This window comes from Micropterus salmoides, unplaced genomic scaffold (genome assembly GCF_014851395.1).
Source record: "Micropterus salmoides isolate LMB-PRFRI ecotype aquatic unplaced genomic scaffold, ASM1485139v1 Ms_hic_scaffold_2, whole genome shotgun sequence".
NCBI classification, from domain to species: Eukaryota; Metazoa; Chordata; class Actinopteri; order Centrarchiformes; family Centrarchidae; genus Micropterus; species Micropterus salmoides.
Window position 1 is genome coordinate 40,437,299 of NW_024041150.1, and position 72,089 is coordinate 40,509,387.

The 72,089-nt window shown below is 40.3% G+C and overlaps 1 protein-coding gene across 1 annotated transcript; it reads right to left on the reverse strand.

Moving 5' to 3' along the window:
* Nucleotides 1-817: 817 nt before the first annotated feature.
* lratb.1 (lecithin retinol acyltransferase b, tandem duplicate 1) lies at nt 818-38,529 on the reverse strand. The gene is made up of 20 exons (XM_038730748.1): nt 38,166-38,529; nt 37,100-37,200; nt 35,913-35,982; nt 35,324-35,454; nt 35,102-35,190; nt 34,742-34,841; nt 33,425-33,468; nt 33,141-33,218; nt 32,544-32,740; nt 25,398-25,462; nt 25,133-25,239; nt 24,944-25,046; nt 23,077-23,176; nt 20,820-20,859; nt 20,594-20,645; nt 19,366-19,474; nt 16,983-17,066; nt 15,392-15,509; nt 9,041-9,131; nt 818-6,589 (listed from the first exon to the last, which is right to left on the reverse strand). Exons 1-20 carry the CDS (start codon nt 38,416-38,418, stop codon nt 6,515-6,517), a joined length of 2,007 nt encoding a protein of 668 aa, XP_038586676.1. The 5' UTR covers nt 38,419-38,529; the 3' UTR covers nt 818-6,514.
* Between the last annotated feature and the right edge of the window lie 33,560 nt (nt 38,530-72,089).

The following is a 72,089-nucleotide window of genomic DNA, read 5'->3' on the forward strand; positions in this document are numbered from 1 at the left end:
CGCCATGAATACACAGCTGTTCAATCACAGCGCAGTATAGGACTCTCTCTAACTGATGTCCGACACTTTCATGGCTGCGCTCCATTGACTCCTATGTAAAACACTGCGTTTTCTAGCTTGTTTTTGCTGTATTTTTCCAAGATATGGTCAAACACTGTTCCTGGGTCACTTGTAATAATTACAATTGCTACCCAGAAAGGATGAAAGGAGAAGTACGACTTATTCCCTTTCCAAAACAAAAAACGCTAGCTAACTTACTACTGAATGTAATGTTATGAAGCCCTACTGTTCTGCTTTTAATGATTCTAACAGTGAATAGAGGCCTACCCAGCTGTACAGGAACAATGTTGATCCTTAATATCGTTGTCTTTTGTCTCAGTCGTCAGGTGATGCGGTGGTTCACATCGACTCTGATCAGTAGGCTTTAGCTTCTGTCTTGGTTTTCTGTCAAACTGATAAATACTGAAACCAAAACTGAAAAAAATAAACTTCAGATGTATAATACAACTGCAAAACGGTCTGCTTCTTTCTGAGATCGTTTTTTTTCAAACAATTAGACAATATTTCTCCAGGGAGTGCAGTAATAGACAGTGGCAGCACCGTGATAAAACTCCGACAGTTTGTCGGACTTAGCAACAGTAACTATGCGGCGCGTGGCTTAGCGTAGGATCAGTTGTAACCTGAGTCCTAAAACCACGTCTTAACCCTCAAAAAGCATGTCTACCTGTCAGGACACGAGTCCCCATTGGCTAGTGTCTCCTACCAGGATGTAAAAACATGAAAACACAGAATCAACAACATTAACTTTAAACAGACGTTTTGTTCAAGAAAATATTTTTAATCTCTTCAGTTTAGTATCTACAAGATCATACAGAAAACAACTCACTCTTTAAATGCATTTAATGATTTTCTTGAGTGCAGAAAGCAATCAATAATAAATCAAATATAATATATATTTATAAAGAATTAGAAAAGAAGGCAAAGTGATTGTTGATTCTTCTTTACAACATGCTACAGTTTACAATTTACATTTTGAGTCATCTAAGATCTTTAATTACAAATAATCTCTGAGCTTAGTACAGTTGAGTTTCAAGTGTAAAGTTAGAATTGAAATGGACGAAGAGAAATAACTTGTAAAGAAGTGTTCAATTTGAAGTGATGCTCCCTTTCAATAAAAACACAGTGATACAAAAAGCACCTGTGGCTCCACAATGAGGACCGTCCTGCAAAAAAACGTCACCTGAAAATCCGACACCGTGACACTGTGTCGTTTCCGATGCAGTTCGGACATTTTGAATAATGCATTGGCGGTTCGGTCGCAAAAAGAGACGCAATAGAAAGGGTCAGCGGTTCAATAACAAATAAGCAAAGTTCAATAAGATGCCGATGAGCAAGGCACTGCAGCTATTAGTTGCCATCATGAGCTCTTTCCAGACACGGGAAACGCAACATTGTTGGCTTCATTTAACTGTTGAAGTGATGGCTTTTTGTCTTTCATGACAGGAGACCTTTACTCAAATGTTCCTTAACAAATAACCCCACAATGCTCACTTGATATATTTGGCAGCTAGTGCTTAGAGAGGAAGTGGTGTTGATGCTGGAAAACAGCTGTGAGTTGAAAAGTTTAATTATTTAAGGAAAAATGGCTCACTGATATTAATAACTTATTTTGCAGTTGAAGCTTTAAGTAATGACCAGCGTGAGCTGATGGTTTTCGAGAGAGACATCTGCAAGAACTTATTTTTAGTTAATATCTTTACTGCAGCTGGCCATTTGGACATAAGTTGAAACTATGAGGAAGGTTTGATTATTACAGAGCAGACTGATCTGACATGATAAGAATCTCCTGAACAAATCAGCTGCTCTTTAGTGTGTCATAGCTTATTAAACTGATTTTCTTTGAGCACAGGCGATGATACCTGCACAGTGATCTTTCTCTCTGTGTATGTAACCTGGTGCTGTTGCCTTCACGTTAACCTGATGCCATACAATTCAGACTTGAGTTCTGTTGAAAGTGAAATGTTACTAGGTTCAACCTAGTAAGACTGCTGTTATGACTTATGTGAATAGTCACTTTTACATACAAGAGGCAGACAAGTGCAACTGACCTCACATTTAATTAAAGAGTGGCATGTCTAAAAACGCTGCTATAGAGTTCAATAACAATAACAGATTTTCTCCCAACTTACACAATTTGAAGCTTGCTGTTGTCTCCATTAGTAGATTTAAGTGTTAAAAGGAAACATTTTCTCTGGTGTTCCACAAGGCTCAATGCTTGGACCTGAAAAAGTTAAATAGCACTGGATGGATTAAACTGAGTTTTGGGGCAGACATTTGTGGTCATCAGTGTCTCAAAATAATGAAAGCAACTCAGATTAATATTTCAGAGTTTGACCAAAGGTAGTCAAAAAACTTGAGCTGCTTTACGTCCAACTCAAAATAATTTTTACTATAAAAGTTGTGACGGACATTCATGCTCTTCAGTCTCTTAAAATAAGAAAGGAATACAAGCTCTTTCCTTGACTGATCTGGCAGAGTTTGACTGAGAGACTGAACCTGAACTGCTTTAACTTTAAATTTGGTGCCTTCATGTTTCTATTGTTTTCAGAATAATAAAAGCCACACTGGTGTCGTAAAAGGTTCAATGCTGGGACACTTTTGGGGGGAGATGATGGTAACTTAATATTCAGGTTATCTAATTGAATTACTCATTTTCCTATTCATTGTAAACTGCGAGATAATATAACTACTGGCGTATGTATTTGCACTTATTTCCCATCGTCAACCGCTTATCCTGTGTACAGGGTCGCGGGGGGGCTGGAGCCTATCCCAGCTGACATCGGGCACAAGGCGGGGTACACCCTGGACAGGTCGCCAGTCCATCACAGGGCCACACAAAGACGAACAACCACTCACGCTCACACTCACACCTACGGACAATTTAGAGTCACCAATCAACCTAGTCCATTTTAGTTCTAATTTAAAGAAACTTGATCATTGTCAAAAGTGGACAAAAAGTCATACCGATAGCAGATGATAAAAGCACCTTATATATGAAAAGACTATAATATATTTCTTATAACTCAGCGTCTCAGATTAATGTCCTTATGAAGGTCGGTATGTTACACTGGCCTCTTCTGCTACTTTAAAGAAAAATAAATTGAGCATTGTTTGATGATGATGAGGATTTCCCAGAGGTCGGATGTGCCAGAGCGAGGCTCAATAACAATATGTGCTAATTCTGAAAACTTATGTTTAGACCCAGATATTGCCTGAAGCAAGGTCTGATATTTATTCATCATAGACAAAAGACAGCACCCTAATTACTAAAAGATGCTCAAAAAATGGGCAACATTTGATTTTCTACGCACTCACGGCTCATTGCTTTTGGGTAAACATTAAACAGTCTGTTATTTTGGGGTTGAATGAAGAATTGGATGAAGTGTTTCTCCAAATAACTCACGCACAGTGTTGAAAATATTTGCTGGAAATCACGAGGTTGGATTTCTGGGAATGTGCGGGACAGATCTTTTGCTCTCAAACCGCATCTGCATCATTAAAATGTGACCGCATTTTCACATTTCATATAAAGTGGTGAAATCACAGCATGGGTCTTTTTACAATTTGGGAAAACGAAAACAGGAAATGAGCGGGAATTTATATTTTAACACCTCACTCTACACTGAGCACTTCTTTTCTTTTCCCCTTTAATTGGTCTGATTTATACTCTTGCAACTCTGCTTTCAGTTCATGTCTGAAAGGATTTATATGTTGTCATTTATAATGGTTTGACTGTGTGTAAAAGTCTTTAAACGTCTGTTTAGAAGACCATTGTTTAGTTACTGTTCTAAGCAGACTCTCTGATGTGGCTTTTCTCTGGGTTTGGTTTCACCCATTTGAGGAAAGGCTGAGCAGAAATCCAAAGAGCCAGCAGAGAGTTGGAAATCCAAAGAGGAAAAGAGTCAGATGGTATTTTTTTCTTCTTCCCTGATTAGAGAAAACTGCAGCGGCATGAGGGAAAGATCTGAGAAAGGGGGATGTGATTCACAGGAGGTGGGTGAGATGAATTTTCAGGCACGGAGGAAGCTGTGGAGTGACTGCAGCTTCAGTCTGTTTGCAATTATGGAGAAACAGATTGGAAGCCAGAGAGCCGGTTTGGTGGAAGGAGACACACATTCCTTATGGGCGGCGAACACGGGAGGCAGGTCGTGTCGAGGTGAACGAGCCGGGGGAAACCAGCCGTCGCCCCCGACCTGAGGCCTGCGAGCTTGTGTCTCCTCTAATGTCTGACTGGAGCGTCTCGCAGCCGTGGTCTATACCTTTTTTTGTTTACCCTCTGAGAGAAAGCAAAACCACTACTCTCTTCTTCTTTTGAGGAAGTCAGAGGTTAGGGGCAGCTCCCCAAAAGCTGGTACGAAGCTGGAGTCCAGGTTGTGACTAGAACATTGACCCCCTAAGAATGTTCTCCATGACCAAACCTGGTCTGAGTTTGCATGACTAACCGTCTCCGTTCATATTAACTCATAGAAGGTACAATAATGCTCCTGTTAAATGATTGTTCCAGTGATTTAGTCCATGAGCTTCAAATCATTTCATGTTACTGAAGAACATTATCCTCGGGGGTTCTTACATAAAACTGTCTTGATTTTGCATTTAAAGGATAAGTCTGGTTTATTATAACTTCAGCGCTCATGTTCTTAGTTCTGTCAGTAATAACGACGTTTATTTGGCAGTCAAACTGAAAGTGGGCTCACCTGAAATGTCACTAATAAAGTATAATTATAGGAAAACTGCACGCACAACCACGGTAAGTATGACAGGTCAATGTGAAAGCAGGAAGTGCGTCTATATACTGCGATGGATGTTTACAACAGATAGTGTGGGTGATCATTTTACTGATCACCTTTATTTTCACTTCTGAATAAATTTGTATGAACTGTTGGTTTGTTTCTAACTAATCATTTGACTGCTTGTGTTTCTTCCCCCGTCAGACGATTTCAGCGATGTCATCAGATCTCTGATATGAAACTCAGCATGACATTACCGTACCTACAAACAATATAAGTTGTAATTAACTAGAATTAGCCTTTGAAGATGTTCCTTATGCTCTTTTGCTGTTTCAACAAGCCGCTTTAAAGTGCTCTGGTGGGAAGAATGTGCTTCAGACACCATCTAAATAATGAGTATCCCTCCGTTAGCCTTCAGTAACATATTGACAGCTACTTTCTCCAAGTACTTGAGATCCGGGTGAAGAACTTGACACGATATTGATGTGATAAACATAAATGTTTACCTGAGAGATTGTATGTGAAATGTACGTGAAGCAGCTAAATTCTCTGTTACTGAACTACAAAAACACACACGATTGTGGAGGGGTGTTACGGGCTGATATGCCTTTCCCTCACAATCTTTGCCACAAGTTTAATTTTAACCTTTACAATTACACACGTTTTACAGCAGCTGGTTTGTTATTTTAACCAGCAAAAGCGACGGTCAATACCACCTAAAACAAGAAGCTGGCACATTTTTTTTGTGCATTGATCTTCCCTAATAAAAAAGAGGGACGAGATTAAAGGTTTGATATGAGATTTGTTAGATTCTGAGTTTAATTAATCCAGGTGGAAACTGGAACCGAACCCAAAATGGAACGGCCTATAAAGACCCAAACTTAACACTGAGGAGGGGAACGTTTGAACATGGGAGATAAATTATCTTCCGCTTATCCGCGGTCAGGTCACGGTGGCAGCAGGCTAAGTAGGGTACTCCTGACATCCCTCTCCCCAACAACGCTTTCCGACTCCTCCGGGGGCATCCCAAGGCCTTCCCAGGCCACATGGGATATGTAATCCCTTCAGTGAGCTCTGGGTCTAACCCGGGGTCTCCTCCCAGTTGGACACATGCCCTGAAAACCTCCAAAGGAAGGCGCCCAGGAGGCATCCTCATCAGATGCCCAAACCACCTCAGCTGGCTCCTTTCGATGCAAAGCAGCGGCAGCAGCTTTACTCCGCGCTCCCTGCGAATGTCAGAGCTCCTCAGCCTCTCTAAGGCTGACCACAGCCACCCTACAGAGGCCATTTTGGCCACTCATGGACGTATGCTATCGTATGTTGAGGTTCCTTCAGGTGAAACTGTTTTATTTGACAGTTTCCTGAATGCTCTCTTTTGTTTATCAGTGTGGATAAAATCCTGCGACTCTGTTACATCTCACAGATTATAAAGCCCCTTGAAGCTGATGTGTGATTATGGACTTCACTCAGTGCACCAAATATAAATTAAATTTTCTTGTTTTCATCAGGTTTTCCCTTGTTTGGGTTGAGGACTAAACAAATCTTTTTTTTGATATGATCCATCTGGGTTTCTATGGAGGGAAAAGTCTCACCGGGGAGTTTTCTTTGCTTTCAGTCTCATTTCTTCTTGTAAAGGGTTTTTTATGTCTGCCTTTCCCACAGCTCTCTCCCTCATTAACTCCTCCTTTCTCTCAGTGTCTCTCACCCAGCCACTCTCTCTCTCTCTCTCAGTCCACCAGTGACTTGACGTCAGGCAGTCCTCTCAGCTTCAAATCCAGCAGCATCTGACCGTAGGCTTTACCCTGAGAACAGAGAGGAAAATAAAACAACGCAAGCATAAAGGCTGTGGTCATCCTTACAAGGAGAACAACATATGTGTTTCCACCTTAACATGTTTGAATTTACACATTGTGTGCGTTTGAGCTTTATGAGTCAGGGCCCGACTGTGTGAGGTGTTTGTGTTAGCACATTGTGAGTGTGCAGGAGCAGTATGTGTGTGTTTCTTTGATGCTTTGCTGTGGATTCCAGTGAGGTGGTAAAAAACTTCACCGGAGCGTCTGAACAAGGGATGGAGAGGAGAGGAAAGGAGGAGGAGGGTGAAGGAGTGCTAAAGAGGACCAAAAGGAACTGGTTTCTGATGTTGCCACCATGAAGAAGAGGAACAAACCAGTTCTTTCCAGGCTGAGTTTTATGTTTTGTTGGGAATACATGCTTTACAAAGTCTTAACCGCGCAACATCAGAATCAGCTTCATCAGGTTTTCGTTGCTCTCAACACACAAAGCTGAACAAACATAGGTAAAACAAAAAACAGAATTATTATGTACATACATAGAGAGAGAGAGAAAGCAACAACGACCAACAACATGCAATGTTTTTATACTAGTTGAGTGTTCTGTACATTGTAAACAACGGGAAATGTAACATATTACAACCCCAATTCCAAATAAGTTGGGACGTTGTGTAAAACGTAAATACAAACAAAATACATTCATTTGCAAATCCTTTTCAACCTATATTCAATTTAATACACTATAAAGACAAGATATTTAATGTTCAAACTGATAAACTTTATTGTTTTTTGCTGACGCAAAGTGGAAAAGTGTGCTGTGGTCTGACAGGTCCACAATTCAAATTGTTTTTGGATATTATGGAAGTTGTGTCCTCCGGGCCAAAGAGGAAAAGGACCATCTGGATTGTTAACAGCACAAAGTTCAAAAGCCAGCATCTGTGATGGTATGGGGGTGTGTTAGTGCCCATGGCACCATTAATGTTGAAAGGTACATACAGGTTTTGGAGCAACATATGCTGCCATCCAAGCAACGTCAAGACAATGCAAGCCACATTCTGCACGTGTTACAACAGCTTGGCTTTGTAGTAAAAGGGCGCGGGTACTAAACCGGCCTCCCTGCAGTCCAGACCTGTCTCCCACTGAAATTGTGTGGAGCATTATGAAGCGCAAAATAAGACAACGGAGACCCCGGACTGTTGAGCAACTAAAGTTGTACATCAAGCAAGAATGGGAAAGAATTCCACCTACAAAGCTTGAACAATTAGTGACCTCAGTTCCCAAATGCTTATTAAGTGTTGTTAAAAGGAAAAGTGATGTAACACAGCGGTAAACATGCCCCTGTCCCAGCTTTTTTGGAACATTTTGCAGGCATCACATTCAAAGTGAGTGAACATTTGCAAAACACAATAAAGTTTATCCGTCTGAACATTCAATATCTTGTCTTTGTGGTGTATTCAGTTGAGTATAGGTTGAAAAGGATTTGCAAATCATTGTATTTGGTTTGTATTTACGTTTTATACAATGTGCCAACTTTATATGAATTAGGGATGTACTTTATAAACATTAAGTAGGTGGTTATGTACAGCAGGTGTACATGTCTAAATACAGAATATCCAACATGCAGGATTTGTAGGTGGACAATATGTACATGTTAAAGGAGACCTGTTATACTTCTTTCCCAGTCCTATCTTGTAGTTCTGTCACTCCTGTGTGGCAGCTTTGTGTGGCAGCTTTGCATAATTCAAAGTTCAACACAGAATAATTTTCTGTGTTAAACTGACTCTTTATGAAGGCCTTCATTTCAGCCTCTGTCTGAAACGAGCTGTAGATGCTCCTGTCTCTTTAAGCCCCCCCTCTCAAAGACGACTGTCTTCTGATTGGCCAAGACCTGAAGCATGTTACCAGGCTGTTGTTGCTGCTGAGCAGAACAGGCAGACTGAGCGTTGCTGTGCCGTTGCTGTGGGAGCAAATGACCATTTATCTAGCTCAGGATGTCGTAGAACAGAGCCGTCTGAGGTTTTTGCTCACAGTGATTTCTTTTAAATACTTTAACCTCATTATTTGAAGCTTTGGCCATGTTTAACATGAACATCCAACATTGTAGATAAGTCATAAAATATGGAAAAGCATAATAGGTCTCATTTAAAGCACAGTGTGTACTTTAAACAGTAAATATATAATGGCAAGAGTGATATTTGCACTGTATCTGAACTGGGAACAGTGAATGTTTTCCCATGCATCACAGGATATCTGCAAAGATTCAACTTCCCCACGCTGAGCTGCTCGCTGCAAAACAGAGTTACTGGACACATCAGAAAGAGGAAGAAGCAGATGAAAGAATGAAGCTCCAGAGTTAAGAAAGAGGAGAAAGTCAGTAGTGTGTGTGTGTGTGTGTGTGTGTGTGTGTGTGTGTGTGTGTGTGTGTGTGTGTGTGTGTGTGTGTGTGTGTGTGTGTGTTGTTACCTGGGGGTCGCTGCGTAGAGACGCCACCCCTCCCCCTCCCAGCGAACTCTGCAGGACAAAGTTGAAGCCGTGGATCCCCGGCAGAGTGTATCTACAAACCAAACAAAAACAAAAACACAACCACACCCTTGTAACCACGGCAATGCAAACTTTCATACTTTGTAAATGTGCTTCACTGTAAAAAACACACACACAGCCTGCCAGCACAGCAGGGGTTTCTTGCACACGATGTTTTTGACGTTTGAATGAGTTGGTTGTCTGGATCCACGTGGTTTGTGAGTTCAGTGTGTGTGTTTTTAGCTTTTCTGTGAGATTTACAAGAAGTGTGCGTCAGTGTGTGTAGTTAACCACACTGAGGCAGCATGAGTGTGTTTGTGCACATACGTGTTTGCAGTTTCACAGAGGGGGGAGGGGATCGTGTGTGCATGCGTGTGTGAGAGAGCAGTTAAATGTGTGTCTCTGGGCCTCCTGAAGGTTTAACGAGCGGTTGAGGTGCACTAATGAAGCGTCTGTGGCAGCAGGGAGGGGGTTCAGGGTGTGAGAGGAGATGCAGGTCAACGAGCTTTACAGCCTCCACCTCTTCATTACGCTAATCGCTAACACGCCGCGCGCCGAGTCATCGCTCAAACATGTCCGCCAGCTGTATTCAACCATTTCCCCATGTCTTCCATCATACCTGCCGATTAACACCTACAGCCACTCAACTGGTTCACTGCGGAGCTACTTGAATTCCCTGGTAGTTTATGCAGCTTTGGCATCTGAAAGTGACCGCAACAGCGACCACAAGTGGTAATTACAGAGTATAAGAAGATGCTGTGCTCACGTCTTGTTGTACCTGCGACCAGGGTTTAAAATGATCACCCGCCACGAGCCAATTGACAGTAAAAAATGACTTTGGCGAATTACCATCACCACCCCAGCTGATGCTGGAGTGGTGATGGGGCAGTGGATTAGGCACATGCTTTTGGTGTGAGAGACACGGGTTCAATTCCCCACTGTGACACTTCCACCAATGTGTCCCTGAGCACGACACTTAGACCCCTAGTTGCTCCAGAGGCGTGCGACCTCTGACATATATAGCAATTGTAAGCTGCTTTGATAAAAGCATCAGCTAAATAAATAAATGTAAATGAAACGCATAAGTTGACTGAATGCGTTTTGTTTCGATTCTGCACGCTGCATGTAACTTATGTTGCGGCTAACTTCACTGTTATCTAGCTAGCTCAGGATAGAACTGCATATATATATTTATATGTCTTATGTAGGGCGGCATATAACGATGATTTTAGTTTTTGAAGCTTCGATAGATTATTTCAATGATTCATTGATGCGTCGTTTAAGAAGTACTTTTGCTTGCTGGCTTTGTAGAAACATGGCGGCGCAACATGGCGGCGTCCACGTAAGTATGTAGATAGAAGTGGCTCATTCTGAGGTATTAAAAACATAACGGTTCTGTAAGGTCTTTACACAGCACTGAAAACATAGTTATGTACACTATATTGCATTTCTGTCAATAGATCCTCCTAAATATTACACACTGGACCTTTAAGTTAGCTAACATTAGCCACCATATGCTACTGCTCATACCAGTAAGGCTGTGTATAGTGTATTGAATTTTTTTTTTTATTGTATCTGTAAAGCTTCTCGGGTCATAGTTATCCAAAGCAGGTTGAAAAAGGGCAACTGGTCATTGGCAAGATGACCAATACCGCAGGATTAGCTAGTGCTCCTGGCAGTTCTGTATGGTTGTTGTTGACACCCGAGGTCTGAACAACCACCGTTGGCATCCTCACCTGAGGGCCGATGTGAACATCTGTTTAGTTTCCTGGGAAGAGATGAAAGGGTAGCATTGCAAGTTGACAGTAAATGTTATTGCAGACCTCTTTCCCGTTCACATTTGGCCTTAAGGTGAGAATGCCAGAGTGTGAACAAGTCCAGCTTTGTCCAGCTCCCATGTTTACCTTCTGCCTCAAAGTCTCTGATCTGACAGAAAGCTCATCTTTGTATGTGAGGAGTTAAACAAATCAATACTTTGTTTGGAGACAAACTGAACATCAAGTTGAAATCCTCCGTTTCTGTTGCGTCGTCACTGCTGTGTCATCACAGCGTGATTACCCTGGAGGAGGGTTATGACAGTCAGTAATGTTTATAGCGTTGTGTCTTGTTTCAGTGGAAGTTGTGTTCCTGGTTTCTCTCAGTCAGTTGTGGTTTTCTTACAGACGACAGTATGATGGTTTGAGTTGCAGACGCCCTTCAGTGTCTTCACCACTCTGTTAAATCTTTGTCAGTGTGGTTTTTGTGTGGTTTGAAAATGGAGCCAGCATGATGCTGGTGGATACAATATAACAAACAGCTGTGAAATGTCATGCAAACAAAAGGCAACAGCCCAGCAACGCATACCATCTCTAACGAATAGTTATTGTCATATTATGTTTTTTAATTTTTTTTTGTCTATAGAAAGCTTTTAAAGTTTTTAAACTGCTTATTCTTTTTGAACTCAAGTCTTCACTTAACAAAAAGACTACAAGGAATCACTGCACCAGGTAGCTGGTTAAGAAGAAATATCCACAATAAACAACATGTTGATTTGTGACTTTTACAGGTGTTGACCTGTGTTTTATTTTGCTGTTGTTGTTTTTTTACTTTGAGCAGAGCCGGGCAGTGGTTTCCTTCTGTTTTACAGTCTTTATGTTAGCTAGGCTAATTGATTACTGGCTCTAGATTTTCACTTTAAGCTGGGATGGGTAACGTTGGAGAAACTAACAAGAGACAGCTAGATTTTGAAAATATCCAATTCTAAAAATGCCACCCCGTCCCTTCAGGCGTCATTCCAAAGCCACTCCCTGAAAACACATGTTCATAGGCTATAAGTGCACCGGCAGAGTGCGTGCAGGCAGGCCAGCCAATCGTTTTATTCGAAACGAATGAGCATTTAATTTATTGATTGCTGTCGGGATATAAAGACAATTTCCACCCCCAGCTTTAAACGCAGCTCTTCATTTAATAATATTAAAATGAAAAAATGTGTTCTTTGCTCCTTTTCTCTCAGCCAGAGTGGGCGTTAACAGCTGAGCCGGCTGGGCAAAACACAAGTCTAAATGGGATATAAATGGAGAAAAACTGTGATGTCAAACACAATACAACCACTAAGATGATAAAATCAGCTGTGATGTGTTAATGTATGGTATAAAATGATGAGTTGCAGCGTAGAAAGGTAAAAGACTAGCATGTCAATGTAATGAATTTTATTGTGAATTTTGTGACCTTGGAATTAAAAACATTTAATCAAAACTGAGCTGACAGTGTGACGTGACAAACGTGCTGAACAGATAAAAACAGAGAGAAGAAGAAGAAGAAAACCAACACGTAGGAGGTTCATGTGGTTTTCTAACAGTTTGAATATTGTAATAGCGGTGAGTGAGTGTGTGTGTAAATGCCTCTCTGGCTCAGCTGTGGCTAATATTTGTTCACCCGCAGATTGTACAAGTTGTTATTCGATGTGTTCCTGCTCGTTTGTCGGGTTCCTGAAGGCCAATGTCTCACAGCGATTACACCAACCACCGGTGTGAATTGCTGCTGCTGCATCCTCTGTGTGTGTGTGTGTGTGTGTGTGTGTGTGTGTGTGTGTGTGTGTGTGTTGAAACCTGTGAATGTTGGGTGGAGGAGTTGAAGTGCCTGTTCCTCACTATCTAAAACAGAAGTGCAGTGTGAACACAACCACATCCTCCCTTTTAGAAACACACACACACCTGACTAAAGTTGTTTTCACACCAAGTCAAAAAAAAACAAACACACAAGTCACGGTAATCAATTATCATCAGCAGTTCGTATTTTAAAGTAAGCTACTGTATATTCCTAATGAATTGAGTGTAAACCTGTTGGGCTACAACACTTTAATATATTTTCATCGATTTTTAATGATTAAACTATTTCTGAACCCGTAGACGGGGTGTGATGCTTTTATTTGTTAAGAATTATTTGTCACTGGAGGTCCTCAGCTACATTTGTCTAAGGGCCAGAATTCTTCAAAGCAGACATTTATTTAGGCCCATTATTGTTTCATACTTTTAACTTTAACAAAGTTAGTGTTATTTTTATTAGCCTATATATATCAGTGTGAACAGACTCCTTACAAAATCCATTATGATAACTAGATACTTAACTGGAAAATTCTCTCAGACCTCCGTCAAGGAGGCCGTTCACTGGAGCCTAGTTCACACTACACGATTTTAAGCCCGATTTTACCATAAAACTTTTTTTTGATAAATTGTTAGACGCCCGGTCTGGTTTTTCTTTGGATGTATAATACACCTTAAAGCCAGTGCTGCTTAGATTGCAAACAACTACAAATGTTAAATCTTTTGTCAATTTGGCCATGCTACACATGTTAGATTGTTCTGTTAATTTTAAAAGACAAAAACAATTGCGCCGCTCACAGAAGTCAGGCAATAATGTTCCTTTTCTGTGATCTGATTTTAAGCTGCACATGGCACAAATCTGAGAACACAATACTGCAAATACATAAATGATTCTGTAGTTTCATCAGGGTCCATTCGGGGGGACGAAAGATAAGCATTAACGAGCTGCCAGGTGACGACCCCTGCTGTATGCATTAGAAAGATTATTCTTGGTGAGCTACTTGATTGTTTTGTTTTGACCTACAATAAGATTAGGAATCTACAGATATGCTAACAGGTCACTACCATTACCATGATCACCTTCTTATTAGCATGCTCACATTCGGTAATTAGCAGTAAACAAAGTACAGAAGAAGACGTCAACTTTGCAAACGATGCCAGCGACGGTCGTTCAGACTTGGCCCTTACGTGACCCCAACGACTGTTGTTCCAACAGTCAGGGGCACTAATGAACCAAACGACTTGTTAACAACCCCACAGAGGTTAAATAGCTGGGATTCCAGGAATGGAAACAAAACACAATCACATGCACAAACAGGACCTATACACATGCATTAAGCTGAGGCTGATGGGAATGTCACTCAGTCATATGACGGTGGCCCTGAGAGCTCAACACACTTGAAAGACCTCCACCAACTTGACAACACATGCGCAGCAATTAGAAAAAACAATGCAAGTATTATCACAAAGAGTACAGTCAAGAGCTGCTCGATATGAAAAGCACAAAGAGATAATGAGATGATGTGAATTGGCACTATATAAATAAAATTGAAATGCATTGAATTTGAGTAGCATAGACAACAATGTTTCCAAGGGACACTAAAGACACACGCCGATAAACACGCCGGGCACTGCTGGGATACACTTGGCGTCCCTTAAAAAAAAACAGTACCAAAACCAATAAATATCTCAATACTGAGTTCACCAAGTTCAGACTTCTGTACTTTAAAAGCTCGGACTTGGCAAGTTCGGCTCGGGAACGGGAGCAAGCAGTCAGTCATTCAGCAATTGGAACAGCAGCGGACTTGATGACGGCCGGACCCGTTAGCGGGCGGGACTTCACATCTCCAAAAACGTCGTAGCAAATTTTTAAATCAGCTCTGTCTTGAGAAATCAACCACATATTTCGAGTTTAAACAACTATATTCCCGCATAAAAAAACTCTTAAAACTACTATATGTGACACAAGAACAGCAGTATTATTATTAAGTTACAGTTGTGAGTTTTCTCCTCCGACATTTCCGCTTGTTGGTGGCGAAATGCATTATGGGATAGCTGGCTATCAGAAGTCCACACAAGTCACCACCGATGCAGCCGGGTATTTCACTTGGCGAGATGCAGACTTTTGAAGTACAGACAAGAACGCAGATTGAGAAACAGCCCATGGCTCCCGACAAGTGCGCCACAGCCGTGTGCAGCACTTTTTAATGTCCCCTGGAAACAGTTTCCATTGCCTTCTTTGCTACTTGCAGGTTTGTGTATTTGGTTGTGATTTGTGTATTTGATGAAGATGTTTTTTTCTATTTGCTTGGGTTTTTCTGAAGTCGCTGCGTGTTGAGCTCTCAGGGCCACCGTAGAATTTGGTCATAAACCAAAGTATTCAACTGAAACATCGGAGACATGCTGTTTACTACAAAAGATAAAACGTCCTCCTCATCCCTGTCTGCTTATGAGTCTTGGTTTAAGTTTAGTCCCAATCACAGTGAAAACATGTCACACATCTTCAGACCCAGGTGGCTTTTGGGCAATAAGTGAATTCCCAATCAGATTTCAACACCTTATGTGAACACTTGTACATCCTTGTTTCTAACTTCTTCCTCTCTCACCTACGCTCACTTTCTTTCTCTCAGCAAACACTTAAGGCCCACTTATACTCCTGCGTAGGGTCATGCAGAAGTATAAATTGCCCATAACACAGTACTTCTTTGCTCACCGTGTGACAGCGTTGTTCACCCCTGGCTGGATGAGGTGCGAGAAGTATTCCTCCACCACAGAAGAAGTCAGGTGTTTTTTCAGGTAGGGGAAGAAGAGGGGATGACGAGCTATCACTCCTAAAAGAATAAGACAGAAAGAAAAAATCTCTTTCGACTTCTTGTTGATGCAGTTTGAGGCTGTTTGTCGATCAGTCATGTTTCAGTCGTTGCTCATGAATACGACCCAGTCATCCACGTTTAATTTACTACAAATAAACTACCACTTCACATAGTTAGATGACAAGATTTCTTACCTCTCCGTCAATGTGTGGATTTTAAAGCTACAGACAACAGCCAGTTAGCTTAGCTTAGCATCAAGACCGGAAACTGTGGGAAACAGCTAGCCTGGATCTGTCCAAAGGTAACAAGATAGTCCTACTAGTATCCTCAAAAGCTTGCAAAAAAACTAAAAGTAAAATCGTCAATTTAATGTTTTATGGGGGGATTATGTGGTGGACTATTTTTTGGCCCAGACCAGTTGCAAGGCAAACATGGGAGACTCCAGGTAAATAATGTTTCAAGCCCGGATAAAAAAGCTTTTGTTTTTCCCCCACATTTACAGTGTTTATGCTAAGTTAAGCTAAGTGGCGGCTGGTGGTAGCTTCATCTTTAACCAATCAACTTTCTCAGATAACACTGCAAGAAAGAGAACAAGTGTACGCCCCAAAATGCCGAGCTAATGCTTTAAAAATGCTTTGATTTTAGTTTGAATCAAACTAAATCTGCACACAGGACTAGCTCCCATTAATTTTAAACTGAAGCAACGTTTCAATAAAAGATACTTTCAGAGAAGGAGCCAGCAAAGACTCACTCAAAGGACTCCATGTTGCCCTTCAACTACTTCTACTCCTTCTACCAGAGTACTGTTCAACCCATCTTGCTCTACTGCTCCACCTGTTTCTGCAGCACGCTTTCTGTTACAAACCGGGTCAAACTGACATGATTAACCAACACCGCACCTCAAGATAATATGTCTGCCTAACAGCCATAGCAGCCCTGAACAAGGCATCTCGAAGAGGAAACCAGGAGCCTTCTTTTCAACAGTCCGGTTTGTTCTTACAGTGTATTTGTTGGGAATGATATGTGAGGTATGAAATGTTGTATGCTAATTGGTGATGTACAGTGCTATGAAAAAGAATTTCCCTCTGGGAAAATAAAGTCTAATATGTAATCAGTAAATAAGTGCATACATTTAGGAGGAGTAGGAAAGTCCCTGTCTTGATAACAGACATAAATGAACCTTGAACTCACAGAGATCTCATGCTGTTAGTACAGCGTGTACATCTTTCTTTGATTCTTGCCTTTAGTTTGCTTTTTAATTCCGCACCTGTGGAAGTTTTTACCCTTTGTGTCTTTAGCTCGCAAGCTAGCTAGCTACCACCACGCACAAAGGACTTTCTGACGTGAGCAGATCCTCAGCGAGGACGTGGCCTTCATGCAGTTTGAATCATTCTGCTGTTACATCAGTTTGGTGACATTAATACAGCAGACTCACAGGTTTATACTTGTGCGGCTACCCGTTCTTCCACTTAGTTTAAAAGCGCTTCTCACCAATGTTAGCCGAGTCTCCTTTGTCTCCGCTCCTTGTGTAGGCCAGCTCCTCCAGTCTGTAGCTGTGTGGTCCACTGGGCAGCTCTGGACAGAGACCAGAGAAACAAACATGTTTGTTTGGTGATAAAACACAGGAGGCAAACACAGAATCAAGCTTTAAAGTTGTTTAACTTTATCTCCTTTCAGTGACCTATTTAGTCTGCTTTCAATTCAGGTCTTGAGGTGTTTTTATTGCTGTATAATTTCGTGTGGTTTCACTGTGTCAAAGTGACTTCTTTCTATTTCTCTGTTCATGTTCCTTTTACATTCAAAAACGTAGCCTAGCCTGCTAGCCTGCCACTTTCTGAGATGAATACAAACCTGACAGCACGACGGGGGCCTCCCAAATGTTGAATGGTGTAAACAGACAGACACCTTAAATCGCTACTGGCAGAAAAACAAGTCTCAACAGCCTCAAGTACACCGTTACAATGGAAAACGTCCACTCGGAGTGTCCGTGGGTTTCATGAAAGGCGCCATATAAATCTAAGTTATTAGTATTTTTATTATTATTAGTTTAGACACAGTTTTCACAAATATTTTCAGCAACTGTTTTTTATTTTTGCGAGTTGTAGCTGCAGCACTGTGTGGTTTATATTCCCTACAATGATACCGCAGCATGCTACATTACTGTCATCTACCCCCTCCAGCATTCCCATGTTGTTTTACAAAGACAACTGTATGAGGGTCATCAGTGTGTGGCAGGTAATCCATTAGTAATTCCTGCCTGCTTCCACACACACACACACACACACACACACACACACACACACACACACACACACACACACACACACACACACACACACACACACACACACACACACACACACACACACACACACACACACACACACACACACACACACACACACGTTAACGTTTATTCATTCTTTGTTTATTTTAACCTAAACACAGAAATAGGTCACATAAATAAATCACAGCTAAAGTTGGTCAGAGACTGTTAGACCATGTGAATAACTATTAAAAGCAGCAGCTCCGTCTTTTCTTCCTGAATTTGAATGTTTTTATTCTTTAGGTTTGTTTTTTTTTGGTGATTGGAGAGGCCTTCCTGTTTCCAGCCTGGAATGTGAAGGTAGGGAAAGCAGCCAGGACTCAGTGCGTGTGCATCTTTTCCTTTTATTTGTGGGGTCCAACCAGCTTTGTGGAGACCAAAACGCTGGACCCGACAAGTTTAAAAGGCTGTTTGAGGGTTAAGACTTGGTTCTAGGGTTATGGTCATGTAGTTGTGATGGTTAAGGTTAGAGTAAAGAGCTAAGGAAGGCATTACGTCAATGACGGGTCCCCACAAATATAATACAAGGGTGTGTGTGGACTTGCTTTTTGTGTGCTACAATTCGATTTCTGTTCTCTTTTGTTTTTGTAAATAAATGTAGTTCCTCTGCTGCGTCAGAACCTCGTCATTAACGCTGGGTTGAGAGTCTTCACTGCATTCAAGGAGTGTCCTAAGCTCTGCTGAGTGTGTGTGTCTTTGTGGCTGTTTGTCTGTAGGGCCATGGGAATGCAGCGCTGGTGAAAGGATGAAAAGCGGCAGAGCTTGTACTTCTCAGGAGACGCCAAACACACACACACACAGAGGAGGTTGGTCTGTGTGTCATTTGTTGTGCGTTATGAGATTTTAAATGTGAATGTTTATATCATTTGATTTATTTTTCATGCATGTCCCTGCTTAGACGTGCTGAAGTGGACTTCTGTGTTGTTTTATGGAGGTAATTGGAACATGGGAACAGGTCGCCCTCTGTAGGCAGACATCAGTAACTGCACACAACAAGTTACAGTAATATCTGTTTATCAATAACTGTTCTGGATAAATATTCATTTATTCTATTTCTAATCACCCTCTTATTTGAGTTTACTGAAGGCTGAAGCTACACACCTCAAACACAGTCCATCACAGGGTGTCTACATGTATCAGCAAGTTAATGTAAGACTTTTTAATGCCATCGTTTAGTTAAATTTAAACAACATTTTGATCTGAAAATAAACATCAAATGTGAAAATAAAGGTACTCTCAGTAAATATGCGCTATACATTTTCAGTTTAACACAGTAATAAAAGTAAGGTAAATTAACAATAACTGGTTGAGTTAAAGAACATTTGTCCAAATACATTTATTAGTGTGAAAACAATATATTTCTATGCTGAACATCATTTAGACCCCTGTATTATTAGTGTGCTTCTCTGTTGTTTAGTTTATAGATTACTTTTTAATAAATAGGTAAATGGCATCTTCCTGGTGTAGATTGGACTGATAATTGCACCACCTTTTACCCAAATATTGGTGGATTGTTTACCCAGGAATGTTTCCTGTGTGCTCGTTTACCTGTGTCAGGTGCGTCCTCCTCTGTGGTGGGAGGGGCTTCCTGCTCAGGTGCGTCAGGCCCCACCTCTGCGAAAGACTCCACCAGCTCTCCACCGACATGAACGTCCACCTGCAGTGAGGTCAATAATGAATAACTGTAGCAGGATATTGAAATTTGATATGAAAAATGTCTTTAGGTTCAACAGTTTCTGTGGAGTTCATTCACAGTTCATTCACACTGCTAGCTTCCCTATGCTGCTGGCGTTAGCTGGCTTACTGCTAGCTATAGCAATAGCAATATACTGAAGTTCCAGTTCAGTTTTTATTACAGCTAGTTTTCCCGCTACAAGTACTTATTCACCTAAGTGACCATAAAATAACTAAACCTCATAAAAATGATTGAAATCTTGACTGTACAGAATCGTTATACTTTCACCAAACAAGTGAGGAAAAGTGAAGGACAGCAGCGAAAACACACCTTTAAACATTTATATTTTTACTGATTTAAGTGCTGCTGGTTAACTTCTTGTCATAAATCTACATTAGCTCTGGATCCAGTTACACCAGTGATTTACACGCCACTAAATTAAAACAAACTAGCTCAAACTAGCTAAACGTAGCGGACTGACATAGCTAAAGATAGCTTGTTAATATAGTTTGACCCGTTTAGGTAAATATGGTCTACAAATCTGACATTTGATCTGTTAAATAATGATGCAAACTGAGAAGATTTTAAATTACATTTCACAAAAACACCACAACACACATCAAGATCACAAAATGTTATACCAATGTTCGACTAAATGAACAAATAACCTTGGTTAGCTTAGCTTAATAAGATATTTCCTACTTACGTTTAACACTATGAAAACTACTAATACTGAAACACACAACCTTCTCTATCTACCTATCTATATAAATAAAACAAACACTTACCTACATATAAATCTGTTTTTGGAAGTAATGCTAGCTTGTGGTGCTACAGTGACTTCTTGTTTACATGGCTGATTTTCTAGCAACTCTAGCAAATGATGTAATCTGATTTAGTAAATCACTAGTCTGAAACAAGCTACACCTTAAGAAAGTCTTCAAACACAATCTGAAGTCAAGATAACGAAGACACATTCATTTTGTTGACACAGTTTTTTGTGACTCATCAAGTCCATTCTTTGTGAAAAGTTCTTGAAAAGTGTTGAGAAAACCTTTTTACATATATATTTAAACAATTTGCAGGTCATATCAAACTCACCTTCAGCTGAGGTTTGGGGTGCAGGAAGAAAAACGGTTTCAGGACAGGAGACCTAGAAACGAACGAGATGTGAAAATAAGAGGACGCTGTTCATTTATTTTGTGCACAAAGTCGGCCGCTAACGTGTGAAAACTGCTGTTCTCCAGATCTTCTATTGGTTGTATGAGGATAAATTAAAATGTCTGCTCTTTGGGACTAAATGTACATATTAATAAAATAAACTCACACTCTGGGTCGTCCGCCCACGATGCCGGTCAGCCCAGGAGCTGTGAGCCAGGAAAAAGAAAAAAAGAACCACAAAGGAATGTAAAATAAGCTGTTCTCCTGTTACCTTTAAAGCACACAAAAATAATAATCTTTGTAGTTTTAGCAGGTGTAGCAGCTGGTCTGAGGTCAGCTCCGCTTCCTGTGTCACTTACAGTGCAACAGCAGCATGAATCAGAAACCTCCCAGGAGTCACAGAGTTCATGAGTTCATGAGAGTGTTTGTGTGGCAGATTTGAACTTTTGACCATAAACAAAACTCAAATCTGGTTCAGAAGGTCACGACCCACCTTATCAGCAGTAATACACAGCCTGCAGCATGCTGACAAATACCCCCTCTTCACTGCGTGAGTGTGAAACGCGAAAGTTTAGAACAAACCGCCTACAGCAGAACGTGCTGCTCCGTTTGTACGTTCCCTGCAGAATATTTAGGTCCTTACAGCTGCAAGCACAAGAGGCTTTACAGTATGAAAACATGTGAGCAGTGTGGCTGTAGAGATGAAATGGTCTGTTATCCCAGAGAGAAATCTCTCAACAACTACAGGAGGGATTGAATCCACTTGAATCCTAATAACCTGCAGGTAAAATGTTGCTCTTGCATTAGTGTTGTAGCAGCTAAATCTACACTTGAAGTCACTGAGGGCTGATGGACAGGCCTCTAAATGACACGATCGCCCTGCCTTCAGGTGAATGCAAAAATCCATAACACATGATAATTATTGCAATATAATTTTCTTCAATAACAATATAATAATTGTTCAATATATCGTTAATTAATATTTTGATAATTATCGATATCAAATGATATGAAATGTTTTTATTGGGATAACATTTTTGGCCACATCGCCCAGCCCTAGCCCTCAAACATCCACTGAATCAAACATTTCCTCATTAAACACTGTACAGCTCTAAAGGCGTTTCCCCTCCGTCTAGCAAAAGTCAAAGTTCCTACTTAAATTGCATCTGACGCAAAGCAGTAACGTGACACCTACTGTAGCCTCCAGTGTTCTGCACTCAACACAAAAACCCATACATGTAAGTCAAGTATATTGACAATTTGTATGCAAGAATCAACACGCTTTACTGTTTTGTACTAAGAGGAAAAATATACAAGATGGGCGTCAATTAAACTTTGGAATACAACTGCAAATATAAAACTTCTCAAATAATATTTAACGAGACAAAAGGAGCTGCAAATTTACAGTGAGGTACGCACATTTTTGAATCTTGCTGGTTAGTTTCTAAGACTACAGATGTAAATGAGCTGTAGTTTATCAGATTTGCATAGATTGTTGCTAAATTAAATCTGATCCGAATTAAAAATCAAGACCTTTTTCATTATGTTTACCAATTACCCAAAATACAAAGTGATTCAAGGAAAATCAAGTCCTTATTTGGTGTGACCACGCTTTGCCTTCAAAACAGCATCAACTCTTCTAGGTACACTTGCACAAAGTCAGGGATTGTGTAGTCACATCACCAGGTGTGTGATTAAACAATTAAACCGAACAGGTGCTGATGATCATAAATTCAATAAGTAAGTTCAATCACGATCATTAACTGAAATATAAACAGCTGTGTGGGAGGAATAACACTGAGTGAGGAACAGCCAAACTCAGTTGACCATGTGAGGTCGCTGAAATGACATGTAGTTTATCTGATTTGCATAAAATGTCCTCAAGTGATGTCAACTGAGTCCGTGTCAGTTGGGGCTGAAAGTTGAAAACGAAAGTTTGAAAATCTAAAACTTCTGGAGGATTCAGAGGAGTTAGAAAGAGGTGAGCTCACCGGACCTCTGAACCTCACTGCTCATCTCTGCTGCAGGCTACATAAGCTGCTGCTAGCATAACACACCCTAATCTCCCACACTACTGATGTGGTCAGGTTGCATTGTGGGTAATGTAGTCGGCAGGTTTTGACAAGGAAGGAGCATGTGGGGAATAAAAATGACATTATCTGTGTTTCTGGTGCATCCATGCTGATCCTGGTTGTAAAAGTGTGAAGCTAAATCTGCAGAGAACGCTTTTAAATCATGGCACAGAGCCAGAGCTGACCCTGATGGTTTGTTTGCAGCTTTCTTCTTCTTCTAATTTCATCAGAGAGCTTTATCATTTGTACCACAGTTTATATGGAGATCCAGTTCATCATAAAGGCAATTTTATTGCAGTGTTTTGGGGAATAAGAGGGTTCCTGAAGGAAAAGCACTTGTGTTTGTCGTACCCATGCCGGTCCCTGCAGGAGCTATTTCTCTGGCAAAGAGTTCAAGAGCTTTCTTCTGTTTGTGGTGGACGGCCATCCAGATAACTGCCTCTCTGGAGTCCTGCAGACACGCAGAAAGAAACCATACAGTCATTTAAATATAATGTTAAAGACATGAAGCGTGTTCAGTCGTGTATCTGTGTTTTGATCAAATGCTTTGTTTTTTTTTGCTCTCCTGTTGAGTTTTCCAAAAACTGGTTTATTAACGTCCACCTGCCTCCAAATATCAAGAGGACAAGAAAGATGAAGGACAGAGGAAGAAGAAAGTAAAAAAAGACAAGGAGGAAGACGTGGAGAGAAACAGCAAAGAGAGAAAAAAAGGAGCGTGGGAGGTTACGGGCGTGAAACAGGCTTATCTCCGACCCTGACCTGCTTCCGGTAGAGGAGAGGATTTGGATGGACGGAGGGATGAAGGGATGAGGAGAGAGTCTGTGTCAAACCGAGAGAAAAAAAAATAAGAGAGTGATAGAAGGAGAATTCAGAGGCGTGAAATGGGCTTAAGTGTGACCTGCTTCTCAAGACAGAAGATGGAGAGAGGGGACGAGCAGTGGGGAGAAGAGAGAGCGAGAGTAAGAAACGAGGCTTAAATCATACCACAATCCTCCAAATGTTGAAGATGTTTAGACAGCTGATGAACAATGGAAGCTCTGATTTTCAAATGTGCTCTTTTGAATATCTAAATCGCACTGATCACCAATAACCACGAAGGGTCAAGCTATGAAGCTCGGTGTAATATCTAATGTTTATAAGGAAAGAAGCATAAAAGGGAGGAAATATTCGTCTTTCCCCTTTATAATCTACGTGTGCTACCCCATTTATGTTGTGTTTATGTGGGATTTTATTTAGACTTTTGCGCCCCCCTTCTCATTTTTACCCGTATTACCTACTTAATTGTTAAATTTTTTTGATTTACTGTATCATGTTGTATTGTGTTTTTTTTTTATCTATTGGAAAAGTTGATATTAAAAAAAATAATTTTAAAAACCAAGTTTTGGTGATGCCTCTAGTGACAAAGAATTTATTATAAATTTAATGTAAATATATGAATCCTGTCTGGGAATATTAGAAATATGTACAATTAAAGGTCAAGAATTAAAGTTTCCCAGAGGAGTTTTTAACCTCTAGTTGTGCTACACTGCAACAGGGAAGAAGAAACTAGTGACCAATGTTTAGATTTATTATAACTTGCAGCGTTAACTACAACCAAATCTAGAAGAAATCCAGTAAGTATGTCCTCTAGACCCCCCAAAAAACTCAACAACAGTTCTGCCGTCTATGCATTGTGTTGCAGGGACATCTATTAAAGTTAGCATGCTAACCAGCTAGCCTTGGGCCGTCATATCTTGTAATATCACTTTGAACCACAAAAGGTGATTTAGCAACAGCTTATAAAAGTAGCTAAGTGTATAAGGTTAGTGGCAGTGTTATGTTTGCTAAGGTTGTTGAAAGAAGGAAAGACCTAAAGGAGGGATTGTGCATTTTCTTGTGTCCTGCAATAGTTGGGGATGGAAAGCCCAATTTTCTCTATTTGTCTGGAGTATGAATTAGACAGGTGTCCAATTCTTACACATACAGTATCTACTTATGCCAGGCGACCTAAAAACAAGAGTTATAAATCCTGCAAACTCTGGGTTACCGGCAGATGTTATATGTTTGTATTAAAACATCTGACACATGTGGGTTAGAGAGCAGAACAGCTAGATGTGGGCGGTGGTGTTACTCTTTAAACTGCTGCCTGGCAACACAACTAAAACTAAAAGAGAAGGTGTGTTTAAGACAATGGGAGTCGATGTTGGTGTGTGTGTGGGTGTGTGTGTGTGTGTGTGACCTTGCTGCGAGCGTTGGCACCATACGTGTCCTCAGCTCCGAGGACCTGGATGTTGACGGCGCTGAAATCTTCCAGCCCCAACTGCGTAAACATTCGCTTCGTCCTAAAAACAAACACACACACACAGAGTTATTCTTAGACATCCATAAAGTTTCCTACTACATACAGAGTCTTCTCTCTTGTACACACCGTTTGATGATGCTGTCTGCAGTTCGTCTGGCCTTTTCTGCTGCTCTTGGTCCTCCGACCGGACACACTGCTGTCGCCCTGAAACCGTCCATGTAGGTAGCACACACCTGGAGAGACGAAGGGGGGCGACAGAAAACAGGATATGAAATTTCCAGTTGCAGCAAAAAATAACACGATCATAAAACAAATTTGATAGAAGCTGTGTTGGATTAATTTTTGCAAAGCAGGAAAAGAGACAACACAATAAAAAAGTGAAAATGTTTACCTTGTAGTCATGTGATGGAGCGGAGCCTTTAGCCCCCGTCACTCTGACAGCGCCTCCTTCTACACCTGAAAACACACACACGCTCTGTAGATTAGTTGTTGTGAGAAACTCTAATGTCAACAATGCTGATGATTGAATATTAATTTATCAAGCAAAAGTGCTGATCTCTGGTTTCTCAAATGGGACCGACACAAAAACATACAGTTGAACACACTTCTCACATACAAACTGCATCAATTGGCCTCTAAAGTTAAACATTTGACAGTAAAGGCGAGACACCACTATCCATAACGACGATTTTGCCCCAATCTGCTATTTTGCGAGAACAGCCTGATGAGTTTCAGAGGAAAGTTCTTTGTTTTTGGCTATTTCGAGCCTGTAATGGGAATGTTGTGCTAAACTAGTCTAAACACTTTTATTGCTTCTTTAATCAGCAACAGTTTTTAAGCTGTTTTACCGTGATTGCAAAAGGAGTTTTCTAATGAACAATTAGAATTTATAAACTTAAATTAGCAAACACAACATGCCATGGGAACACAGACGACAGAGACAGAATAACAACAGAAAAACGCATGTCAAAAATGTTTTAAATTGATTTGCATTTCAATGAGTGAAATAAGTATTTGACCCCTCGGCAAAACATGACTTTATGGGAAAACCATTGGTGGCAATCAGAGGCCAGACGTTTTTTGTAGTTGGCCACCAGGTTTACACACATCTGAGGAGGGATGTTGTCCCACTTCACTTTGCAGATCTTCTCCAGATCATCATGGTTTCGAGGCTGACGTTTGGCATCTCGAACTGTCAGCTCCCTCCACCGATTTTTTAATGGGATTAAGGTCTGGAGACTGGCTAGCTTAATGTGCTTCTTCTTGAGCCATTCCTTTGTTTCCTTGGCCGTGTGCTTTGGGTCACTGCCACGCTGGAATACCCATCCAATGCCCTGGCTGAGAGAAGGAGGTCCTCCCCCAAGACTTGACCGTACATGGCCCCGTCCATCGTCCCTTTGATGCGGTGGAGTTGTCCTGTCCCCTTACAAGAAAAACACCCCCAAAACATCATGTTTCCACATGATGTTTTGGGGGTCATTCCTTCTTCTCCAAACACGGCGAGTTGAGTTGATGCCAAAGAGCTCGATTTTGGTCTCATCTGACCCAGTTCTCCTCTGAATCATTCAGATGTTCATTGGCTGTTCCGCCAGCGTATGAATGTGTGTGTGAATGGTGACTGCCGATGTAGTGGAAAAGACTAGAAAGGCGCTATACAAATACAGAGCATTTACATTCTGGGCTGACTCCTCACCGTTCTCATGATCATTGCACCTCCACGAGATGAGATCTTGCATGGACCGAGGAAGATTGACAGTTGTTTTGTGTTTCTTCCATTTGCTAATAATCGCACCAACTGTTGTCACCTTCTCACCAACCTACTTGGCCTTGTAGCCCATTCCAGCCTTGTGTAGGTCTACAATCTTGTCCCTGACATCCTTGGACAGCTCTTTGGTCTTGACCATGGTGACCATTGAGCTGAGATTAGGAGCACTCCCTTTATTGGCGCTTTTCCAGTACAACTCTCCTCGCCTCGGTCGTGCTCCATTTTCCATTGCAGATAGTACAGAGATAGTACCCCTCAATGTAGCTGGTCGTCATAGCAACACCACATACAACTGCCCCGACGTAAGGTTCAATGCGGCACACACACCAGCGACCCACACAGCTTTCTCTTTATTAGGGCCTGAGCATGAACCGTGCGAGGTCCCTATTGAAACTGTAAGGATTTTATTTATTTTTTTCTGCAAAGTAAGCTCAATTTTGGGGGCCTAAACATACTCGAAAACTCACCAAACTTTGCACACATGAAAATTTCGTATTTTATGGGTTTCGCGCATGGGCGTGGCAAAATGACTCGCTAGCGCAACCTAGAAAATTGGAAAATATTTGCACCTCATTCACGTTCAACCTACATGCACGAAATTTTCTGGGGACATGTATCATGTCCAGACGCACAAAAAAGCCTCAAGAACCCATTCCCTAAACTCAACAGGAAGTCGGCCATTTTGAATTTTACGGCCATTTTTGGATGATTTACACACTCCGTACTTTAACGAACTCCTCCTAGGCATTTAGTCAGATCTACTTCAAATTTCTGCTGTGCCTTTTAAAGGCGTTGACAATGAAAAGTTGTGCTATCTGTGAGTTTTCGTCAATGGGCGTGTCCGTGGCGTGGCGTCAAAAATCAACTCTTTGCCATGACACAGGAAGTTGTTGTAACTTCAGTGTACATGCTCACATCTGAACAAAACTTTACGTGCTTGATAACTGTCCCGCCCCGAATACATCTACAAGCCAATATTCATTTATATTCGTGGCGCCAAGTGCTATGTAGCGCCACAAAGGGGACACAGGAAGTGACTTATAACACCTTCATTCAGCGTCGGAACCGCGTAGCAAATTCACAGCCGCACCGGCAGAGCTCCAGAATATGCAACGCGGTCACCTCGTACCCCGACGCGCTACACGTGCAAGGGCCCGCCCAACGCTGCTTGCAGCTTTAATTTAAGTTAAAGCGTTTCAACAACAAGCGGTATGAAAACCTTCCAGCTGTGTTTTTCCCTGCAGTTGTTGCTGCAGCGGTCTATAAAACTTTCTGTTGCCGGCCTCTGTCCAGCGCTCGCAATGATGATGCAGTGAAAAGTGCCGATTCTCTCTGACCAAGCAGTAGTCTGCTATGTTTTCAAGTCACATTTTAGTATCGCCTCAGCTCGCTTGGAACCTCGACGAAGGTGATACGAAAAAAAGTACAGGTACAACTTTTCCACAATGGAAAAACCAAACAAAGGCAATTCGAGTTGAGCTGGTACTGTTCAGGGAAGAGTTTGCTCCTAATCTCAGCTCGTTACCTGTATAAAAGACACCTGGGAGGCAGAAGTCTTTCTGATTGAGACGGCGTCAAATACTTATTTCACTCATTAAAATGACAATCAATTTATAAAAACGTTTGACATGCGTTTTTCTGGATTTTTTTGTTGTTATTCCTTCTCTCATTGTTCAAATAAACCTACCTTTAAAATTATAGACTGATTTCTTTGTCAGTGGTTAAATGCATTAAATCAGCAGGGGATCAAATAATTATTTCCCCTCACTGTGCATCAACAGTTTTCCCTCAAAGTGCGACTTTCCTCACTTGATAAAACTATCTTTTAAATTGTAATTCAGGATACAATTAAAACGGCATTAGTTGTCTCTCGCTGTCACTGCCATACATGTTTTTTTTAAAATAACGTCCCATGGTGGTCCACTTCAAGAGGAAGGACCTCTCTATTGCTCAACATGGATTGTCCTAGAATAAAAGTGCAAGAAACAAATGCTTGTGACGATTGTTCTTTAAAGAACACGACATTTAATATGGATATTTACACTTTCAGCCGCTTGAGTGTGTTCACTGCAATGGCCTGCTGACCACACATAATACACATTAGATGGTCAAAGATGCTTCCTGCTAAAATGTTGGTCAATACTTTTTATAATCATTACACCAGAGGAACTAACTATGTGACTGCTGTGTCAACTTTCAATATGCAAAAAAAAGTGGAAGATGTTTTTGACTTGAACCGGACTACAGACTTGCCTGTGGGTTCATTTTCAGTTCATGTCCCCGGCTCCCTCGTGTTACAAAATAAACTACAGGGGTCATGAAGTGGACAAACAAGGCTGGGGAGTTCAGCTGAGGCTCAATTAGACTGAAATATTTACATATTTAGCGACAGCAGCAGCCAAAGGTTCGCACTCCCTTTTGAAATGGGACATTGTTGATCCAGGACTCCCACATTGTAACATCACAGTCTGCTGCAGATCAGACGAAGTCTGCTTCAACACAGGCTGAGAGTTCACTCGAGGTCTCACGGTCTTCACTGAATATTACCTGACGCCTCGTCTTTAATTGATGAAACTAAACTTCCAATAGAAACGCAACCAATCTGCATGTGAGTTGCTCTACAGCATAGTCTTTCGAAGCCCCCCCCAGCTAGTTTTCTTGCTTAGTTTCACTAAATTTCTGGATACCTATGGATCATCATAATGTTATTTGATCCCAAAGACTTAACAAATGAGCCAAGATGGCCTAAAACTGTTTGACAGACAATATCTCACCTCTCATTTTGGTAAATATTTGATTATATCTTTGTACAGCTTGTATCACTTAGGGGTGTGCTCACTTTTAGACATTAATGGCTGTCTGATGTGTTATTTTGAGGGGACAGCAATATTTCCACTGTATTACAAGCTCTACACTCACTACTTTACACTGTAGCAAAGTGTAAAGTGTAAATTTCTTCAGTGTTGTTACATGAAAAGATATAATTAAATATCTACAAAAATGTGTGTACACATATATACTCTAATATACTATGTAAGGTTTTACATTACTCTCAGTTTATACACACAGAAAACAAGCATAAATTATGTAAAATTATTACGTAGGAGGAAGGTGGATGTTAAATATACAGTATGAACAATATGAACAACCAACTGCTAGTAGGAAGTAAATAGGGTGGTGATGGCGCAGTGGATAAGACACATGCCTTTGGTGTGACAGACCCGGGTTCATCTCCCCACTGTGACACTGTGTGTCCCTGAGCATGACTCTTTACCCCTTGTTGCTCCAGAGGCTTGCGACCTCTGACATGTATAGCATTTGTAAGTTGCTTTGGATAAAAGCGTCAGCTAAATGAGTAAATGTAATGTAAATATGCAGCTGGATGTTAGAGTCACAGGGTCGTTCCTGACACTGTGTGTCTGGAGTCAGCTGTTCATCAGAGTGAGGGCCTGTGGGTAGAAACTATTCCTGCGTCTGTTTGTTTTGGCGTCAAGCGCTCTGTAGTGCCTACCAGAGGGGAGGAGCTGGAACAGATTGTGTCCAGGTGACTTCAGACCAAGGTTATTATAGTTTATAGTTATTATAGGATTTTTCATTAGGTTTTATTTTCATTTTCTTTTGACTTTTTGTTTTCAATTTCAGTTTAGTTTTTAACGTGCGTTTGCTAGTTTAGTTTTTGAAAAGGCTTAGTTTTAGTTTTTTATTAGTTTCTTTAGCCAAGCTCAGTTGAGTTTAGTTCAGTCCAGTTTAGTTTTTTCACCAAACATTAAAATACAAGTATAATCATTAGAAATAATGCAGATTTGTGAAAAGGGACACCTTTTCTCAGCTGTCTGAAGCTTGTACATGTAAATCTACTACCCAGTGGTCCCAAGAAATTCATTACATCAGTCTCTAGCTCTATCATTCTTGGTTAAATAGGTAAAATACAATAAATGGAGGTGAAATACAATTGATGGACAGGTAAGAAATTGGAAGATGTGTAACAGCTCCCCAGCACCCTGCAGGCAAATATGACTGGAAAGCAGTTATATTAAAATCTAAACATTTATTAATCAAAAACTAGGTATTAATACAATGTGAAGCACAAAGAGATATCAATGAGCCCATAAAACAAACACACACTATCTGATGTGCAGTAAATATAATGACCAACACACACATTAACCCAGCGCAATGGTGAATCCCTCGACTTCATATCCACTCAAAATGTAGGCCGCGGGGGGGGGGGGGGGGGGGGGGGGGGCTGGAGCCAATCCCAGCTGACATCTGATGATCTCGCAAATTTCTTTCTGTATATGAATGTTCAGCAGAGAGCTCGAGTGCTGCAGGAATATAAAAACAGCGCTGATGGGACATTTATAGCCTCAGTGAAAAGGTTCCTATTAATGGATTCTGTAAGTCCAATATTTGTCTTACTTCTATCTGGGGGGACGCTTTTGGAAGTACAGTTCCCATGATGCTTCCTGCTGAGGAATGTAAGCAGGAAGTATAATGATGCCGAGTCGGATTGAGTCAAGCTGTGGGCTTCGACTTGAGCCCTTTTTTAAGCAAATCTATTTGTTGACATTTTGGCTAATTAGCACCATTAACAGTATGCTGACTAACAGTGCACCCATAGCTGCAAAAACAGCTATCACTGGGTTATTTATATGTACAGAATATTCTCTTCCGTTGCGTTACCACCCAGAATAATGCACATGTATATATCTGCAACGTTGTTCTTCCATTCCATATTTATATATTTCTACATTTATTTATGTTGACTGTATGTTTGTCTACGTTTAGCACCTTATCACCACAGCAAATTCCTCGTATGTGTAAAACACCACTTGGCAATAAAGCCCCTTTTGATTCTGATTGTAGCTACTTTAATGCTGAAGAAAACCCAAAAAAAACAGTTGATTCTCAGGCAAGTTCTGCAGTAAAGGAGCCTTTTTTGATAACTTTTGATGATCGCTTGATGGTGGCTGCTGAAGTTAGAAACATTAGAAAGTTATTTTGGGTAACGTACCAACTAGTCTGCCTCCATGGAAGATTTTGTATGTATTTTGCAGAGTGAAAGGTATTTATTGTTAAATTAATACTTACTTAGATTTAACTACAGAGCAGGTGTAAACTCTCTCAGCTGGCTGTTCCTGTAGATCACATTCAACCTATTTTCATGATATATTGTAGCATGAAGAGTTTCTGTTATGGGTTGAATTCATGTGAAATATTCAGGATTTTCTCCACATCATCTGAAATGTAAACAACACACATCACTTGGACTACTATTCAAACAGAGCGTGTGAGTGTAATCCCAAAACTCTGCGAGTGGTGATACCAAACCTCTACCAACTGAGCTACACAGCAAATAAATAAAAAACACTGATTTAATTACCAAAAATGGGACAAAAAAAGAGTTTCTTATCAGTGAGGGAGGGTTCAGTAGGGGATCAGGGGAAGGTTTATATGTGGGTTAGATTCTGCTGAAGAGATCTAGACGGGTTCAATCAGGGCTGATGGATATGTGTTTAATTTTAAAAAAGGGAAACTAAAGCACTGATAGCTGAGTTTATAAGAGTTTATTGGAGGTTCAGAGGACGGTGAAGGTTCAGTCAGGGGGCGTAACAAAGTTTGTTTCAAAGTTTGTAAGGTTGCCAGATGAATGTTTAAGGGTTATGAAAACAGTGGACAGTTCAGCCTGCGGTCACGTCCTCAACAATGACTCGTGTGTGTGTGTGTGTGTGTGTGAGAGTGTGTGTGTGTTGGTGTGTGTGTGCGCAGTACCTGGTACTTCCTGAATGAGCACCTGGCTGAAGTCACAGGTGACGTCAGGCAGCAGGTATCGTCGCGGGTCGCCGATCTCGTACAGCAGCTGCTCCGCCACCGTGCCGAAGGAGACGAGGCCGCCGGTCTCAGGCGGTTTGGAGAGGACGAAGGAGCCGTCGCCGGAGCACTCCACCACCGGGAAGCCCATGTTGTCCCTGAGACCAGAACAGAGTTCATCTCAGTTTTCTATCAGACATTTGGTTTGTCAATGAAACTTCTTACGGGACTTCCACCTGTAACCTGTCTGTGAAAGCTGTCAGTCACTGAACAACTGGACCAGGACCCTCCTATTCAGGTGGACTGTCTGACCTGTTCAGATGGTCTGATGATTTATCAAAACTGCTGGTCAGAACAAAGACCTACAGGATCGTAGGAAAGGTAACCTTACACTGTGTGTTTTTCCAGCACACAAAAGTTTAGCTTCGATTCAAAACTTCTGAGTTATTTTCCTTCTGTAGAGTTTGTGTTGGAATTTGGACCTGGAAGCGGACAAATCAGTTTTCCCAGACATTTGCAGACATGTTGAGGTGTGTGTGTATAAACTCTGAGTCGTACCAGTCAGGAACTTTGTGCCAGTCAGTGAAGATTCCTCCTGTACTCTGAGCGCCACACTCAATCAGGTGCCCTGCAAGACTGACACACACATTCATATTAATTACAGCTTTATTTCTTTGAGGTTTTAGCATTTGTTTCATTCTTCTGATTTTCTGATCTATAATGGTTTGTTTACTTGATTTTGGTTGCAGAGGGTGTCGAATGCTGTGAAGCCTCTTAAGGAGTGTGATTGGCACGTTTCTGTGTGTGTGTGTGTGTGTGTGTGTGTGTGTGTGTGTGTGTACCTCCCAGCTGCCAGCAGGTCATAGTCATTCCTCTCCCATCCAAACTGCAACAAATAAAAATCCCACACAGAAGTTATATTCCTTAACAAGAAAATTGGCCCCCAAAAAATGATTCACCAGGGGTCTCATTTATAAACGGTGCGTACGTACAAAACAGGGCTGGAAACGTGCGTACGCCACTTCCCCAGCAAAGTATTACCTCTAAGTATTGTAGGCTTAAAGCCTTTCGAAATAATCAAACACTCGTTTGATTGATTTTCCCTGAAGTGAAACCCCCCCCCCCATAATTTCAGATAATTTCAGATAATTTGCGGCGCTCAAAAAGAACCATGAGTGAGGATAATAAACACAAACGGAGATTCTGTTTCTGCAAAAGAACGCCTCAACTATGGTGACAGGAATCATATTAATTACTTGCATGCAGTGCAATTTATTCCCATAAATAAGGTGAACAGGAGGACAAAATAATTTCAATTGATGCCGTTTTCAGTGCGTCAGTTGAGTAAATACGAGAGCAGAGTTTCATGTATTGATATCACATGTTTGTTGCCTTATCGAGCCAAACGGCGTGCGGATGTGATGCGCTGCTTGAAAAACACGATTTGGAAAAATCTTATTGTCATTTAAAACAAGTCACAGTCATATTTCTTTTAACTCACTGCCGCGTTGTTAAGTGAGTGGACTGTTTGTGTAGTCTAAATAAATGTTTAAACACAAGTGAGGGGCGTTTCACTGACCATTTATAGGCAACTATGGGCGTTTGGAGGTTCGGACATGGCGCTCCCTCAAATGCGCCACATTTCAACTTGATTGTGATTTATAAAGGAAACTTGCTTACAAGTGTGCGTGCGCACGGTTTAATAAGTCTGAATATTTTTTGGCGTACGCCATTCTTGGCTTTTGGGTGCACGTACACTTTTAGTGAGGTTTCTACGTCTTTTAAATGAGACCCCTGTTTATTTGAATCCAGAGTTTCTGCAGGGGTCAGCAGGTTAAAAATAAGACCATTTTAATGTAAAGTCGAAAACAATTTAACACGTGTTTTACAATCATACCAGCCAAAATACAACAGTATGTTGGAAAACCACTCTGTCCGAAACACAAGGAGGGACTGAATGATACTCTGTCACAAAAACAATCCCACTTTTAGTTTTGAGGTGTTTAAAGGCTCCTGACAGCCGGCAGTCACATGCAGAAATCTTTACAACGAACATTACTGCCTCCAGCAGCCAAGAGAAAGGAGTTAAGAGTTATGTAGCTTAAACTGGGATAAAAGGTCAGAGCATTAAGAGACACACACGTTTCTATCAAACATACGGTGTGCATGAGCGGGCCCAGAGTCACGGCGCTGTCCACACAGCGTCCAGTCACCACGATGTCTGCCCCGAGATCTAGACAGCGGCGGATAGGAACAGCCCTGAACACAGAGAGAGAGAGAGACAGAGAGAGAGAGAGAGAGAGAGAGAGAGACACAGAGAGAGAGAGACAGAGAGAGAGAGAGACATGCACCTTTTAGTTTCACTTGATGTCGTTGAACTGAGGTAAATATTTCAGTTTGGGAGAAGTTTTAGGCTTTTTTTAATCCAAAAGTTAAATTCACTTCAGAGTTTCTGTTTCGTGACACCTGAGTTTAATTTTGAATAAAGCGAACATTAAAGAGTGTCGGTGTGTTGGTACCCGAGGTAAGCGTTCATGCTATGCAGCGTTTTAGGTAACTGCTGTCTGCTGCCGTCATCCACCGTCCAGACCTCAGAGAGGCTGCTCCTCTGGGAGGAGGACGAGACGAGAGGAAATGAAAGGGGAGGATGGGGGGTAGGAGCGAGAGAAGAGGCAAGGAGAGGATTAATATAATAAAAAGATAATAATGATGATGTAATGGCGTCATAACACAGGCCTTACGTGGGGCATGAGGTCATCGCCGGTCACGACGGCGACTTTGAGATGAAGGCCAGCCTTGTTGATGACTTCCTGTATGGCCGCAGCACAGGCCAGAGGGTTCACGCCTCCTGCGTTACTGACGACACGAATACCTGCGGGGAGCAGAGGCACCGACTCATTTACATTGTGAAGGAAAAGAGGCTGCAGATTCATTTAACCAATCAAACATTTAAAAATGTGAATTAAAACCACTATAAAATAAGAATAAAACAAGATTAAATAAAATAATTATATAAGTAAGAATGAAATTAAATAAAATCTCAGTTAAAGGTCCAGAATATAAGTAATAAATAATGGAAAAATGGATTTAAATCCAATAACATAAACTAAATCTAGAAATAGAAAACACTGAAGTAGTGTGTGTTTTAGGAAAAGATTTAAAAGATCACGCCGACTCTGGATCAGATAAAAGACCTCAAGTATCTCATACTACGAATAAATAGACAGAATTAACCAATAAGATCCGAGTGTGAAGATACTTAAACTCGACTGGATGCTCAAACCAGCAGAGGGCAGAATCCGTCCTGTGGTTTCTGTTTAGTTCACTCACCCTTCCTGTGGATGTCGTTGATGAACGGAGCGAGAGCGACATGGACGAAGTCTGGAGTGTAGCCCAGATTCTACAAGAGGACAGGGACATAACCATCATCTGCTGGGAGTCATTATAGAGGAGGCAGAACGCAAACGTTCAATAAATGTTTGATTTAACTAAGTTGAATCACGAACAAATCAGCACTTATATTAGCACTATTAAGTTCCTTATTTTGTTGAGGAAGAGGGACTGAAAAAGGATTTTACTTAATTTTACTCATCCATATTTGTTGAAAAAGGATTTTATTATAAGTGATCCTTCGTTGGGCATCAAGAATTTGTTGTGACCATAAAGAAAAAACACAATTAACCATCTGGTTTCTTCAACTTTCACTCAGGAACAAAAATCAGCCTTTAAACTTATTATTAAAATTGTGATTTGACATAAAATTTTGGCCATATCGCCCAGCTCTACCACAGAAGCGGACAATAAGCTTGTAATGACTTTATTTGATGTCGTCTTAAGGTGAAACCACAAAACCCAAATCATACCTAAAAACTGCAGATACTTTGTTTAAGGAATAAACTTTAGTTTGATTATTATTTAGATTATAGGAATCAATTTTCAATCCGTCAAAAAATTATTAATATTTATATTAAAATCAACATAATACATTTATTTACAGTTTAATACAGTCAAGTATTGAAGAAAACGCACTAGAGTCAAAACATTGGTCTTGTTTCACTGCTTTAGTGCATCGCCGCCTCCCACTGGTGCAGTGTCGCCATCGCACACAGCCAAGGAAAGATACTATGTCTTAAACTGCAAATTTAAACATCTGTTTACACATTTCTATGGCAGAATATTTTTTTATATAATAAATAAAAAGGTTCTAACTCCATTTTGACCAAATGTGTAGGTACTGTGTTTTCCTCTTGTAGGGCAGCAGATCTCAGATCAGTTACACATGTCGATGCACACAACCCGTTCAGGGAGTAAAGGCAATATGAAACTTTACGGACTTTCAAGACTTCCGAAATGATAAAAGATTAAACTAGACTACACTTGGTGACTACTGAACAATGGTCCGTGCCTCAGCTACCATAACATGCAAAACTGCCTCCACACCAGCAGCACGCGTGTTATTATTAGGCGTGCAAGACGAAATAACTTGGTGTGTAAAGACATAAAGATGTGCGACTCACAGGCGTCTTGGCCTTGGCGGCGGTGAGCAGAGACATGGTGATCTCACTCAGGTAGTCAAACACCAGGAAGTCCAAATTCCCACTGTAGATCAACTGAGGCACTGAAAACACAGAGAGAAAGATTCATGCATGCGAACACAGTCATTTTCAGCCTTTACACACTGAACAAGAGGAGATTAAAACACTTGTAAATCACTCACACTTTGTGGATATTTGAACCCCAAGACAAAGACATGGTTTCACTTTTTTAAATATATTTTTCGTAGGGTCCAACTTTGTCGTTCTCATGTTGTTATAAAAGCCTGATTACTGTTACATACGTGGCAGAAGTCAAAGGGAGCATTCAGACCAGGAAAGTTCACTTGCTTTGGTCCGGACTAAATACATCGTTGTTTTTTTGTTTTGTTTGGTCATCCATTTATTGGACAGAAAGTCTGGAGCAGGACATTTTTGATTCACAAACCGAGCTAGACATGCTGACAGCAAAAAGCTCTGCCCGTCTGTCCTATGAGGTAGTTATCAGTGCAATTACATTTATTTTTTCATTCCACTGCATTTATCGGATTAACTTTTAGTTACTTTGTAGTTTAATAAAAGTTTTTATGCGTGTCATTTTATTTCAGAAAAGTTGTTGAACCACGCTTGAGACAGTCACACCACCACCGTTTTTACAACAACTGGTCCTTGTAAAACAAATAAAGCTTTAACTGTTAACTTTAAATCATGACAAAATCATTTTTATTCATTTTCCGTGACAATGAAATTGCCATGTCACGTCGACAACCCATATAGAGTACGCATATACTCAAAAAAAGATGTACAATATGTGTACTGGCAGTGAGATTTTGGGCAAAGTAAAGTTTCTGATGCAGAAGTTTTATTTGTAAAGTACAAGCTCTGAATACTTAACAGTAGGAAAACAGCAGCGTTTATCCAGCGAGTGTAAGTGAAATATATTTGAACAGGAGTCATGAAGTCACCAGTGGTGGAAAAGTGTCTCCTGTGTGGAAACACAGACTGAACACCTGTGCACAGGTGTGTTTTTAGCATGATGAAGCTAACTCACCTGCGGTGGCTGTGTCCCCCCAGAACCCGGAGGCGCAGCCGACCCGGACCGGTTTCGTGCTGGCAGAACTCGTGTAACCCCTGCGGCTGGTTTTGTGTTGATGTAATGTGCTGGAGGACAACTTAACAGGCGAGCTGGAGTGCAAAAACCTGAAGTTTAAAAACAAAGTGCGGCAGGCGTCTGGGCTTCTGCCGCGCGACGACCGCCTGAAGGCTGAAGGCGCGTGGCGGAGTAAATGTGGAAAACTGGACATTTTAAAAGTATTTACAAATAGAGAAGAGAAGAGTAACTTAGAGAGGAGAGGAGAGGGGTGAAACTACTCTGTCAAGTTCAAGGTGCACAGGTCCATCCATAAAAACAGTCCGACGGGAAACACGTCACAGCAAAGGGGTTCGGTCCATCCGGGTTTTCACAGAGAGTACTTTCCTGAAAGTACTGTAAAAAGTACTGCATAGAAAATATTACTTATGTAACGGTACGTAGGTATAATCAGGAAAATGTACTTCAAGTATTTAAAATAAAAGTACTCAAAGCAGAAAAATACTATTCTGTCATTAGATTAGGAGGTGTTCAGATGATTTAGTAAAAGTAGAATATATTCTTATTAAAAGTATTAAAATTAAGCAACTCAAAGATTTAAAATGCCCCCTGTGACTGTTATAGCCTACTATTATTATATCATTATTATATCATTAATCATGCATTAATGTAAAAGCAGGAATTCACTGCTGTAGTTGTTGAGCTGGTGCTCATCTTAATCTGTTTTGTATCAGACTGCAGCTAATGATTGTTTCCATTATGTATTCATCTGCTGACTATTGTCTCCATTAATCGACTGATTGTTTAGTTTGTAAAACAACAATTTTGAAAATAGTGAGAAATGCCGTCGCAGTAACCCAGAACTCAAAGTGACACCTTCACAATGCCGCATCCAACCAACAGTCCAAACCTCAACGTTATTAACAGACAATGAAGTTATTACAATCATGAAAAGGAAAAGCAGCAAATCTGCAGATGTGAGGAGCTGAAACCAACAAATGTTTCACATGAAAAATTACTTCATCAATTCATCAAAATACTTGCTAATTAGTCAATAATAATAATAATCATAATCTTTATTTATAGAGCACTTTTCACCATGAGACCATGTTAAACAGTGCTTTCACAAGTGCAAAGACAATAAAACACATAAACATATAGCAAGATACATGACAGAAGTAAGAAAACACTTAATAAAAGTTAGAAGGATCAGTCAGTCAGTCAGTCAACAAATCAACTCATCTGTACTGCAAAATATCTGATTTGTATAAATAGTAACTAAAGCTGTCAGACAAATGTAGTGCCGCAAACCTCAACTTTTTACTTTGGTACAGTACTTTTTTGTTTGATAAATATTTTACAACACCCACTTTATATCAGTAAATTCTTTTCCGATCAGGTACAAGAACGTTTCTGTATATGAGACCAAACAAATATCTAAATATATCTTAAAAACTGAAGATGTGTGTTTGTGTAGGTGTTGAACTACCTGCCCACAGTGCTGGTGGTGCCACTGGTTACCTGTGTCAGCTGGTTCCTGCCTCTTTCTCTTTCTCTGTGTTCGGCAGCTTCATCCAGCCCCTCGTGTACCTGATGAGGAGGGGAGAGTTTCCCACTAGGGCCAAACAGTAGAGAGCTTCCAGCGTTTCTTACAAGACTAGGTGCCATATTTAGTCACTTGATTTGTTTGGTCTTGATTTCTGCAGATTTGGGATTGCAGGTTTTATCTGCAAGAGCTGAAACACATTTTAATTGTCAGACCATGTAAATACACTGTCTCCTGCATCAGTGGTTTGGCATCATGCAAACAACTTGCTTGTGTCACTCCCATGCAAACAAAATCAACACAAAGAGAGTCAATCATTTTTATTAGGACACCTGTTCCCATCAGACAAGTTCAGAAATACATACTGCTCACAAGGTTGGTCTATTTTACTTTTTTAACAGATTTAAGATGTAATAACATTTAGAGTAAAGCTACTCTACTATTACTTATATTATCAGCAATTACTACCATTGAAACATCTTGGATTTAATAAAAAAATATTTACCTGGAACTCAATGACAATGGTTAATTATGTCTCCTGTTTTTAATTCATGTTTGACTTGACAGTTGTCCTTGTTTTTAAATCTTTTTTTAAGTCCACTTTGGATGAGTCAGCCAAATGTGTTCGCTGTGCAGATGCAGATAGATGAATATATATATGTTTGTGATGAATTGAAGGATGAAGAGTTCTTCTATACTGATGGAGCTAAATAAACCATTACCTTCTGAGCTCAGGAAAGGTTTTGGTGATTGGGCCCATACGTTGACAGAAAAGGCAAAGTGGTGCAGTTCAGTGTTTTATTGTACAGGCCGGAGCTGGAAGGCAAACAGGCAGATACAGATACAGGTAACAGGTCCAGGTCTATTGTTTTAAGCAAGGCTTAAAGTAATAGCTTGACATTTCCAGAAATGCACTTTTATATTTGCTTCAATCACTGAACTCACCCTGCCTTTATATAGGACAGACAAATCCAATTAAGAACAAATCTGTTCACATGAGTGGTTCTTGCATGGGACCCGGGAACTTTTCATTTTCCATCATCAGCACAGGTGATAACTTGCAACTTCTTTTAAGTACATACTGTAAAGTGTGCTCCCTTGTGTTTGTCTCCCTGACTCTTTTTGCTCTCTTCCACAGGCCATGTCCGTCAACACCTCATCCTCCCTGAGTGTTACACCTGTCTCTCCTCCCCTCTCCTCCTCCAACACCTCCATCTCTTCCATGTATGTGGAATGCATGGAAGTCACCGCCAACAATGTCGTCTTTGCCATGTACGTCGTTGCAAACGTACTCCTCCTCCCTCTCTATGTCCTCGTCCTCTCCATGGGTTTCCAACGATGGAGGCGTCCACACTCTGCAGGGCAGTCAACGAGCCACTCCGACTACTTCACCTACCACATCGTCACTGTGGAGATTTTTGGTATCTTTGGATCATTTTTCTATATTTTGGGCTTCTTCACAAATAGTATGACGGTGTTTTTGTTGGGGATGTTTGTAGCCGGCATTATTTTTCCTGGACAGACTCTGTTTCACCTCCTGACCTGTGTGGAGCGCTACCTGGCTGTTGTTCACCCCGTCACCTACATGCGCCTGCGAGAAACAGGCGGGGTCAGGATCAGAAACGTCAGCATTGTGTGTGTTTGGCTGCTGTGCTTTGGATGGATGGGGGTCACAAAATTGTTCTTGCCTGGTTTTCCTGCCATCCTGTTGCTCTGCATGCTGGGTGTTTCAGTAATTTTTATATTTTTCTGCTGCCTTTCTGTTCTCTGGGTTCTGACTCGCTCAGGGCCGGGGGAGGTGGGCGGGAGCAAGGAGCGAGTTGACCAATCAAAGCAGAAAGCTTTCCACATAATCTGTGCCATAATGGGAGCGCTGCTGTTGAGGTTTGTCGGGCTTCTGGTTAGTTTTGGTTTGTCCTTTCTGCACTCGATTCGTCAAGAAGATTCGTGCGCGTTGATGAATTTAGGGATGTTTCTGACTGTGCCCAGCAGTCTGGTTCTGCCTCTGCTGTTTCTACACAAGACAGGGAAACTGCCCAGCAAGCAAGTTTGCGTTTAAAAGACGTCTAATAGCCGTCTAAACACAGCCCAGGTGTCTAGGCTAAAACAGGGCTGAATTTGGGCTATCAGTGAAAGTTTAGTAGACCTCTAACTGTAGCCAGAGAATAGACAGCTTTTGAATGATTACATATATATAATAGACAACAGAATAACGGCCAAATTATCTGTTTTACTCAAATATAACAATCCATCCAAACAAATTAAAGGTTCAGTGTGTAATATTTCTGAGGATCTATCGACAGAAATGCAATATAAGATCCATAACTATGTTTTCAGTGGTGTGTAAAGACCCTACATAATAAACCATTATTTTTTTATTACCTTAGAATGAGACATTTATATTTTCGAAGGACGTCTCCACGTTGCATCTTCATGTTTCCACAGTAGCTGAAAACAGACAAACAGCCTGCAGAGCTCATTTCATCACTACGTTCTTCTTATTCTACTTCTTGTAGAATTCAGGCAGTGCAGACACTCGTCACTATGTTGAATACGTGCATTCAAAGAAGAAGAAGTAGTAATAATATACTGCAGGGATCAGCAAATGAGTTTTGTATTGGAGCAATTTCTTTTATCCATTAGGCAACATATTTAAATTGAATGTTGTGGTGTTTCCAGTTGACTGAAACCGAACCTGAATGCATACTTTAATTACTGTTTGAGTCAAAGTTTTCCTCTTCTACTGTGAAGATTTCTGTATTTGGTAATTAGAACTGACCAAGTAAATACACAAGTTAAAACAACCCACCAAGGCTATGTTGATTTCTTTGTCAACATGTAATATTTGGGTTGTTGTATATTTGTGAATCTATATATTCATATTTGCATTGTAATATACAGTATTTGACGTTTATTCATATTTGGATTGTTGTATATTATATTTGGGTTGTACATATTCAGTTTTTTTTTATCAGTGGGCCTAGTAAGTTTCATTTCTATATTTGTTTTCTTGTGAGTTCTTACACCATGCAAAGCTGTGTTGATGTAGTAATGGTTATTTTTTTATTTAAAATAAAAAAACGGCATTAGACCTTACACCATTATCTTTTAGTATCTGCTACCTTGTTGTGTACTCTCACTCAATGATTACAGAAAAAGGTGTGTTAATGATATGAGGGTGCTCTGTAGCTGATCCTGCACCCTGAGCAGTCAGATGGAAATAGATTTTCCCCGCCGAATGTGTAAAGCGATGATCGGAACATGCAAAGAACACAAAGTCTTGTTTATTTGCCTTCAACAGGCATCAATATCTCTCTGGTTTGGCATCATGCAAACAACTTACTTGTGTCACTCCCACACAAGACAAAACCAACATAAAGACAGTCAATCATCTTTATTAAGACACCTGTTCACAGACAAGTTCAGAAATACATACTGCTCACAAGGTAGGTCTACTGTACTTTTTTTTAATGGATTTAAAATGTAATAACATTTAGAGTGATTTCAGCAATTGCTACTATTAAAAACATTTTGTATTTAATTAAAAAAATAATGACCTGGAACTCAATGACAATGGTTAATTATGTCTCCTGTTTTCAATTCATGTTTGACTTGACAGTTGTCCTTGTTTTAAATATGTTTTAAGTACACTTTGGATGAGTCAGCCAAATGTGTGTGCAGATATTATTATGTTTTTACAGTTTAAAATGAGAGATTTTAAAGTGTATTTAATAACAATTTTAATATGATAAGTTTTAAGAATTTGCATTTTTTAAAACTGATAATTTGTGTTTTTGAAGCTTAGCACATAATATGCTTAATATGAATTTCCAGAAAAAAGCTTTTGCAATTGTTTTAAGTCTTTGAAGCACAACATGGGTCAAAAGTGACTCGGCTGAGTTTTAAGTTTCTGTATCTTTGCAAAAAAATTAATTTCATCATTCAGGATTCCAGGTATTCCTCAATCAACTTGTTTTTTAACATCGGAAATCATTATTTGTATTTAGGACTTTATTACTTTTTGAATATTTTTTTTGTATTTCTACCCTTCTAATTCACAACATGGGTCAATGACCCTTATTCATTTCCTATGTAATATGTAAGAAAAGAATATGTCAACAGCTTGCTAATTAATGGTTTTAAACCTATTTTTCTTTTTCACTAGTAATGGATGTCAGTATCAAGTGAACTTAAAATTCAAAAATTATGTTCAGCAATCTTTTACGAGATATCTAATATTTTCTTAGGTAAAAAAATTGTAAAATAGACGTTCCTGTTTGTTTATACAGAAAAAAATGAAAACAATAAAAACAATGTTTTGTGGTAATAAAAGAACACGATATTCAATGACAACTTGAAATTTTAAATGATGAAATAAAATGATTTCAAAAGATGTAGCAAAGAAACACTCAGCCATCCATGTACTTACATAGGAAATTAATACAATGTGCATTAGAAGGGGTTAAATTCTAACCTTCACGGTGGACACATGATAAAAAGATCTCATTGGTTACTGACCGTGACGGGGTTTTTTTACTCTCTTAAAGATCTCAGTAGTGAAATGTAACTAAGTACATTTGTACTGAAATAAAGTACCTTAATTGTATACTTGTGTATTTCCATTTTATGCTACTTTGTATTTCTGCTTTGCTGTACCTCTGAGGCAATTATTGTACTTTTTCTCCACTACATTTGTCTGACAGTCCAATTGATTCAGTGTTGTGTACAGTGTTGTACAATTCCTGTCCACTGAAAACCAAGCATCTCCAATTGTGGTGATTTTGAGTGTTTGTGATGAATTGAAGGATGAAGAGTTCCTTTATACCGACTGAGCTAAACAATTATAAATAAACTACTTTCTGAGCTCATAGTATTGGGATTTGACCCAAACGCTGACAGAAAAGGCAAAGTGGTGCAGTTCAGTGTTTTATTGTACAGGCCGGAGCTGGAAGGCAAACAGGCAGATACAGATACAGGTAACAGGTCCAGGTCTATTACTTTAAGCCTTGCTTGACATTTCCAGAAATACACCTACTGTAAAAATTTAATCTATAGCCTGGGCTTCTATTTGCGTCAATCACTGAACTCATCCTGCCTTTATACAGGACAAACAAATGCAATCATAAACAGTTTACTTATTTTTGTTGGTGAATTCCACAAATTCTCTTAAATTGTTCATATGTGCCAACTGAACCTTCACTAAGCCACGCCCCCCATAGTTACTGTTGCTATGTCTGAAAAACTGTTTGACCTGTCGGACTTTTATCACGGCGCTGCCACTGTCTGACAGTGTTACTGCACTCCCTGGAGAATTTTTGTTTCAAATTTTTGGAAAAAGCGACCTTAGAAAGAAGCAGACAGTTTTGCAGTTGCCTTCTATATTTGAAGGTTGTTTTCAGGCTGTCAAACTGACTCAAAGGCTACATTCAGACTGCAGGCCTTAATGATCAATTCCAGTTTTTTTCCCTGATCCAATTGTTTTTCTTTAAAAGTTCATATTATTGCTTAAATGTGGTCCATATCAGACTACAGTGTGAACTGTCCGCGGCCTGAAAGTGACCTGCATGCACAGAAGAATAACACGACGTCGTATGCTGTTGTACAGAAGTAAACAAGGAGCAACAGAGTCTCCCATTTTTCATTGTCCTCTCACGGGTCACATTTCTCCTGAATAATGACAAGTGTTCGCAACTTTCTGTTCTTCTCATTGTGTGCTGTACAACACAACTGCCCCACAACTCTCTCCCCCCGCTCCGTCTCTCCACTGTGTCTGCACGGACAAGTATTATGCACAGAACTCAGAAGAGAGCTTGCAGTTCGGTGGATTTCAGGTTTAAGACAGGGAGTCTGTGAGCACATGATAGTGAGGTAGAGGAGGAAGAGAGCCACATGTTTATAATGGCTTATTGTGTTTTTTGTTCACCGCGGCTCCGTCTACAGCAGAACAGCTGCTCTGGAGTGACGTCAAAGTCGCATCAATTCCGACCTGAGTGTCCAGACTGAGGTCGCATTTAAAAAGATCCAACCTGTATCGGATTTGGACCACATATGGAAGTGGCCCAAATCCAAACTGGAAAAGACCAGATTCCATTTGACTTGGCCTGTTCACACTGTCATAAAAAGATCAGAGAAAAGAAATCTGATTTGGGTCACATTGGCCTGCAGTCTGAACGTAGCTAAAGTATTACCTGACTATTGAGATATAGGACAACGATATAAACATTGTTCCTGTACAGCTGGATAGGTCTCTGTTCACTATTACAATGATTAAAAAGCAGAACAGCAAGGCTATATAACGTACCATTGGATTTGTTTTAGGTTTTGGAAAGAGAATAAGTACTTCTCCTTTCATTCTCTCTGGGTAGCTACTGTAACTATTACAAGTGACCCAGGAACAGCGTTTGACCAGATCTTGGCAAAATACAGCAAAACAAAGCTAGAAAATGACTCCTTTTGCATAGGAGTCAATGGAGCGCAGCCATGACATTGTCAGACCTCAGTTAGAGAGAGTCCTATACTGTGCTGTGATTGGACATCTGCGTATTCAGGGCGTGGCTTGGCGAAGGGTCTATTAAGAACAAATCTGTTCACATGAGTGGTTCTTGCATGGGACCCGGAACTTTTCATTTTCCATCATCAGCACAGGTGATAACTTGCAACTTCTTTTTTAAGTACATACTGTAAAGTGTGCTCCCTTGTGTTTGTCTCCCTGACTCTTTTTGCTCTCTTCCACAGGCCATGTCCGTCAACACCTCATCCTACCTGAGTGTTACACCTGTCTCTCCTCCCCTCTCCTCCTCCAACACCTCCATCTCTTCCATGTATGTGGAATGCATGGAAGTCACCGCCAACAATGTCGTCTTTGCCATGTACGTCGTTGCAAACGTACTCCTCCTCCCTCTCTATGTCCTCGTCCTCTCCATGGGTTTCCAACGATGGAGGCGTCCACACTCTGCAGGGCAGTCAACGAGCCACTCCGACTACTTCACCTACCACATCGTCACTGTGGAGATTTTTGGTATCTTTGGATCATTTTTCTATATTTTGGGCTTCTTCACAAATAGTATGACGGTGTTTTTGTTGGGGATGTTTGTAGCCGGCATTATTTTTCCTGGACAGACTCTGTTTCACCTCCTGACCTGTGTGGAGCGCTACCTGGCTGTTGTTCACCCCGTCACCTACATGCGCCTGCGAGAAACAGGCGGGGTCAGGATCAGAAACGTCAGCATTTTGTGTGTTTGGCTGCTGTGCTTTGGATGGATGGGGGTCACAAAATTGTTCTTGCCTGGTTTTCCTGCCATCCTGTTGCTCTGCATGCTGGGTGTTTCAGTAATTTTTATATTTTTCTGCTGCTTTTCGGTTCTCTGGGTTCTGACTCGCTCAGGGCCGGGGGAGGTGGGCGGGAGCAAGGAGCGAGTTGACCAATCAAAGCAGAAAGCTTTCCACATAATCTGTGCCATAATGGGAGCGCTGCTGTTGAGGTTTGTCGGGCTTCTGGTTAGTTTTGGTTTGTCCTTTCTGCACTCGATTCGTCAAGAAGATTCGTGCGCGTTGATGAATTTAGGGATGTTTCTGACTGTGCCCAGCAGTCTGGTTCTGCCTCTGCTGTTTCTACACAAGACAGGGAAACTGGCATGTTGTAGGCAAAACACAGAATCAAGATGAGAGGTCAAGGTAATAGTGAGCCTACGTGAAACGGAAAAGTAAGAAAACCTCATTAAAAGGTGTGTAAACTTTCTCGGCATCTATTGACATAAATGCAATATAAGATCGATAACTATGTTTTCATTGGTGTATAAACACCTTACAAAATAAACCGCTATGTTTTTATTCGCATGAGCCATTTATATCTACGTTACCGCGGGTAACACAACATGGCAAAGTCCATGTAAGAGGGGTTACATGTTGTGTCGTCATGTTTCTGCAGTAGTTGAAAACTGCTACAGAGCGCTTCTTCTTCTTCTTGTAGAATTCTGGCAGTGCAGACACTCATCACTATGTTGAATACGTGTGTTTGAAGAAGAAGAAGTAATAATATTCAGCAGGGGTCGGCAAATAACTTTTGCATCAAGGCAATTTCTTCAATCCATTACATGGTGGATGAAAACAATAGACATAATAGTCAAACTAAATGTGTGGTGTTTGATTTGCTCAGACGGTAAAGTGCAAGACTCTCACCTAGAAGGTCATGAATTCAATCCCACTTTGGAGAAAAAAAAAGTTTTCCTCAAATTGATTATGAAGCGACTGTTTCACATGCTCACGATAAGACATGTGCTGCAGTGTTTGTGTTCCGGTGTTTGATCTGCATCTATCAACCTACGGACGCTTTTTAATTTCCCCATTATCTCTAGACAGAGGAAATTTAGGGTAATCACATTTTCTATTGCTATTTCAGAGGTCTGTCAAGCAGGCTACATTCTCTTTTTAATGTCGTTAAGAATTTTTTAAAGCAAAAGCTCCTAATTCAACTCGAAATAAAGCATTGCTGCAAAAATATCAAATGTTTTGGTCAGACGGTGAGTCTGCTGTGATATTTAATGTCTGTCACTTGTACAGTATGAGCAACATTTTGTTTTTTACTCAGTGTTGGTACCATCAAGACTGTTTTAAGCGTTTTAAATTTAAACTGACAATAAAAATATCAGTCTAAGACATGTGATGTTGTGATTGAGAAGGTTAATAGAAACCAACTCTCTTGGGAGCCGTTGACCGAATCTGAATGGGTATTTCACAAGTGTGGTGTGTTTTCAGTTACTCTTTGAGTCAACGTTTTCCTGTTGTACTTGGAATCTGTGAAGATTTCTATAGTTGGTAATTAGAATTGACCAAATAAATACACAAGTTAAAACAACTACCAAGACTATGTTGATTTCTTAGTCAACATGTAACATTTTGATTGTTCTATATATTCATATTTGCGTTGTTGTATACAATATTTTAGATGTATTAATATTTGGATTGTTCTATATTATATTTGGGTAGTTTTATTTATATATTATATTTGTTTGCTTTTATCGGTGTTGTTTATTTCTTGTGGGTTCTTATACTATGCACAACTGTGCTGAAGTAATGATGGTTATTTATTTTAAATTAAATAAAAACACTGCACTATTCTGTGGCCTTTTCTTTTGCCCTATCCTTACACCAAAGTTTCCAAAGAACCATTATCTTTTAGCATCTGCTACCTTGTTCTACTATCACTCATTGATTACAGAAAGGGGTTGTTGATGATGGGAGGCTGCTCTGTAACTGATCCTGCACCTTGAGCAGCCAGATGGACAGTTTATTTCCCTTAAACAATCATCAATATAACCTCTGACAGGACACCTGTGGACACTGCTGTCTGCAGAGTAGCAGCAGAAAACATGACTGACAAGGTAATCCTTTTATCTTAACTACAAATTACAAACTGCCATTAAACAATTATGCTTAATCATTACTGATGATTCATTGAACAGTTACCAAGGAAGTTACCAGTCAGGTAATTCTGTCTTATCGTTTATCTTTTAATTTGTTTCTTACTTAAAGGATCAAACCAGTGTCTTTTCTTTTTTTTTGCTGATTTTTTTGCATACATTTTTTATTGCTATTTCCACACAGATGTTGGTTTAGAACAATTAAAAATAGTACAAATAGTAACACACACGCTACAATGCTAACCCTTAGCATTCTTACTATTACAGCATATCATTTTTTTTTAAATATATGATTCCTAATTCTGCTTCCTAATGGATTGGTCCATTCTTTTAGCCTTTTTTTGCTATGCTTCAAATCAGATGTCCTATGTGGGATATAGACTGAGCTAAACTGACCCTGAGGCGAATGAAGCTCAATGTACCTTCCTGTGACCTGCACAGTCTCTGTTTTTATTCCTCCCTGTTGATTCTCAAGTTTGTTACTTTAATCTGTTTATGGTTTGCAACCAAGTAAACTGCCTTTACTCATATCTGCTGTGTCATCTGTCTGCATGTGTTGGACTGCATGTTATTAGCAACTATTAGCTGTAACAACGTCAAAATTATTTGGTCTGGAGTTAAATATTGTTCAATTGGACTAGTGTTTAAGTCCAGTAATCGTGAGCATCAACTAAACGGTGGGGTGGTGTTGTGTATATGCACAATAAATGATGGGAAATAACACTGCAAGAGATCTGTGACTCCCTCGTTGAACTTACCAGAGTGACGGTCAGCTCACACACTAAATCAAACACATGATTTATTGTGTCATTATCATTGCCATCAGTTACTACATTCGTGCCTTCTGGAAACAGAAACACATCAGATCTGAACTTCACAATTAGCAAGATGATGAAAAATTACTGGTCAAAGAGATGATGATTATGAAGAAAACGACCCAATCCAGTCTGTACAGTTGTTTTATTTATTGAAGAAAATGCATCATAACAGGTCATATGATGACAGTGTTGTGAGAGAGAGAATACAAGCTATGGATTATTATTCGGTCCATAATTAATAATGCTTATGAAGTGCATTTTATGCCCATTGGTTTGTTGACACCCAGAAATAGCCTTAGCGGCTAGCTAGCTATTGAGAGGGCAAATGGCTAACAGATGTCTCAGAAATCATACCAAACAAACTTGGTGGGTTACCCAAAGAAGGTTAAAGTCAAGGGCAACTAGTCTTGGTTTCAGACACAGCCACCAGCAATCCCTGTGAACTTCCTGACAACCACCTCAAACATTCTAGTAAGCATCTGGCAAACATTATAGAGACTATTATGCAGCACACTAGCAACCACTTGGAACAACATATTAATCAACGAGAAAGTAAACACTTACCAACACTCCAATAACTGTCTACAACCGTATAGGAACCACCTAGTAACACGACAGCTACTGTCAGCTAGAATCCCCTTGTACCATCTAGCAACACCTTAATTACCCAGCAAGTCCTCCAACTTAATCGACAACATAGGTCGTATTAACCAACCCCCAAAAACGACTCATATGACCGTATCCGAAAATAGTGCCTCTACCGTCGTATTCATATTTGCATTGTTGTATATAATATTTTAGATGTATTCATATTTGGATTGCTCTATATTTGGGTAGTTGTACATATTCAGTATAATAATAATAAATTAAAACATTTTTTTATTGGTGCTGAAACATGAAATTGTACCGAAGCAATTATCAGAAAGTTATAAACGCTGCCCAGCCCTACTGAAAACAGAACTCAAAAACCAAGCAGACAGTAAGTACATTAATCAAAATGTGGAGTTAGAGTAAACAAATCAAATTTATGAGACTCAAACACAACCTTCAGCGTGATTCAGTGTCATGTTTACAGCCTGGCAGTTTTCCTGCCCGGTGTAGAAAGAGCAGTGGTAACACCAAACTGCTGGGCAGAGAGAACCAGATTACAGACATCATCACCAGACACCCATCAATTTTGCTCAGCATTTGTGAGGCCTCAAGAGCATCACAAACCAGCATCCCTCCTAAGCACAATAACAGAATGCCCATTATGGTCACAATGGTGTGGGAAGCCCTCCACTTCATTCGGTCAACCCGTTCCCTCTTCCCACCCACTTCCCCCGGCCCTGGGCGCCTGAGAGCACAAAGAACAGAAAGGCTGCAGAAACAGACGACAATTAAGGCGAGAGCCACAAGGCAGAAATACAGAATCATGTTAACCATGGTTAGAGAGGCTAAACCAGTCCATACAAGGCACAACAGCCAAACACACCCGATGCTGATATTTCTGATCCTGACCCCACCCTGGTTCTTCAGTCCCAGGTAGGTGACTGGATGAACAACAGCCAGATAGCGCTCCACACAGGTCAGAGAATGAAAGTAAATTTTTACACCCCAGGTGGTGGAGAAAATGTCTAAGCTATGCTTCATTATCTCTGGTGCATCAGTGTATGCACCGACACAATAGACAAGGGACCCCAAGACTGTGATAATCTCCATGGCAAGCAAGTGGTAGGTGAAGAGGTCAGAATGACTGCTCGTTGCTGCTGCTGTGGAACTGGAGCGCTGTTGATTCCATCGCTGGCACCCCACGTAGACGACGAGGGCGGAGAGAGGGAGGATGAAGAGGATGTTGGTGATGGAGAAGGCTGTGACGATTAAGATGCTTTTTCTGTATGTGGAACATTGCAGTGGAAGGAGGGAGGAGTTGGGAGCAGAGAGGTGAGGAGCATCAGTAGGGAAATCGGCAAACGTAGAGTTGAATGACATATTTATGTACATGGAGGTCTGGGAAGGAGGGAGAAGAGAAGAAACAAGATTTAGAGAGAATATATTGAAATAATTAAAGGTTAACCAGAAGCTGGACTCTTTATGGTAGCAATTTAGCAATATGATGGATGAGATCACCAAAGCTCTCTGATAGCAAGACCTCAACCCTAACCCTTCGATTGCCCAGCAGCTGTGCACTGCATAATAATAATAATAATCATCATCATCATCATCATTATATTATTACCTACATGCACATTATCTATCAGTGTATTTACTAATAGTGTCAATACATTCTCACTCCCAACTCGTTGGTCATACCCCCTTGGCGTCGCTTTTTAACGCCCAGGATACACCTTTAATCGCATCATTTTTCGACATGGATTCGACATAAATATGCAACGTCCGGCTAGAATTTCAAAATAAAACTAGTAGTTAACGTTGTCAGATTTTGCATTTGGTAAAGTTTAGGCAACAAAACTACTTAGTTATGTTTAGGAAAAAATCGTGGTTTGGCTGAAAATAACGTCACTTAAATTACGTAAGTTAAGTAACGTTACTTGCTTAACTTACACTCAACCTACATAACTTAAGTAAAAACAATCAATGTTGTCTTGAACGGTGAACAAAACCTCTTGGTCTCCTTGGTGAAAGTCCAGTTTCTAGTCCCTCTGTCCAACACAACAACCTACTTACTCAGACTTTTCTGTTAACTATGTGACACATACCTTTAGTGTTGAAATATGACGCTACAGGGGTTGTGCATTGAACTGTGTCCAAATGTGACGACTCGGGAGTGAGCACGGCCTGAATATCAGTTGTGAAATAGAAAATCCTTTACTCTTTAGTATCAACACAACAATGTAAAAATAATCCAAGTTAAAGTCCTGCATTCTTAATCCATCTACTGTGAAAACTGTGCATAATTAATACAGCCAACATACTGTGCATGTCACAAGTGAATTTGTTGAACTAAAGTAAAAATTAAAGTCTTAATCAATTTATTTAGGCAGTCTTTTTAGAGGTTTTTGTGTTTAATTAAAGAAAGATCAAAAGTACATAAACATTAAAACAACTCCCACCTCAGCAGTTCATGATCGTCCTTTTCCTGCGTCTCCAAACTCACTGACTTTTCTTTGCGATCTGGTCCAAATATATATTGGTAAATGTGTGTCATGAGTGAATACTGTATGTGTGTGTTTTATCTAAGGTGTGTAAGAGAGAAACTGGTGAGACTAGGACTGTGGGGTTCTTTGCATATTGCAAAACAGATGCACATTTGATGACAGATTTTCCCGCTAAACTGCAGGCACATGGATTTTTCCCAGATATCATAGGGTAAACACCTCAGCAGGGTGGATTCTTGATGAAATAAAAACACTTTAACAAACTAACATTAACAATTGAGATCAAGTATTGTCGCAATGAATACTGCCTTTGAATAAAGTTACATGGTTATACTACAACTTCCTTGATTATCCCACAGATAGCCTTGCAATTTAGGGATTCCTCATTCAGTACATTTTTACAAGGGTCCATTGATCCCTTAATATGAACATTTGGATTCAGATGATTTATCTTATTGTTCAGAGCACTTCAGGTTCAAGTCTGTCTGCATTGGGCATTTCATTTAATAATTTATTAATTTTTTTTTTTGTTGCAAAAAATCATTCCCTGGTTCCAGCTTCTCAAATGTGAGGATTTGATGCTGATACTGAATATCTTTGTTAGTTGGACAACACAAGACATTTGACTGATACTTTATAGACAAAGCGATTAACTGATTATAACTTTTTAAGTTATTGACGCTAGATCTATTTGTAGGGTTGTACAATGAGGCTACAGGTCTTCCCAGTGCATTAAAACTGACCATAAGTGGTCTTGTACAAGCGTCGATATGTGACGACTTCAGAGTTTCTCTGGGCGCCAAGTAAAGCTCACCTGTTCCCGTTCTCCCCTGCCTGTCAATCTCTGCGGAGACAAAGGAAGGGGAAGCTCGGGTGCCTTTCATGCAGCCGTTTGCATGAAGTTGCTCGTCAAAGTCACTTTCCGTGAACTGACCAATCACAGCCTGGAAGGGGTGCGACTTTTAAAAAAAGGTTGAGGCGCTACAGCAAACTTTTGAAATGTTCAACTAATTGTTCTGCATTAACGATTATGGACAACTTAGTACTTAGCATTAAGAAATCAGAGCCTGACCACCATGTAGAGCATTTTTCTTGCACGATTATTTAATGAATCAAAAAAACAAAGAGATGACACTGTTGTTTTGTCTAACTGAAATTAATTTTGTATTAGTGGTAAGCTGTATAGTAGACAACTTATTGAATACACTTACATTGGCCCCAATCAAACTTAACCAGTGGTGCAATATCAGAAGACGGTTTTATTTGTGAAACTGTTGAATTTTTGCATTTCAACGAATAGTCTGTTTAAATTGGAAAAATGCTTGTGTACCTGTAGGCAGACAGGATTCAAATGTGAACTAAGGCTGCTGCTTATTCAAATCAGACTATAATGTGACCCAGAACACCTGTGTGTCCTCTGAGTCTTTATGTGTTTACATGCTTATGTTGTTTAAATGTTGCTATGGCAATCGTTGGGAATTTTAGAAGAAGATTGTTGTTGTAGTTGTTGTTGAAAGACAAAAATTAAAATAATAATAATAAAAACACAAAAGTTGCAAAGAGGGAGAACATTTCCCCAAATAATGTTATTTTGTTTAAATTAAACATTTTTAAACGTATTAACGTTAGTTTGTCAGTTTGATATAGTGAATTGATCTTAATACTACTAATACCCATGAGTCCCAGCAGTGCTTAATCTTTTACCCAGTTTCAACAAAGTTTCATCTTTAGCTTCTGTGCACACAAAAAAATAATGACCTCAGTGGCTGGAAGTCTCTTCATGAGAAAATTAACAAGACTTTTATTATCGAATCCCAAATGGAAGTCCTCACTATGAAAGGTTCAACTAGAATATATTCCACTAAATGCTGCTCTAAGCCAGTTCTTAAGTTGACTCAGTGTTTTGTTTACAACATGGCAGTTTTCCTGCTCGGTGTAGGAACAGCAGAGGCAACACCAGACTGCTGGGCAGAGCGAACCAGACTGCAGACAATGTCACTAAACAAACATCACTGGAGCTTAACAGTAATGAATAATATATCACAATGGAAACCAAGGAGCTCAAGAACCTCAATAATAGAGCTCCCATTATGACCATGATGGTGTTGAAAGCCCTCTGCTTTGATTGGTCGACCCGCTGCCTTTTCCCGCCCACTTCCCCCGGCCCTGGACGAATCAGAATGCAGAGGATAGAAAGGCTGCAGAAAGAGACGACAATAGAGGACAAGATCAAGAGCAACAAAGTGCAGATGGTAGAAATAAAAATGAGCTTTGATAGTCCCAGTGATCCAAAGCAAATCAACCAAACACACCCAATGCTGATATTTCTGATCTTGACCCCGCCCGCCTGTCTCAGGCTCAGGTAGGTGACGGGGTGAACAACAGCCAGGTAGCGCTCCACACAGGTCAGGAGGTGAAACAGAATTTGTCCAGGTGAGGGGATAGAGAACATGTACCTCCCCACATTCGTCACGCTGGTTTGATTAGTGTTGGTGCCATAACAGCAAAGGTAAGACCCCGACACACTCATGAGCTCCAAGACAACCATGTTAAAGGTGAAGATGTCAGAGTGGCTCATCATCGCTACGGTGGCAACAGAGCGCTGTTTCCTCCATTGTCGGTAGCCCACGTAGAGGACGAGGATGAAGAGGGGGAGGAGGAGGCTGTAGCTCATGGCGAGGGCTGTAGAGATGAAAATGGACGTTCTGGAGCTGAGGCAAGTCTCAAGTGGAGGATTGAGGGAGGAGTTTGAGGAGGAATTGACTGACATGTCCATTGGATGACTGGATGAACAGACAGAGAAAAGACCAACTTAATTTTATCATTGTTGGAAGGAAAACTCAACACACTATTTAGCTTGAACATGTTCAACAAATGCATTTAAATCAACCCGGTACTCCCAGCCCCTCACAGCTCTGTCAGATCCCTCTAATTCTCCCTCTGACTGTCTACATCACATTCCTGCTGTGTTGATGACATTTGGTGATCATCCTAGAACTCTTGTTACATAAGAAACATTTTCATGTTGCAATAAATTCTGCGTCACACCAGAGTTTATTATGGAGAAATTATTTCAGCAAAGTCTGACTTAGTTAAAATGGAGGAAGTTATCACGTCATCCTGCTCTGTCACAGTATAAACTGCCCAAATAAAAGACATTTAAAGACTAATATGAGACAGGAGTTAATGGTGCAAATATTTTTTATACATGAAATGGGAGAACTAGAACTGAAGTTTTCTCAGTTGCACAATATTTGGAATGTTTAAGAAATCTTGAGACAAACAAACACTCAATAAAAAACCCTGATTCCAGATAAATGCAACATGACGTTATTCTACAATGCAACACTAAATTCAAATTCAGAGTAGCTTTATTGGCATGAATGTATAGTAACAATATTGCCAAAGCTTCACTATGTTAAGTACATATGCATATTCATTTCCCTGCACCTTTTGTGTAACTAAATTTGAATCATCCAGGATATTAAGTAAACATCGAACTGAAAGATACCTGATAAAAATAACTTTTGTTTAAAGAGACGGTCTTAGGTCTCGTAGATAAATGATATTATAGGTATTAACTAACTCTCACCTTTTTAGTGTTTTTTGTCTCTGATCGTCCTTCACCAACGTCTCCCAAATCACTGAGTACTGTTCTCTGCTACCTGGCTCACATGTGTATGTGCTAGTGTGTGTGTGTGTGATAGTGTTTGTTTGTGCGTGCATTGTTTAATGAGAGAGAAAGACAGACGGCATCAGGACTGTGGTTTTCTTTGCATATTGCAAACATCATCATTGCTTGTGCGACTATAAATCACAGCAGGCAAATTCATTACAGGAATTAATCTTCCACGACTGCAGGGTCAGTTGAATTGTAGCGCCACTGGTACAGAGTCTAGGTTAGGTTGTAAGGCACTACAGTGGCTTTTTGCAACATCTCAAATCACTAAGCTACAGTTCCACAAAAAGCTATATGTCATGATAAGTAAAGTCAAGTCACACACAAGTGCTTTACAAACATGCAGAAGCAAACAGGTCAACAGAGCAAAAATCAACAATTAATCATTAATTTACCAAAAATAAAATAACAGCAATTTAGCTATATATATATATTTGAGCAGGGGTATTCAATTAAAATTCAAAGAGGTCCAGTTAGAGAAAATTTCACAAAGCAAAGGTCTGGAACATCACAACGACTAATTTGGGTTATTATTCAGTACCATAATGTATAGTTGTTTCAAAATGTGATTTTAGTCAACAACTGACTTTCAAATCAAATAACATTTCAACAATATTTAATATTGGTCAGTTTTCACATTATAATAAATTAAAGTAAAATAAAGGCTGCATTTAAAAAAATACATGAGTGGTTTTACATGAGCATCTTAAAATAAAGTGCTTGATTTCAGAAATAATAACATACAAAGTGTAGCTTGAAATGATTGAAATGTTGTCAGCCAATTTAATAATAAACACGCAACACATCTACCGTGGTGGTCTGCTCCTGTTCCTCCATCGGTAGTCCTACTGACACCTGCCTCTGGTTCCCTGTTTCCAAGTTGACGATTTACAGCCCAGCTGTCCTGCCCGGCCTCCGGACAGGTCTGGCCCTTGCTGATGGCCTCCTGATGGGTTCTGCCCTCATCGTTGTCCTCCTGACTCGCCTTTGCTTGGTTTTCCATTGTAGAAATGTTGCACCTGTACCTGCTTCCAGGTACTATTTTTTGTATCACCTCACCTCCCTCGAGGTTCCAAGCGAGCTGAGGGATACTAAAATGTAACATGAAAACAGGACAGACTGCTGATTGGTCAGAGAGAATATTCACTATTCACTGCATCATCATTGCTGCACCAGACAGAGGCCAGCAACAGAAAGTTTTATATTTTACAGTTTTCGTATTGAATTTCATCACTAAATCCAAAAAGTGTGATGTGAGAAATCAGCTGTGTAGATTTCGAATATTTTCGGAGTTGAGGAGCTCCTCGAGTGGCTGCGGGGGAAGCCTGTGCCAACCCACGGGAGGAGAGTGTGAGGCCGGCCAGCTGCCCGCTCACAGAGCGCTCTGTTCCCGCCGTCACACAGACCGCTGAAAGACGACGCAACTCTGACTCTGTTTGGGTCTGGAAATTCACAATCACAACCTGTAAGTATGCTTTATTGGTTGTGAATTATATTTAAAATAAACACGCCAATGTAACTTCACAGACTGTTCAAGTGCAGAGTTGTTTTAAACGTTGGCTAACACAGCTAAAGTTATAGCTATAATGCTAATGTTACACCTGATGTGAAAGCTACTGAGCAAACGTTCAAATTGTTTGGTCAATTTTTATGTAAAATTCAGTTGAAATATGATGGTTTTTGTTGTGCTTTATGTTAAGATGTGGAACAATGATGTTGTGTGTTTGTGGACTTGTGAGTAACTTATTCTATCTGCTAAGTTACGGTCACAGTCTGAAGCGGTTTTGATTTGGATCACACTACCTTGTTTCTTACGACCCGCCCTTCTCTGCTTCTGCTTCTGCTGCTCTAACCCAGTTCTTAAGTTGACTCAGTGTTTTGTTTACAACATGGCAGTTTTCCTGCCCGGTGTAGGAACAGCAGAGGCAACACCAGACTGCTGGGCAGAGTGAACCAGACTGCAGACAACATCACTAAACAAACATCACTGGAGCTTAAGGTTGCTGAAAAATTTATCAAAGTGTAAACCAAGGAGCTCAAGAACCTCAACCACAGAGCTCCCATTATGACCATGACGGTGTTGAAAGCCCTCTGCTTTGATTGGTCAACACACTCCCTTTTCCCACCCACTTTCCCCGGCCCTGGACGAATCAGAATGCAGAGGATAGAAAGGCTGCAGAAAGAGACGACAATAGAGGACAAGATCAAGAGCAACAAAGTACAGATGGTAGGAATAACACTGAGCTTTGGTAGACCCAGTGATCCAAAGCAAATCAGCCAAACACATCCAATGCCGATGTTTCTGATCTTGACCCCACCCGTCTGTCTCAGGCTCAGGTAGGTGATGGGGTGAACAACAGCCAGGTAGCGCTCCACACAGGTCAGGAGGTGAAACAGAGTCTCTCCAGGTGGGGGGATAGAGAACATGTACCTCCCCACATTGGTCATACTGGTTTGATTAGTGTAGGTGCCATAAGAGAATAAGCAACACCCCAACACGCCGATCATCTCCAAGACAACCATGTTAAAAGTGAAGATGTCAGAGTGGCTTGTTGTCGATGCGGTGGCCACAGAGCACTGTTTCCTCCATCGTTGGTAGCCCACATAGAGGACGAGGATGAAGAGGGGGAGGAGTAGGCTGAAGCTGATGGAGAAGGCCGTAAAAACGGAAATGGACGTTCTGGAGCTGAGGCAATTATCAAGTGGAGAATTGAGGGAGGAGTTGGAGGAGGAATTGACTGTCATGTCTATGTGTATGGATGACTGGATGAACAGACAGAAGAAGAAAGACTTATTTTCAACATAAGACACTATTTAGCTTGAACATGTTCAAAACATGCATTCAAATCTAAACCCCACCACACCTCCACAACCCGGTACTCCCAGCCCCTCACAGCTCTGTCAGATCCCTCTAATTCTCCCTCTGACTGTCTACATCACACTCCTGCTGTGTTGATGACTGTATAATACATTTGGTGGTCTTCCTGGCTTCGTAGAACTCTTGTTACATAAGAAATATTTTCATGTTGCAATAAATTCACACCAGAGTTTATAATGGTCAAATTGTCTCTGCAAATTCAACTGTCTAACTAATTAAAATAGAGGAAGCTGTCATGTCAGCTGTGTTACACCGTAACCTGCCTGCCAAAGTATAAACTGCCCAATAAAAGTAGCATTGTTTAAAGACCGATATGAGTTTGGAGTTAATGGTGCAAATAAACCTCTCGAATAAACTGAACGTGAAAAGGGGAAAACGAGAACTGAACTTTTTTCAGTTGCTTTTGTGATTCCAGCACAATATTTGGATTGTTTAAGATATCTTGAGACAATAAAAAAAAAAAAAGATTAACCTAATTCCAGATGAATGCAACGTGAGATTATTATGTAGTGCAACAGTACAGTGTACATTAGCAAATGAAGTTCCATGCACTTTTTGTGTTATTACACTCGGATCATCAAGGATATTAAGTAAACATCACACTGAAAGAAACCTTTCAAAATAAGTGTTGTTTAAAGAAATGGTCCTATGTCTTGTAGATAAATATTATTATAGATATACTAAAAATAAATGTTAAATCAATATCAATATTAAAACCACACCAAATTAAAGTACTTGCTGTTTGGTCAGAAGAAAGTACTTGGTAACAATCATAGAACATCAGGAATTTTTTTTATTTTACAAAAAAAATAGTAAATGTTGTTACATCACTCTCACCTTGTCAGCGTTTTTTGTCTCTGATCGTCCTTCACCTGCGTCTCCCAAATCACTGAGTACTGTTCTCTGCTACCTGGCTCACATATTTATGTGCTAGTGTGTGTGTGTCTATGTTATGTGCATTGATTAATGTGACCGAATGACAGATGGCATAAGGACTGTGGTTTTCTTTGCATATTGCAAACATCACCATTGCTTGTGTGACCATAAATCACAGCAGGCAAATTTCTTCCTGGCATTAATCTTCCACGACTGCAGGGTCAGTTGAATTGTAGCGCCACTGGTACAGAGTCTAGGTTAGGTTGTAAGGCACTACAGTGGTTTTTTGCAACATCTCAAATCACTAAGCTAGAGTGCCACTAAAAGCTACAACAACATGCAAGCATCAACAAATCATCAATACAGCAAGAGATCTACAAGTGACAATACATACTAGTAAGAGCAGCAATAAATAATAGGAAAAACTAATTGCACGTATGGCCCCAAGGGGGTTAATACCCAGGGAAAGAAGTAGGAGTTAACAAAAATAGTGCAATAAATACAAGAGAATTGTAAGGGCATAGAAGAAGAACAGCACAGGAAGTGCATGTTAGAGGTTAGGGGATAGAGGTGTTATAAGAGGAAGTGTTTTCGGAAGAGATGAGTTTTCAAGGGCTTCTTGAAGTATGAATGGGACTCCCCTGCTCTGATGGCGTGTGCTAGCTTGTTCCACCATTGTGGTGTTACAGATGCGAACAGCCGGAACTCAGATTGTTTTGAGTGTAGGGACAGCAGAGCCAGGCTGAGAAGGGACAAAAGCTTGTATTATGGAGTATAGGTAGATTCTCCCCTGCATCCTCCCTTCCTCAGCCCCAGTGTTCCCCGGCTCCCTGGTCCCAGTCCCGTCGGTTTCCCTGTGCCAATGTTTCCCCGGCATCCTCCTCTCCCTCCACTCCAGTCCCTCAACCCCCTTTTTCCCTAAATACACCTTGTAACACTTTATTTATTTAGATATTGCTAAATTGACTGATTTGTGATGTAACTAGTGATCACCTTACATTAACAAAAATGCTCAATGAGTAACAAGAGTTTTCTAAAGACTTCTAAGTGCACTTTCTTAATCTGACTTACTTACTTCTTACAAATGAGCAACTTACCAATTGCAATGTAAACAATCATCCATCCATCCTCGACCCCTTCATCCCTCTTTTCGACCCCTTAATCATCTATCCATCGTCAACTACTTATCCTGCATACTGGAGCCAATCCCAGCTGACATCGGGCGAAAGGCGTGGGCACACCCTGGACACCTGTCCCTGCGATGGACAGGTCGCCAGGGCCACACAAACAGACAATTTTGGAGACCCCAATTAACCTAGCCTGCATGTCTTTGGATGGTGGGAGGAGGCCAGAGCATCCAGGGAGTACCCACGCATGGAAACTCCACACAGAAAGGCCGGGACAACCGGGGTTTGATCCCACGACCTTCTTGCTGTGAGGCGACAGTGCTAACCACCGCACCACCATGCCATAAATATTCATAATAAACCACGATAAAATCGAACATTGGCATGGTCCTTGTTAGTGAAGAATAATTCTAGGAGAAGAACATACGGCAAACCTCGCCACCAAGTACCTATGTGTCCCTGTGTCACAACCTGAGGGATGGCAACTGTTGCACTTACAGTTTCTCTTGTTTACACACATTTTCTGAATTTTATTAATTTTATTTAATATTCTCAGAACTCTACACACAAATCAAAAAACACACACACACACAATGGGAAAAACCCCTCAATTCTCCTGCAAAATGAAATTACTTCTCAAAATGGTATTTTGTTTTCAAATGACACAAATCATATGAATAGACATTCATAAGAACCAGTTAACACTGATGTGCTCAATGTAAAACACTGATGAATGGAAAACACTTCTTCTCCATTCATCATAATGACTTAGGCCTTTTTCTTTGTTCAGTGTTACACTTACTACAGACAGTACATACATAAGTGTGTTGTAAAATATTTGAGAATATTGTTTTTATACCCAGAACACACAAATACACGGTAACAAATATATTTTATTTGTCCCACAAAAACAATGTACACAGTGTACATCCCATTCCCAACCAACACAAAGTTGCATATACAGTACATACAAAACAACAGAAGAATTTACTGTACACAGTTACAGTAAAAAAACAACAACCCAAAAACAAATTATGCTGCATCCTCTCTTCTGTTGCGGTCTGGCCACAGCACCTCATCCAGATCACAAGCAATGTTTTCCCTGGCCAAGCAGCAGGGGAAATATCACCTAGCATGGCGATTCTAGCCATGAAAAGCATCAGCTGCTGTATCTCCACATGCATCCTCCATAGCTTGGAGAAGAGGTATACGCTTTTGTGGATTTCGGTCATACACTTTCCATCTCCAGGCAGAAAAAAATTTCCTCAATAGGATTGAGGAATGGAGAATATGGAGGGAGAACTACTACTAAAAAGCGTGGGTGGGCAGTGAACCAGAGCAGCCCTGTGGAAACTTACGTTGTCCCTATTGAATGCCAGTGCTTTCTCAAAGACCACATGCTGTAGGCAAAGAGAAATGAAGGGATATGTGTGGAGAGTTTAGAGAAAAGGGTGTGCTTTTTGAAAAATGGAGTTATGGTTTTGAAATTTTAGTTCAATAGCCTGGTTATAGTGTTCAAGCAATGGAGAAACTGTAAACTAATGACACACACTGTGATACCACTGAAGGTAAATGTCAAGCTTAAAGTGCTTCTTATCTTGGGAGAACAATTGAATGAAACAAAGTTAGACTGCTATGTCATTGGCATCAATATATATTCAAATGTTTTTCTTTTATTACATTTTTGGAAATGTTGAAAAAAGTTTAAAATATTTAAGATTATTTACTTATGTGTGCACTACTGAATAAATTTGTAGAATTATTTATAGTGTAGTATTAAAGAATAATTATGAATGACATCACTGTATTAAAATGAAGGAATAAAGGCCATAATTGGTTCTGTGGGTTTGTGTTTTCGTTGTTTAATCTTAACACAGATCTCTATATAGATCATCCAGCACAAATGATAAACTGATGCAGAGATGATTGAAATGATTTTCAAATAGTGGTGCTGTTGCTGCGAGCTGGCCTCCCTGTGGTTAATTGTGTGAAAAGTAAATTGAGAATTCATCATATACCAACATATCAACATATAATATAAAAATTAAGTATTTATTGAATATGTCTCTAGGCAATTTCTGGTTTTAGAGGACTTTTAAAGAATAAATACACATTACTAACCACATCTGTCCTGATGTTTTAAAACAACACCCATTTCAGTAGCTTCTTTTCCTGCGTCTCCAAACTCACTGACAACTGTTCTCCGATATCTGGTCCAAATATATATTGATAGATGTGTGTCATTAGTGTGAATAGTGTTTGTGTGTGTTTTATCTAAGGTGTGTAAGAGAGAAACAGGTGAGACTGTATTTTTCTTCTCAGTCGGGTGGATTCTTGCTAAAATAACAAAACACTTTCAGCATTCTTATACAAAGCATTTTTTTCTGCATCAGTTCATCATATTAGCTGCAGAGATCACACATCCATAACACACATTAAAAATTCAGAGTAAGTATTGTCACATTTATTACTTATAAATAAAGTTACATTACTATACTGCAACTTTGATGATTAACACACAAATAGCCATAATGTTTCCCAAAAATCCATTGATTCATTAATGAGAACATTTGACAGGATTCAGATGACATAGACTGGTGTTTTAACAAGTTTTATTGTTCAAAGCACTTGTCTGCTCTGAGTCTATGCATGACAGTGTGAATGAAAAATATCTGGAAGACAATCGACAAATGATTTCTATTATTTCTTAGAAAAATTGCAAACATCGCCTGCTTCCAGCTTCTCACACTTCAGGATTTGATGCTGTTCCTTTCCTGTCATACACGATAGTGAAATGAATATCTTAATTAGTTGTACAACACAAGACTTATAAAAGACACACCGTGGACCATAGAAGTGCACATTTTTCATGATTTTCTAAGTTGTCACATATGGAAGCATGTTCAAGACCCACTGGCATCAGTTTGTAACGCATTGACAAGCCTCTTAGCATCATAGTTCAATGCACTGGGGAAGCCCTGTAGTGTCATGTGTGAACGCTAAAAGCTGGAGGTGGTCGGGGGGTTCAGAAACTGGAGTTTCGCCCAGGAAACCAGTATTTGTTTCCCATGTGAAACAAAAAGTCAAAATTGACAGTTCTTGTGTTCCTTAACATAACGAGGTACTATTGATGCCAACAATTCACAACATTAACCATGTGCCATTTCACACAATTAACAACTAGTTTTATTTTAAATGTCTAACCAGACATTGCATTTTTATTATTGCTAACTTGACCACAGAGCCTTACACGTCTGAAAACAACACTAAAAGAATACACAGGGCGTTAAAAAGGGACGCCAAGGGGTTTTGACAAAGCACCCATTTGACGAGTTGGGAGTGTATGTGTATGGGAATGTATAGAATATAATCAACAGATTAACTGATAATAAAATAATCCACAAAATAAACCATACCAATTACAAAATACACCCTACCAACCCACTCAAATAGCAAGCACCAAAACCTTAGCAGCAAACGACCTATCAACACTGGAACCACTTTATAACCACGTACTAATATCCTAACAACCATCTGAAAAACCTGGTAAACACCATAGCAACCACCTCCCAACAACCCTAAAGCTGATGATACACGGGGGCAACTTAATGAGCAACGTCGTTGGGCAATCTTGCTATTTGTAAGTCCGACTATGTTTTGAACGGATAGACGATTGCTCTAAAAGTTGCTCTGTCTATCATCAGCTTTAGAACGGCCTAGCAATCATTTCAATACCAAAATCAACAACATTAGCGTAGCATTACACAAATAATTGGAATTTACACAAAAGGGAATAAAATTGCCTCCCAAGTGTCCATTTGTGACGACTTGGGTGTGTAGAAGAAGGGTGACCACAAGACCCAGATCAGCTCCATGGCAGCCACGTGGCAGGTGAAGATGTCAGAGTAGCTTGCCATCGTGGATGACCCAGGATGAGGATGAAGAGAGAGGGGAGGAGGAGGATGGACCTGGTGACGGTGAAAGCTGTGCTAATAACGTTATAGGTGGAGCAATAGAGGGGTACTGAATCAAGGGAGGAATTTGAAGGGGACAAGGAGGAGACTGACATCGGCATTTTGTTTTTGAACTTATTTTAAAAGTCAAGGCAGATTAATGATTTCAAACTTGACCATGGAGCCCTGCATGTGCAAAACTGATGCTGGAGAGGTACGTAGACCATCATAGTCTTTACATGCTGCTAAAACAATCAGTGTGAATTTCTGAAAGACTTTTGTTGTTGAAAGATGAAATATAATAATAAAAATACACTTTGTACACAAGGAGCATGTAATTATGAAAAAAGAGAAAAAGATTACCACATGGGGAAATGTAAACACATATTTATCAGTTTGGGGCAGTGAATAGGTCTAAATAATACTAAAATCCATGAAAGTCAGCTGCCCTTTCTATAGAGAAGAAATCAAATTCCTGAATCTTTTATTTACAAAGTTTCGTCTTTAGCTTCAACCCAAAGTTTTTCTGTGCACACAAAAACATAATGACCTCAGTGGCTGGATGTTTCTTGCTGTTCCTACGCACTTCATGAGAAGATGAAGACTTTTACTACAGAATCTTAAATGGAGCTTCTCAGACAGGTTAAAATCAGATTTTTTAAAAATGGAATATATTCCACTAAATGCTGCTCTAACCCAGTTCTTAAGTTGACTCAGTGTTTTGTTTACAACATGGCAGTTTTCCTGCCCGATGTAGGAACAGCAGAGGCAACACCAGACTGCTGGGCAGAGCGAACCAGACTGCAGACAACTTCACTAAACAAACATCACTGGAGCTTAAAGTTACTGAAAAATATATCAGAGTGGAAACCAAGGAGCTCAAGAACCTCAACAATAGAGCTCCCATTATGACCATGATGGTGTTGAAAGCCCTCTGTTTTGATTGGTCAACCCGCTCTCTTTTCCCATCCACTTCCCCTGGTCCTGGACGAATCAGAATGCAGAGGATAGAAAGGCTGCAGAAAGAGACGACAATTAAGGAAAAAACAAAGAGGCAAGAAGTTGTGATGCTGCTGAAATATTGGCCAAACACTCTGTATAGACCTAACCATCCAAAGCAAAGCAGCCAAATACACCCAATGCTGATGTTTCTGATCTTGACCCCGCCCGCCTGTCTCAGGCTCAGGTAGGTGACGGGGTGAACAACGGCCAGGTAGTGCTCTACACACGTCAGGAGGTGAAATAGAGTTACTCCAGGTGTGGTGATGGTGAACATGTACATCCCCACTGTTATACTCGTTTGATTAGTGTAGGTGCCATAAGAGAATAAGCAAGACCCCAACACACTGACCATCTCCAAGACAACCATGTTAAAGGTAAAGATGTCAGAGTGGCTTGTCGTCGCTGCGGTGGCAACAGAGCGCTGCTTCCTCCATCGTTGGTAGCCCACATAGAGGACAAGGATGAAGAGGGGGAGGAGGAGGATGGTGAAGCTGATGGCGAGGGCTGTAGAGATGAAAATGGACGTTCTGGAGGTGAGGCAATTTCCAAGTGAAGGATTGAGGGAGGAGTTGGAGGAGGAATTGACTGACATGTCTATGTGTCTGGATGACTGGATGGATAGAAAGAGAAGAAAAAAGACCAACTTTGTTAAAGGACAACTTAACACACTATTTATCTTGTTCAAAAAATGCATTTAAATTTAAATCCCTCAACACCACCACAACATGACACTGAGATTATTATGGAAAAATTGTCTCCGCAAATTCAACAAAGTCTAACTAATCAAAATGTAAGAAGCTGTCATGTCAGCTGTGTTACACCATCAACTGCTCTGCCAAAGTATAAACTGCTTAAAGGCCGATGTGAGAAATTGATCGTGCAAATATATCTCTTGAATAAACTGCGACTGTGAAAAGAGGAGAACTAGAACTGATCTTTTCTCAGTTCAATATTCTCAATATTTGTTTAAGAAACATTGAGAAACATTGAGACAAACAAAATAAAATGATAAACTGCCAAATAGATGCAACGTGACATTATTCTACACACAACACTGTGTTAAGCACATTAACTTTCTTGCACTTTAAGTTATTATTATCATCTAGGATATTAAGTAAACATCGAATTGAAAGATACTATATAAAAATAACTGTTGTTTAAAGACGTGGTCTTGTAAATAAAAATACTAAAAATAAATGTTTTTTTAAGCAATATCAACAATGAAACCACACCAACTTAAAGTAGTTGTTGTTCAGTCAGGAGAAAGTACTTGGTACTAATCATAGAACATCATGAATTTCCCATTGTTATTTTACAAATCTAAAAATATAAATAATAGTAGTGTTGTTACATCACTCTCACCGTGTCAGCGTTTTCTGTCTCTGATCATGCTTCGCCTGTGTCTCCCAAATCACTGAGTACTGTTCTCTGCTATCTGTTACAAATGTTTCTGTGCTAGTGTGTGTGTTTGTTGCGTGCATTGTTTAATGTGACAGAAAGACAGACGGCATCAGGACTGTTTTGCATATTGCAAAAATAACCACTGTGTGACTATAAATCACAGCAGGCAAATTTCTTACTGGAATAATCTTCAGGGTAAGTGGAATAATATCCACCACTGGTACAGAGTCTGAGTTACACTCTAAGGCACTACAGTGGCTTATTACAGCATCTCAAATCACTAAGCTACCGTGCCATCAAGAGCTATAGATCAGAGTCATGATAAGCAAAGTCAAGTCACACACAAGTGCTTTACAAACATGTGCATAAGAAAACAGGTCAACAGAGCAACAATGAACAATGAATTATTCATTTACTGAGAGAGAGCAAGATACAATTGTAGGATTTTAGTGTAATAGCAAACTAGTGTCATTAACAGCAATTACATTTTCATTTACATTTACTCATTTGGAAGATGCTTTTATCCAAAGCGACTTACATTTGAGGAACAACATACAAGCATCAACAAATACAACAACAAATACAAATCTACAACTAACAATACATACTAGTAAGAGCAGAAATAAATACTAGCAAGAGCTAATAGCACATATGGCCCCAAGGGGTTTAATACCTAGGGAAAGAAGTGAGTTAACAAAATGGTGCGATCAATATAAGAGAATTGTGAGGGTATAGAAGAAGAAGAGCACAGGAAGTGCATGTTAGAGGTTAGGGGTTAGAGGTGTTATAAGAGAAAGTGTTCTCAGAAGAGATGAATTTTCAAGAGCTTCTTAAAGTTAGGGACGAAGCTGCTCTGATGGCGTGTGGTTGCTCTTTCCACCATTGTGGTGTCAGAGATGCGAACAGCCGGGACTGAAATTGCTTTTTGTGTAGGGATGGCAGATCCAGGCGGCGTTCGTTGGAGGAGCGTAGTGGCCAAGATGGAACGTAAGCTTGTATTATGGAGTTTAGATAGACCCAGTGCAGGGTGGGTGCAGACCCAGTATTACTCTGTCTTTCTGTCTGTCTGGTACTCTTGATGATAACAAGCCAGATGCGCTGCTGTGTATTCTGAACCATTTGTAGGGGTTTCACCGAACAAGTTGGAAGCCATGCGAGCCAATGAGTGGGGTGGTGTAAATTGAGAATAGAAGTGGCCCTAGCACCTAGCCTTGGTGTACTCCTGTGGAGAGGCAGTGGGAGGAAGATAATTGTTCTTGCCACAAAACATTGTTGGAACGCCTCGAAAGGTAGGAGTGCTTTGCCCGAGAGTCCCATTCCTGAGAATGCAGATAGCAGGATCTTTAGCTGACCTTAGGGCTTGTGCGACAGACAAAAGAGCCACGTTTGATAGCTTTGGATAGAAATGGTAGAAGTGAAATTAGCCGACATTCTCGACCCACAAATCTCACTTTCAACTCTCACATTTCAAGTTCTGAATGCTCTCAGGTGTGATTGAGCAACACATTGTATTACCCGTTAGGGTTAAAGTATTTGCCATGACTTTAAAATTATCAACAAAAACTTTGCGGTAGAACATAAGGCACATGCTCTTAATATTTCCCCTTCAAATCCATCTGGTTGGTTACAGGGGAGTGCATGACCATCTTACTGCCGACCCAAGACTTCACTGTGCTGCTGTTTCAGCATGTAAAATTCACTGGATGAACACTGAAGCTGAAAAGTTGATATATCAGTTTTATCACTGTAATAATGACATTTCAGATTATATGATAGTTGCATGGCAGTGTTAATGGCATTCATCCCTACTATGAGTGCTGTGGTTTTACAGAGGACCCTGCGCCCTGCGGAAGAATTGTTTGAAAAGAGAATTTGCCTGCTGTGATTTAAATACGCATCACAAAATCCTTTGTTTGTTCTACTAAATGCAAAAAACCCAGACAGTCCTGCAGCTGTCTGTCACTCTGACATGTGAGCGTCACAAACACTCAAACACTAACAAAGTATGTGTGCCAGATACTAGTTAACATCAATAAGTGGAGACATTTCAGGGGTAAAATTACCATTACCAGATTGGTGTCCTTTACAGTTTTTCTCAAATGCTAAAACACATTTCACAAACGTTTCGTCCATGTTCTCCAATGTCTAAACACAACACCCTTTTCTAAAGCTACATAAACACAACCACACCTTCAAAACTCAAACTTTCACACCAAAAGAGCAGCTCGAAGCTTTCAAAAATGTAAACAATATACACATCATTACACACTACAGCAAAACAATTGAAAACACAATGCTCAATTTGTGAGAAGGTTCTTTGTTTCATAACTGCCAATGCATATTTTTAGAAACTTTACAATAATGGATCTTCTTAGATCTCTGCAGAGGATTGGGCATTTAGATTTGTGAGTTTCATATGAAGAGTATAAATCTATAGTAAATTCTGTACACTACTGTAACACAACTCAATGCAAAAACAGAATCTATTGCACACAACAGTACTCTTGAAAACATGATCAGGGTGTGAAGTTTTTTTTATTTACACCACAATCACTGTGCGGCATCATGTCGCTGAGCTGCATCGGGCCACATCACCTCATCCACATCGTAGGCTATATTGTCTCTTGCCAGGCACCGTGGGAAAAACGCCCTGTAATGGCGGATCCATCCTTGGAAGTTCTCCACTGGGATGTCAACACACACCAGCTCCATTGCCCTTAGGAGGTTCTCTCTAGTGTATGGTTGTCTGTCATAAACCTTCCATCTCCACGATGAGAAGAACTCCTCTATAGGGTTCAGGAAAGGGGAGTAGGGTGGCAGACAGACGTTTAAAAAGTGGTTACTGTTGGTGGTGAACCACTCTGATTTGGTTTGTTCTGTGGAAGCGTACATTGTCCCAAATGATCACATAAATGGGATGTTCGGGCCCAGGATGGTGTTGTTGGCGGTCCAGGAGGATATCTTTTAGCTCCTCTAGGAAGGTTAGAAGACGTTGGGTGTTGTAAGACCCAAGGACAGCCTGCTGGTGGACAAGCCCCTCCAAACCCATGGCCGCACAAAGAGTAATATTACCCCCCCCCATTGGCCAGGAACCTCAGTGATGGCTCTTTGGCCAATGATGTTACAGCCTCTTTGCCTTCGTTTCTGCAGGTTGAAGCCAGCCTCATCCAGGAAGAGGTACTCATGAGGTCTGGCCATCGCATCCAACTGTAATATCCTCTGTGAAAATGTGAAAGTGCACAGGTGTTCAGAACAACAGTCAATCAGGTAGCATAGTATTGTCCAGAAGTAATGTAGGCCACTGAGCAACACAGTATGTTCACTAACTGTACTGTGAACATGGATGTATACTTACTTGCACATACTCGTAACGTAGGTCTTTGTGTCGTGCAGAGTTTCGCTCAAAGGGAACCCTATAGACTTGTTTCATCCGCATCTTTTGGCGCCGGAGAACTCGGTCTATTGTGGCCAAGCTGACATCAATGCCCTCAAAGTCCTGCTTCAGCCATTGTCATGCCATGGACAATGACATGGTCAATGACTGTTGCTTCACATGAGCTTTCATTTGAGAATATGAGCAGAGTTCTTTTGCAACTTGTGTTTTAGCAAGGAAAAATGTGTTAAGATTTATGTGAACGGAGGATTGTGTTTTGTGAATTGTGTCTTCATGTGAAATGTGTTTATGATATTGGAAAATGATGGCTAGATTTAGTAAATGTGTTTAGACAACTGGTCATTTGGTTTAGAGGATTGGCTTTTGTGTTTTAGCATTTGAGAAAAACTGTAACAACTTAATAAATCTCAATTCATATTTTAAAATAACGGTGGCCATAATGGTTCATCTTTTAATAATATTATCAAACACTCTTAAGAATGAATTTGTTAAGTTTTTTCCCAGGGGTCTTTTTGGCTGAGGTTAGAAACATACAGATTTTTAACAGATTGTGTTCCAACAAAAGATTGTTCATTTTGAAGATCACTACACAAAATACACAATACTGTTGTTATCAAGAACGTCTCTCAGTTTAAAAGATTTGATAAATCTCTGAATTACTACAACTCTGTAGAAAGTTTGTTTTCTTTCAATA

Bases quoted from the DNA above. Each gene is read 5' to 3' on its own strand.
- lratb.1 (XM_038730748.1), bottom strand. From the start codon at position 38,418: ATGTCCAGTTTTCCACATTTACTCCGCCACGCGCCTTCAGCCTTCAGG. The intron at 20,860-23,076 runs GTACGACAAACA...CCTGGCTCACAG, and splicing joins TCCTGCAGGGACCGGCATGG to CTCCTGGGCTGACCGGCATC. The intron at 17,067-19,365 runs GTAAACGAGCAC...GTCTCTGTCCAG, and splicing joins GGAGGACGCACCTGACACAG to AGCTGCCCAGTGGACCACAC.